The 60,808-nt window shown below is 35.2% G+C and overlaps 5 protein-coding genes, 1 long non-coding RNA gene and 1 pseudogene across 7 annotated transcripts; 5 read left to right on the top strand and 2 right to left on the bottom strand.

Annotated features, from left to right (window-relative positions):
• The first annotated feature begins 9,806 nt into the window (after positions 1 to 9,806).
• On the top strand, positions 9,807 to 12,081 carry LOC110651828 (cytochrome P450 81Q32-like). Of its 2 annotated transcripts, XM_058154461.1 has the most exons (4): positions 9,819 to 9,899; positions 10,038 to 10,125; positions 10,229 to 11,136; positions 11,297 to 12,081. In XM_058154461.1, exons 3-4 carry the CDS (start codon positions 10,246 to 10,248, stop codon positions 11,909 to 11,911), a joined length of 1,506 nt encoding a protein of 501 aa, XP_058010444.1. In that variant the 5' UTR covers positions 9,819 to 9,899; positions 10,038 to 10,125; positions 10,229 to 10,245; the 3' UTR covers positions 11,912 to 12,081. The 2 variants fall into 2 exon arrangements, with proteins under 2 accessions (XP_058010445.1, XP_058010444.1); XM_058154462.1 differs by lacking the exon at positions 10,038 to 10,125 and having other exon boundaries at positions 9,807 to 9,899.
• Positions 12,082 to 12,521: 440 nt separating this feature from the next.
• LOC110651829 (cytochrome P450 81Q32) lies at positions 12,522 to 14,333 on the top strand. The gene is made up of 2 exons (XM_021807267.2): positions 12,522 to 13,476; positions 13,590 to 14,333. The coding sequence occupies exons 1-2, from the start codon at positions 12,610 to 12,612 to the stop codon at positions 14,223 to 14,225; spliced, it is 1,503 nt and encodes a 500-aa protein (XP_021662959.2). The 5' UTR covers positions 12,522 to 12,609; the 3' UTR covers positions 14,226 to 14,333.
• A 1,494-nt stretch (positions 14,334 to 15,827) lies between these two features.
• LOC110651832 (uncharacterized) lies at positions 15,828 to 16,672 on the bottom strand. The gene has a single exon (XM_021807269.2). The coding sequence runs from the start codon at positions 16,648 to 16,650 to the stop codon at positions 15,907 to 15,909; it is 744 nt and encodes a 247-aa protein (XP_021662961.2). The 5' UTR covers positions 16,651 to 16,672; the 3' UTR covers positions 15,828 to 15,906.
• Positions 16,673 to 17,614: 942 nt separating this feature from the next.
• Positions 17,615 to 24,543, top strand: LOC110651830 (cytochrome P450 81Q32-like; annotated as a pseudogene).
• Positions 24,544 to 25,830: 1,287 nt separating this feature from the next.
• On the top strand, positions 25,831 to 28,813 carry LOC110651831 (cytochrome P450 81Q32). Its single transcript, XM_021807268.2, has 2 exons — positions 25,831 to 26,911; positions 27,711 to 28,813. Exons 1-2 carry the CDS (start codon positions 26,027 to 26,029, stop codon positions 28,317 to 28,319), a joined length of 1,494 nt encoding a protein of 497 aa, XP_021662960.2. The 5' UTR covers positions 25,831 to 26,026; the 3' UTR covers positions 28,320 to 28,813.
• A 1,156-nt stretch (positions 28,814 to 29,969) lies between these two features.
• LOC131183813 (uncharacterized) lies at positions 29,970 to 31,308 on the top strand. The gene is made up of 2 exons (XR_009151826.1): positions 29,970 to 30,464; positions 31,043 to 31,308. It is a non-coding gene; the product is annotated as an uncharacterized LOC131183813 (long non-coding RNA).
• Positions 31,309 to 47,224: 15,916 nt separating this feature from the next.
• LOC110653069 (bZIP transcription factor 53-like) lies at positions 47,225 to 47,867 on the bottom strand. The gene has a single exon (XM_021808682.2). It carries the CDS (start codon positions 47,630 to 47,632, stop codon positions 47,282 to 47,284), a length of 351 nt encoding a protein of 116 aa, XP_021664374.2. The 5' UTR covers positions 47,633 to 47,867; the 3' UTR covers positions 47,225 to 47,281.
• Between the last annotated feature and the right edge of the window lie 12,941 nt (positions 47,868 to 60,808).

Raw genomic sequence — 60,808 nt, forward strand, 5'->3', positions numbered from 1 at the left:
TTTATCTTTTTTATTTAATTGGATAAATAAATAAATATTAATATTTTTAAATTTTTATTATAAATTCTTTTTAAGACTAAATATGAGAATTTATTAAAGATATTTAAAAATTAAAATTTTAAGAAATGATGATTATGCCAATTTTATTATAATTATTATGATTATTATTGGTTCTATTATAATTAATTTTTAAAATCGAAATGTTCATTACATGATGATGGTAGGGTACTCACTCTGCCAAAGCTTGAGCCGCTAGATAGAAGCCATGTGCAAAGCTCGCTCAATCGGCAAGAACATCCTTGAAGGTATATTGACTTTTCTTATTTAAATTGAATCCAATTAAATTAAATTAAATTAAATTATTAAAATTAAATTAATTAAATTATTATATTTTAAAAATTAAATTAAACTCAAATAAATAAAAAATTAAATCTAATCAAATTACTTTATTTTAATTTAATTTAATTTAATTTAAATCAATTGATTTTTAAATTTTAATAATTTTTTAATTTAAATTTAAAATTTAAAATATTTAATCTGATTTTAATTTTAATTTAAATTTAATAATTATTAATTAATAAAATTAAATAATTTATATATATTAAATTATATATAATTCTTAAATTTTTTTATAAAAATAAATTAATTTAAAAAATTAATAAAATAATTTAATTTTATTCAATTTAATTAATTTTTTCTTCAAAATAAATTAAATCTAAATAATTAAAATTTTTAAAATATAAAATTAAATTAAATTAAATTATCTTAAAAATTAAATTTAATTACTGAATTAAGATTTAATTTATTTAATTTAAATTAAATAATACTTACCTTTAAAGTTTTCGGTCTAAAGCATGACCATTGTCCCATCAGTCACAGTCGCAATGGTCATTTTCTGGCATTGTTAGTACATGTGAATCATATTATTTCTCCAGTTAAAACTACTCCGGTGTAGAATTCACGATTAAAGATATGGCCATGTTAACTACTTTCTTAGAATTGAAGTGGCACGTTGTTATTAGTCAACGAAAATTTATGCTTTTGTGATGCTTACTAGATATCCTCTGTCTTCTCTCGGCGATTGTTGACTTATTATTTTGTGCTGTTTGGCACTGTATTTATGGAGGATTAAAATTATTTTTTTTAATAAAAATATTCTTTTAAATATTATTAATAAAAATAATTTTAAAAAAATAATTTTAATATTTTTATTATTAAAATTTATTAAATTTAATTTTAAATTATTTTTTAATTAATATATTTTTAAAAATAATTATATATATATATATATATATATATATATATATATATATATATATATATATATATATAACATAGTGGTGTTTCAAAAAAAAAATTGTTATATAGCACTTTTTTTTAAAATTTATCACGTGCACTATCATTAATAATTTTTTTTAATAATAATAATTATTTAATTTTTTTACTTCTCTTTTAATTATTAATATTATTTATAATTTTATATTATTATTTATGATTTAAATTGTATATTTTTTTAAATTTAATTTTTAAAAATTTAAAATCTTTTATGGTTAAATGTAATATTTAAAAATTATTTATATTATTATTTTTATAAATTTATTTGTGTAAAAATATTATTTACCACATATCACATTTCATAATAATAATTATTTAAAATAAATAAAAAAAAAATAATAATAATAATAAAATGTTAGTGATGGCCATTAACTTAAAAAAAATTGATCATTAATTATGTTCTTATAATCAACTATCATATAATTTAATTAACTTTAAATTATTTCATATCTTTAATAAATATTTTTGTTATATTGTTATATTTTCTATCATTTTTATTATAAAAATTTTATTAAAAAATTTAAAAGACAAAAAGTATAATTTACATCAAAAGTTATAAAATTAAAGCATAGATATTTGAATTATTTATAATTAATATGTATTAATTTTTATGTTAATAATTTAATATTATTTTTATTTCACTTTTCTATTATTAATTAATACTTATTATTATTATTATTATTATTATTATTATTATTATTATTATTATGGTTAATTTATAACCATTGAGCTGAAACTGCTAAAAAAATAAAAATATTTTATTGTCTTAAAAATTAAATTTAAATGCTTTTATTACCGTTTTTCAATAAAATACTATTTAATTATAAAATTAAATTTTTATTTAAATGATTTTTATTTGTATGTCCATATATAATATGTCATATGAAATATTTAATATATATCGACCACTTTTCTCTCACTAAGTATTTTCATTTCACTTAAGTGCTTTCAACTTTTTTTTTATTTGCTATTTTTATTTTTTTTTCAAAAATTATTTGTTATCATTCTTAAAATTTATTTATTTAAATATATTTAATTAATATTTATTTAATTACAATTTTTTATAAATTTCTTATTTAATATTTCTTAAACTTTTTTAATATTTTATTTCATTATAATTATACATTGAATACAATTATAACTAATATTTTGATTATTCATATTTTATTATCATTAATTTTTAACAAAATTTTTTTAAAATTTTAATTAAATATTTAAATTTTTATGCATAAATTATCTTTCAACTATATTTTTATATAAAAGTAAAATTTCAACAATATAATACAAATATAATCATATTGAAAATTTAATTACAAGTAAAAATGAATAAAAAATAAAGTTATAAAATTAAAATTATGAGATATGTCTTTTGAAAAATAATGATATTTTAAAATTATAATTTTTATGAAATATATTTATCTTATATAATAAATTTATGTAAAATGATAATATTTTTGTGAAATAATTATTTTATAAAAAATATATTATATTAATAAAAAAATATTTACACTTTATAAAAATTTTTTAAAAATATGATATTTTTAAAAAATAATATAGTAAAATGTTATTTTTAATTGATAATAAAATTATATATTTTCATTATTATTCAAATTAAATAATTCAAATCATTATTAATAATTAATATATTTTTTTATTATATTTTTTATTTCTTTTTTAACTATTATTATTTATAATGCTACTTAAAATTTATGATTTAAATTATTATTTTTTTAAATTTGATTTTTAAAAATTAAGACATTGTGTAATTAAATATAATATTTAAAAATTATATATATTATTTTATAAATACTAATTATTATTTATTTTTTTTATTTCATTTTAATTATCATTATTATTTACGATAGTACTTAACATTCATGGTTTAAATTATTATTTTTTTTAAACTTGATTTTTTAAAAAGTAAGGACTTTTATTATTAAATGTAATATTAAAAATTTATTTATATTATTTTTTTATATAAATTTATTTGTGTAAAATATTATTTGTCATATATTATCTTTAATAATAATAATAATAATAATAATAATAATAATAATAAAACTATTAATAGCCATTAGTTTAAAGAAAATTACCTATTAATTTATGATTTTATAATAAATTATAAATATTCTCTTTTATACTAATTATTATTTAATTTTTTTACTTTTTTTAATTATCACTATTATTTACAATATTACCTTAATATTTATTATTTAAAATATTATTTTCTTTAAATTTTAATTTTTAAAAATTAAGACATTTTATAATTAAATATAATTTTTAAAAATTATTTATATTATTTTATAAATACTAATTATTATTTAAATTTTTATTTTTTTAATTATCATCATTATTTATAATACTACCTTAACATTACTAATTTTAATTATTATTATATTTTAAATTTAATTTTTAAAAAATTAAGACCTTTTTATGATTAAATATAATTTTTAAAAAAAATTTATATTAATTTTAAATAAATTTATCTATGTAAAAATATTATTTGCCATATGTTACTTTCAATAATAATAATAATATTCATAATAATAAAAGGTCATTTATGACAATTAGTTTAAAGAAAATTAACTATTAATTTGTTATCTTATAATCAACTATTATATAATTTAGTCAATCTTAAACTATTTCATATTTTTAACAAATATTTTTATTACATTGTTATACTTTTTATTATTTTTATTATGAAACCTCTATTAAAAAATTTGATAGATAAAAAATATAGTTTATGTAAAAAGTTATAAAAATAAAATATAAATATTTAACTTATTTGTAATTAACATGGATTATTTTTATATTAACAATTTAATATTTTTTTATTTCACTTTTTTAATATTAATTAATACCTATTATTATTATCATTATGGCTAACTTATAATGGTTTAATTAAAATGGTCAAGTAAATAAAAAATATTTTACTATTATAAAAATTAAATTTAAATTTTTATGACCGTTTCTCAATTAAATAATATTTAAATATAAATTATTTTTTTTATTTAAATAGTTTTCATTTGTTTGTCTATATATAATATGTTATACGAGACATTTAATGTAAATCAAGCGCTCTCTTCTCACCAAATATTTTCATTTCACCTAAATGCTCTTAAATCTTTTTTTGATTTACACTATTTTTTTATTAATTATTTCAAAAGATATTAATTATCATTCTCAAGATTTTTTTATTTAAATACATTTAATTAATATTTATTTAATCACTAATTTTTCATAAATATCCTATTTAATATTTTTTAAACTTTTGAATATTTTATTTTATTATAATTATATATTGAATGCAATGATAACTAATATTTTGATTATTCATATTTTATTATTATTATTAATTTTTAACATAATTATTTTTAAATTTTAATTAAATATATATATTTTTATGCATAAATTATCTCTTAATTATATTTTTATATAGAAGTAGAATTTTAAAGATAAATTATAAATATGATTGCACCGAAAATTTAATTATAAATAAAGATGATTAAAAATAATTAAAGTTATAGTGTTAAAAATATAGAATCTGTATTTTGAAAAAATATATATTTTTAATATTGACTATATTAATAGAAAATGATGATATTTTAAAATTTTAATTATTATGAAAATATATTTATTTTATATTATAAATTTATATAAAATGATAATATTTTTGTCAAAAAATTATTTTATAAAAAATATATCAAATTAATAAAAAATAATCTACACTTAGCTATAGTATTTTTAAAAAATAATATAATAAAATATTATTTTTAATTAATAATAATGCTATATATTTTCATTATTATTAAAATTAAATAATTCAATTTATTATTAATAATTTAATTTTTTATTATATTAATAACAAAAAAATTATATTTATATATTTTTAAAATAATATTATTTTATTATTAATTTAATATATTTTCAATAATTTATAAAAAAATAAATATTGATTTACATAAATTATGGGATAAAATATAAAAACTTTATAAAATTTAAATTATTTTTTAAATAAAGTATTTTGATTATATTTTAAACGAAATAACTATAGTGTAACACCCATAATTTTTAAATTAATTATTTTATGGGTAACTAGTAATATTTTATTTAAATTTTGGGACAATTATTTGAAATTTTTCGAATTTTTAAAATCGGATTCGATTTTTCAAAAATATAAAACTTTTGATGATTTTTAAAAATTTATTTAAAGACCACGTGGCAAAACTAAAAATATATTAGACCCTAAGAATTTTTCTGAGTTTTCTAGAATTTTTTTGGGATTTTTGGGCCTCGTTATTTATCTCAAGGCAAAGTAAAAATTCAATTTCGGGTATCCTGAATCGAACCGAATCGGATCGAACGGGCGGAATCGAAACCGGCCTTTTCTTTTTCTTCGCTTTCCTCTCCCACGCGCTCGACACCCTCACTTCTATCTCTGTTTCCTCTCTCCTCCCTCCTCTCCTTATTAGCCAGCCACTGCCCCAGCCTTCCCCAGTCATCGGCGCACCTCCAGGACACCTCCTCGTTGCCGGCCGATGCTCCAGGTGGCCGGAAAAACTGCCCAAAAACTCCCTCTTTGCGTGCGCACCGTTTTGTCTTCCCGGCCAAAATCCGATTGATTCGGCCACCAATTTGATCGGGTCTTGTACCAAAACACATCTACACCTCGAGACCTTTCCATAGATACCAAGAACACAAAAATCCATAGAGTGGTTTGTCCAATTTTTGTTCGGGAAGTTTTAGCCCATTTTGATTTTTGGGCTAGATTTTTTGAAAGCCGTAAACTAAACCAAAAATCCTAGAGTACCATAGTGCTTCACTCATCGAGAGCTTTGAGGAAATAGTCATGTCAAATTTTTTCGACACCGTTTTTCGGTAGGTTTAGCGAAACTTCACAGTATTTTTTCGAGCATTAAATGAGTTTAGAAAATTTCGTAAAAATTATATACTAACCCCCGTGTTGTGGGCTTCGCGTAGGTATATTCAATTCGCAGAAATTCGACGGTTGCTTTGGTCTATAATTTCGGGCTGGACAAACAGACTACCGGAAAAGTTTCAGAACCGGGTTGAGAGTATAGGCTACCCTATCATTTTTAGACGTCCCGGACGCTTCTCCAGGGTCGGAATTGGCATAGGTAAACTCGAAACCTACTTTTTCTTAACTATCTAGTGCATGATTTCGATTACAAATCTATAAAATATTCGTGATAAATTAGAAAAATATAATTCCTTTTGCATTAGCTTAATAATATTGCTAAGGACCGTGGGGCAAAGTTTTAGAATTTTTAGAGCTCATTTGGGTAGTTTTTGCAAAAGGGGTAATTGTAGGGACTAAATTGTAATTTTTCAAATTGTGGTTGTTGACTGTTTGGGTGGGCCTAGGAGGGGTCATATGATGTGATTGAGTTGTGGATGTGTGACTTGTAGATATAAAAGTATATTTTGAACCCTTTTGCAGGTTGGGTGGGTCCTAGGTATAGAAGAGACTTTGCTGAATTTTCGGTACAATTTAGGGTATTTTTTGTCTTTTCCAAACTTGTATTGAGTCAAATATATTAGATAATTACAATAAAATTTGTCAGGTGAGTCGGGACAGCCTTCCTCCTCCGCCCAGCAGCCACAGTGATCTTATTTTAAATCTGTGAGTAAAATATTAATTTTAATTATAATTTCAATATTATTATATGTTCAAGCATGCCCATGCATCACTTATAAATATGTATCTATGTAGTTAAACACTATGCACATTTTATAATGTATTCTTAATTGATGAAGTGCCATGGATGTTGTTTATGGTAATTTGGAGCCGTGTGTGTGCGTTGGTAGGCGTGTGGTGTGGTATTAGATATGGATATGATTGGTATACGCAACTTGAGAGATACTCGCTGGGATCCGATCATTTATGGATAAGTCAAGGTAGGCACGGCTTGAGAGACACTCGCTGGCCCCCGCATTTGGTTTATTAAGTGAAAGTCCGGCTTGAGAGACATTCGTTGGCAGATGTTGAATTAAGAGAGCTGTATAAGGGATCAGCTCCTATATATGTACTGTTTGAATAGTATTAGGTGTGTGAGTGCTCCAACTTGCTTTTTTACTGTTATGATGTGATTTGTATGAAAATTATAATGATGTTGCATTCCACTCTTCAGGATATATTAACTTTAGATAGCTATAGAAATTGTGATTAAAATTGATATTTTACTCTCTGAGTTGAACGCTCACTCCTGTTCACCTTATTTTTCTAGGATACAGAAGATTTCTTGTTGAGTACTAACCTACTCCTCTCCCTCGCAGGTCATTCATTAATATTTATGATGTTTGTATAATTTTACTAACTCCTAGAATTCCGCATGTGTTAGAAGTACTTAATTGATTTGGGTATGTATTATAATTGCTGTGTTTGATATGTAAAATTATTAAATGCATGCATGATTGGATTGAATGAGGGAGCTGAGCTCCCATTGGATCTTATGATATTATGAGTATGTAAAGGGTGAGCTAAACTTTTCAAATAATTATATATTGTGCTTATAGGTTAGACGAGTCAAAAACTCCCCATTGTATGGTCCATGTTATGATCGGACTCTGTCCGGTTGAATTCTTGAAATTAGGCTTAAAATGAGCCTTAGGATTGGGTTAAGGAATAGTGAGACTTACTACAGGTTTTGGGGGCTTTAGGCTGATCCAGGTCCTAGTGTCGGTCCGACCCATAAGTTGAACATATAGAAACTACTATATATATATATATATATAAAGAATTAAATAAATAAAATTTTATTTAAATTAAATTAAATAAAAAATATTTTAATTTAAAATTATTTTAATAATAATATTTTATATTTAAAATATAATTAAAAATTAAATTATAAATTATAAATTACTCATACATAATATGAATATTATGCTAGTTTTAGTAATAATGTTAAACGGGCCTTTGTCTTCCCTTGCAGAGCTCTTTTTTAATTTCACGGACAACAGTCACGTGTTTCCAAGTCTATTGAAATCTTTGTCAAACTGGAGAGCAGGCGGCGGATACATAATGTTAAAGACCAAAATTTAAATAATTAATTTTTTAACGAATGTAATATTATATATTTTTGTAAGAAAAAAAAATACATTGTATTAATAATGAATATTGTAATTTTTAAAATTTTTTAAATATATTTATTTATATTAATTTTACAAGAAAATTATTAATATTATGTGTGTAATATTATATCAAAAGGGATGCAATGTAACATAAAAAAGTATAATTTCTCATGTTACCTATATAATATTAATAATAAATAATTATATGTAATAAATTTTAATGAGTGCAATGTTATACTTATTAGAAAAATTATTTAAATAATTATATAATTAATAAAAATTTATTAATTGTACTTTTATAAAAATAATAATTCCTATTTATTTATTTTTTTATAAATTATATATTTTATTAATTTTAAATAGTCAAAAAAAGTTAACAAAAAAGGTATATATTACACTCAGGTTAACACTCAGGTTAACACTCAGGAAAAAACCTAATACAAATATATCAATATATAAAATAAGACATAAAAAACTCTGAGTTTTTTTTTTTTTATCATTTCCGATTGTTTTTTTATTTTCTTTATATATATATATATTAATATTTTTATTTTTAGGGTATTAATATTCACACTTTGCAATATTTACTTATTATTATTATTGTATTTAATGTTAAATTTTTTTAATGTGAATTTTATAAATTTATTATTATTATTATTATTATTATTATTATTATTATTATTAAATTTAATTTCTTAAAAAAATTGAAGAGGGCCAAGTGTCACATATAAACCCTTAATTCTAGTTATATATATATATATATAATGTATTCAATTAAAAAAGATAAAAAACATTTGGCCCCCACCCGTTGCTGTATTAGCAATGGCGAACCTAAAATATATATATATTTTTTCTGTATTCAATATATAAAAAATATAATAAAATATATTTTTTTAATTATATTCAATGAGATTTAATATTTTGAAAATTATTAAAAACTGAAAAGGATTCATTGATTTTTATTATAAAAATATATTTTTTATTAAAAGAATATTCAAAATATAAATTTAAAAAGAGTTAATTTATAAAAAAATATGTATTTATAGAAAAATTTTTAAAAAATAATGGGTCAGTTGATCCGACGTTTGCCACTATGCATCCACTATTGGTATTGTAAGGGATATTCAATTCCATAATTATTCACATGTATAAAAAATAAGTTATAAAATAATTATGTAAAATATGCTAGGGGCAATAATGGCAATAATGGGTTCACCGTATAATAGCTATCTGGAAGAATACGGTTTGTTAGCTGGCATATCAGGACAGGTGTACTGATTTCATTTGTCATTAGAGTGTGTAGGACCACTCTGTAACTAAGCTCACCGACATAACCCGAAAACCCTTTTTTAGTTCTTTCTCGTTTGTTGTCGGTTTACCAATCAACATTTCCGTCCCATTTCGGCTTATCATTTCCCTACTCTCGGCCTGCGGCCATAAGCACAGACTCTTGGAAACTTTTCGAAGTTCAGGTTAGTTTTCTTTTCTTTGTTACAGTTCTATTTTTGCCGATTTCATAGTCTTCAATCTCTCCTGCCATAGCTGCTGCTTTTATGGATCGTTTGGCTATTCTTCAAGTTTCTGAGAATTTGCATTGAACTATATATAAGGTCCTCGAACCTCAAGTAAAGCTTAGCTTGGCTTTTCTTCAACTATGAGATAATCGAGTCTGCTGCTCCGCTTTCAGTGAATTTTTGAGTTATTGCTTCTTTATGCATTTTATTATTATTATTATTATTATTATTATTAATTAATTAATTGATTCCTATCGTTTGATATTTGGTTAATTTTGTTGTAACAGTCAAAAAATTTTCAATCATGGAAGACTCGATGCTTTACTTCTTCCTTTCCCTTTTTATCCTCTTCCTTGTTTTTAAAATTTTCCGATCAAGAATATGCCACAGAAACCTCCCTCCAAGCCCACCTGCACTTCCAGTTATCGGCCATCTCCATCTCCTAAAACCACCTATGCACCGCACTCTCCAAACTCTCGCTAAAAAATACGGCCCCATCTTCTCCCTCCGCTTCGGACGCCGCCTCGTTGTTGTCATCTCATCTTCATCTGCCGTTGAGGAATGCTTCACCAAGAATGACGTTATTTTAGCCAACCGTCCACAATCTCTAGTAGGCAAGTACATATGTTATAACAACACTACCATTTCTCAATCCTCCTATGGCGAACACTGGCGCAACCTCCGCCGTATTGCAGCCATTGAGGTCTTCTCCACTCATCGCCTGAATATGTTTCTGGGGATCCGAAAAGAGGAAATCAAGCGATTAATCACAAAGCTATCACGCGAGTCACTGCAAGATTTTACCAAGGTAGAGCTGAAATCAATGTTTAAAGAGCTAGCATTTAACGTTATGGTGAGGATGATTGCAGGGAAAACGTATTATGGAGAAGATGTAAGTGACGAGGAAGAGGCAAGACAATTCAGAGAGATAACGGGTGAGATAGTTTCTAATGCAGGGGCAGCAAATCGAGGGGATTATTTTCCAATCTTGAATTGGATTGATGGTGGTAGGTTTGAGAAGAAGTTGAAAAGACTTGGAAAAAGGTCTGATGAATTCTTGCAACGTTTGATTGATGAACACAGAGGCAAGAAGGAGAATTTAGAGAGCATGAACACTATGATTGATCATCTTCTTTCTTTGCAAGAATCAGAACCTGAATATTACACGGATGAGATTATTAAAGGGCTCATATTGGTTAGTGATCCTTCCTCTATTTCTTGTCACCAGATAGGTTGATTTTGGTTTATTTGATTTCTATTAGAACTTTCAGACCTTGGAGTCTAAGATGATTTTAGTTTTTTGGGCAATAGGACCATGGGATTGATAAAGTTATTTTTCAATGACCCTTGTACAGAACTTGCTATTTGCCGGAACGGACACATCAGCGGTGACATTAGAATGGGTGATGTCCAATCTACTCAACCATCCAAACACACTGAGGAAGGCCAGAGATGAAATAGATAATCAAGTTGGCCAGGAATGCTTACTAGATGAACTTCATCTTTCCACATTACCATACCTTCAAAAGATCATCGTCGAGACCCTACGATTATACCCAGCAGCACCACTTCTCCTCCCTCACGTATCATCTGACAATTGCAGTATCGGAGGATATGACTTGCCACGTGATACAATGGTGTTGGTAAATGCATGGGCCATACATAGGGATCCTTTGCTTTGGGATAATCCATTGAGTTTTAAGCCTGAGAGATTTGATAACGGAGAAGGCGACGGTGATGGCTTCAAGCTTATACCATTTGGACTGGGGCGAAGGGCTTGTCCAGGGACAGGTCTAGCCCATCGCCTGGTGGGTTTAGCTTTGGGGACATTGATTCAATGCTTTGAATGGAAGAGGGTCACTGACAAGGAAATCGACATGTTCGAAGGCAGAGGGCTTACTATGCCTAAGGTTGGGCCGCTAGAGGCCTTGTGCAAAGCACGCCCAATCATGAACAAGAACCTATCTTGACATCATAGCATGTCGATGGCTACCAATAAACTATGAAGACTTTCATTGTCATGCATTAATTGTGGATGTTTGGTATAATGTATTTACGGAAAATTCTAGCCTGCACTCGAAATATTAAAATATAATAATCTCTATAGATATATAATACAATTATTTTCTGAATTAAAGAATAGTAGGTTTCATGTCTTATGAAATCTCTCTTTTTTTTTTTTGATATTTATCGTTTTTTCAAATAATAAAAATGTGATGTATTTTTTTAAACAATTGAGTCCAATTAGGACTAACTCTAATTAAGGTGTAATGCCTTTTAAGTCAAAGTCAGTGTGTGAGACTGTAAAGTGACGATATTGCAATGCTTTTGTAGTCAAAGTCAGTGAATGAACCAGTACTGATAGATGAACAATTCAGATAGGGATTGGTGCATGTGAAACACGAAATGGCAAAAGGACAAAAGAAATGAAATGACACTGTTCCCTGCTCGATTATTATTCGTACTTGGATCATTGGATTTTTCTCTGTAAATCTCTTAACGCGTGTTCCACGCCTTGGGAATTAACCGGTTGCTTGTCATTTCCTGAGAGGATACATCACAAGTGCTTCATTTTCTAATGCAAGCATGTGCAAGCATGTGCAGTGAATGGCCTCCCTAAAAACTTAGTATAAGGCTGCATCAGAAGTTTGTACAAATCAACTGAAGCATGGAAGACGCCTTGCTGTATTCTGCATTATCGGTTTTGTTTATGCTTCTTGCTTTCAGGTTTTGGTTAGAAGCAAGAACACAGCATAAAAAACTCCCACCAAGCCCTCCTAGTCTTCCAATTTTAGGCAATCTCCATCTTCTCAATCAACCCCTCCACCGAACCCTTCACAATCTTTCACAAAGATATGGTCCAATCATCTCCCTTCGATTTGGCTTTCGCCTCGTGATCGTTGTGTCATCTCCTTCAGCTGTTGAAGAATGCTTCACCAAAAATGATATTGTTTTCGCCAATCGCCCTTTTTTAACCGTTGCAAAGTATGTAGACTACAACCATACTACCCTTGCATCGGCCCCATATGGTGACCACTGGCGCAACCTTCGCCGGTTAAGCACTGTCGAAATCTTATCATCCAATCGCGTCAACAAATTTTTAGGCATTCGAAGGGATGAAATCAAGAATCTTCTGAACAAACTCTATCAAGTTTCTAGCAAAGATTTTGGTAAGGTAGAGTTAAGGCCAATGTTTTCAGAGCTAACTTTTAACACAATCATGCACATGATTACAGGGAAGCCGTATTGTGAAACTAACGAGGCGAGGCATTTCAGGGAGATTATAAGAGAGGTTTTCAAATTTGCAGAGACTTCATATCCTGGAGATTTCTTGCCTTTTTTACAGTGGATTGATTATCAAGGTTCTTTGAAGAAATTGAAGGTACTTAGTAAAAGAACTGATGTGTTGTTGCAAGGTCTTATTGATGGGCAAAGAAATGATAAGGCTGGTAATACAATGATCAGCCATCTGCTTTCTTTGCAAGAATCACAGCCAGAATATTATACAGATGAAATTATCAAGGGCCTTATAATGGTTAGTGAAATCTCTTTCATCTTTTTCTTCCAACTAATTAGTAATTGCCTTTTGATTTTTTCTTAAAATAAAAATGAGATATTAAATAATTTGACAATTTTTTATGCATATAGAACATGATATTTGCTGGCACGGACACAACAGCAGTCACATTAGAATGGGCAATGTCAAATTTGCTCAATCATCCTCAAGTGCTAGAGAAGGCCAAAAGTGAGTTGGACTTTCAAATTGGTCAAGAAACCCTGATAGATGAACCTGATATTTCCAAGTTACCCTTTCTTCAGAATATAATATTAGAGACTCTTCGGTTGTGCCCAGCAGCTCCATTGCTTCTGCCACATCTTTCAAACAATGAGTGTAGCATTGGAGGATATGTTGTGCCAAAAAATACAATGCTACTTGTCAATGCATGGGCTATACACAGAGACCCTCAAATGTGGGATGATGCTTTGAAATTTAAGCCCGAGAGGTTTGAGATTGGTCAAGCTGAGGGCTATAGCTGCAAGTTCTTGCCCTTCGGACTTGGCAGGAGGGCCTGTCCAGGGATGGGCCTTGCCAACAGGGTTTTAGGGTTTGCTTTGGGCTCTATGATTCAGTGTTTTGAGTGGAAGAAGGTGGGTGACAAGGAAATTGACATGACTGAAGGGACTGGACTCTCCATGCCCAAGGCTGAGCCACTGGAGGCCATGTGCAAAGCACGTGATATCATCCACAAAAAACTCCCCCCTCTCCATTATAATGCCGAATAAGCTCTTATGTACTCTTAACCTTGTGTGATTATACTCAAATATTGTCATCACAAATAAGAAGAAGCTTTAAAGAGTAATGGAAATAACAATTTTTATTTTGGTTTGAAATTCAGTTAGCCCAATTTATATAATTATTTAAAATAACATACATAATTATAATATAAAATTTAAATATCAAAATTATTTATTAATAAAAAAAAATTTTAAAGACTCTTTTGTTTATAAAATAAAATTTTAGATACTAAATTGATTTAAATTAAAAAGTAATCAACATTTGATTTAAAAAATATAAATTACTTTATTAATAAAATTAAACTTTTAAGACTAAATTATTATTAAAAATATATGAGAAACTAATTTATAAGTTTTATTAAATTTCAAAAATTTAATTATAAATTACCCCTGAAATCAATATATGTGAGAAAAATAAAATAAATATTTTATAAGACCAATGATTTCCTTCCCATAATTTTTGTTATGATTTACTGAAAAACTAGCTTATCTATTAAACGAGTTTCAAAGTCAAATTCGAACTTGACAATTTCAATTATTAATTTAATAAATTAAACTTGTATGTATAAATATTCAACTAGTTTAGTTATGAGTTAAATAAATTGGAAATTTATGAGTTAATTTATTATTAATTTAATATATTTTTAATTTATAATATATGTACAAAATTACTCTTTAAAATATTATTTAAAAATATATAGAAGAAAATAAATCTATTATGTAATGTAATATTTAATTTTATGTTAATTGTATTAAGCATCATGATATAAAAAATAATCATTTTAATTTTTTTAAAAATATTATCTAATTTCATTTTTATTTAAATTTACTAGAGAAAAATTATAGTTGGATTAAAATTGATTAAGCTCCTGAGCTTCATATGCTCATTTAATAAATGAATTTCAAATTTAAGTTAGAATTTAATCTTTCAGTTTAAAAATTAAAATTTTTTTAATAATTTAATTTAATTATTTTTTATTAATTTTTATATTTAAAAGAAAAGAATTTAAGTTTTTTAATTTAAAATTATTTTATTTTAAAAAATAAAAATAATTATATAAATATTTAATTATTTTTTCCCTTTTTAGGACAATAATTAATTTTTTTTTAATAAATAATTTATTTGAATGGAAACCTATATATTGATTTATTAAATGAAGATTGAGCTAATCAAAACGCAGCCCAACTGGATGGGCTCAACTCATTCACAGTTGTGTGCTCTTTAAAGTAGCCCAATTCAGAACAACAGTATACAAAGCCCGTGAAATAAAAGAGCTCCGACACGTTATTGGATATTCATGAACATTCAAGTTTCCAAGGCACATCTCTACTCTCTTCTCTTGCCTACAAAATCCTGCTTGAATTGTGCATTTCCTGTTGCATTTATCCTGTAAAATTGATTAATCAGACAATAATCTTTATTTATCTGAGAGTAATGATAACAAAAACGAAATGCCATAAAGTAAATAAATAAAATTAAAATTAGAAATCACATCCTTATAAATAAATAAGATAATATAGTTCATTCATTAAATTAATATACATATTGCAAATTAACTTTTAAGAATTTGGTTTTTTTACAATAGATTCTAATTGAAATTTAAATTTTAAGATTTTACCGTTTTAGAGATGACTTAAAGCTCATTATTACCATAAAAGATGTATTTGCCTATGATTGTCTGCATTTCATCCCTTGTAGCGTCTCTATTATGTTTTGTAACTTGTTTATTACCATATCCTTCTCAGCAATTGTCTGTAATAGTCTTGTATTCTCCTCTCTAAGAAGCTCAAACTGGCATACTATCCCATCAATCTGTGCTTCAATGGCCTCATCACTCAACTCAAACGCACTCTCCACCACTCTAATCACTCGCCATAAACTCACCACAACAAGCAAACCTCCTCCTTTCCTCTCCAACAATGTTTCCAAAATTAATGCACCTAAAACAACTGCACCATCAACCACATAACCTGGTCGCCGAAACAGGGAGCTGCCTAGCCCCACAGCAAGCGCCATTGCCTTGGCAGAAAGCAGGCTCAGTATAGCGATCCCTCCCCAGTGATACCAAACTCGTTCTATCTTATAGTTATTCTTTTCTGGTGTGCATGACAATAAAGAAGAGGAAAGTTCAAGAATAGTTAAGATGAGATCAACCAGCAATAGTGAGATTGCGATAACACGAACTTTTGTTGATTCTAGGAATTTAATTAGGTTGTTTCTCCATTGTGCTCGTTTATTCTGGCCTTGTTCATCTGTTGGATTGAAAAGGAAATTCCATTTTTGCCTTCTGTGCCAGCTTTTGATTAGATTTTGAGCTGAGGATTGGAGGGTTTCGATGGAGATGGAATTGATGATGGCAGGATTAGATTGTTGCTCTTGTGAGGAATCATCTAGGAATCTTGGTGGGTTCATTGGTGATCAAAGATATACAAGGTTCTTAATATGTTAGTTTTCATCTAATATAAGAAAGCAACGATGATATATATCGAGTTTAATTTTAGAAAAGCATGAAATGCAAGCTAAGTTTCAGGTTTTGCATGCTTTGGGGTGACGTTAAAGACCAGAGTACGGTTATTGATGACGATTTGGTCATTGAAGTTGAAGAACCTTCAAGTATTATAAAGCCTACTTTTCCATGAATTTTGCTTTATTACTAACCCACTTCAATCCACTTAATTATTATCTGACATTTCTTAAGCCTGAGAAGTGTGAGAAAGTTCAAGATGAGGCCTTTAGGCATAAGTTGTGCCGTTCGGCTATGGCAGGAGGGCCGGTCCATGGTTAATTTTAGGTTTTGATTTGGGCTCCATGATCCAGTGCTTTGAATGGAGGAGGCTGAGTGACAAGGATATTAATCGACATGGCTTAAGGGAATGGGCTCACTATACCCAAGCGCAAAGCACGTGACATCATCTACAAAGAACTCTCCTCCCTCCCTCCACTACTCTTGAATTTCCGAACAGTAATTGGGCTTATTTTCACTCAAGCTCACTAACTATATAGTTTATCACTAAACTTTAATTTTTTTTAAAACAAATCAAAATTATATTTATATTAAATATTCTCTTTTATTTTATTTTATATTTTAAATTTAAATAATTATATATTTTAAATACTAATAATTAAATTTATAATTAAAAAAATAAATTAAAATAAAAATTTTAAATAAAAGTGAATCTTTTGTGCATACAACTGTTGTACCGAAAATATTCTCCTGCAGGATCGTAGGAAAACCTCCATACATATGCCGCCATTGCGATAATAAATTAAGGAAAAATCAATTTTTACCTGATCATTGCCTACATATGCAACATCTTCCCCATTATATACATTAACAGCAATTGAAATTTAGGATACACTACTCCAGTAGAATTCAAGCATGGAAGCTATCTTATTCATCATTTCTTCTGTATCGCTGCTCTTTCTCCTCCTCTGGCTATACACAACTAGAAGAGCAAGAAATCTGAAACTTCCGCCAAGCCCACCTGCTCTTCCAGTTCTTGGTCATCTCCATCTTCTCAAGCAGCCCATTCACCGAACTCTTCACAATCTTGCTCAGAAATATGGTTCCATCTTCTCTCTCCAGTTAGGAACCTAGACTGTAATGGTTGTGCCGTCAATATCAGCTGTCGAAGTTCTCGCGAATAGCCCTCCCCTCATCATGGGAAAGTACCTAGGCTACAACCACACCACCCTTGCCACTGCCCCTTGTGGAGATCATTGGCGCAACCTTCGCCGGATATGTGCTCTTGAAATCTTGTCAACCAATCGTCTCTACAAATTTGTAGGCATCCGAAGAGACGAGATCAAGATTTTCCTTGAGAAAATCTATCGTATTTCCAGCCAAGATTTTGCCAAGGTAGAGCTGAGACCAATGCTTTCAGAGTTGACTTTTAATATAATCACGCGAATGGCCCCAGGAAAGAGATATGGTAGCGGTGAGGAGGCAACAAAAACAGATGAGGCAAGCCAGTTCAGGAAGATGATGAAAGAGATTTTTATGTATGCAGAGGCTTCATATCCAGGAGATTTCTTGCCAATTTTACAGTGGTTTGATTATCAAGGTTATACGAAGAAAGTGAAGGAACTTGCTACAAGAAATTATGTGTTCTTGCAAGGTCTCATCGATGAGCATAGAAATGAAAAGGGTAGAAGCTCATTGATCAGCCACTTGCTTTCTTTGCAGGAATCGCAACCGGAATATTATACAGATGAAATTATCAAAGGCCTTGTAGTGGTCAGTCAAATCTTTCAACTTGCTCTTCTTTAATATTTCTGGTTATATTATATTATAGAAGCCGGCCACCATTATCAAGATATATATAAAGTGTATATATATAGTGGGATGATTGCAACATATTTAAGAATTGAGAGGTCCATAGTTAATTTAGATTATATGACCTGTTTATTTGTCAACACCATGTGCAAACATAATCACATCCCTATACCTTTCATCCAACTCATGCATGCTTACGGAAAGTCATTTCAGAATCAATTAGTTTAAAGACTGTATATGGCAATATTATTTTGCTAGTTTAAAGACTAATTTGAGTTCCACTCTTTCATTAATCTCTACTCAAAATAAATAAATAAAGTTATTAGAGCTTAGGGATATAGAATTTATTCTCCTAAGTGGCTGGATATATTTTTATGGACTATACCTGGTGGAAAATAATTTTATTCTCAATAAAATTAACGATTTTGTTCTAATTTGTTTAGAAGTGTTTGATGGAATTGAGATTTTTCTTAATGAAAGTTCCAGAATAATTAGAAAATTAATTATATTTTGTATAATCCAGCTGAATTAAAGAAAATTCTAGATAAGTTAGTGGTGTCTTATCAGTAACTCTTTTGTTAACAAGTGTAAGACTGTGATCTGTTAGCTAAAATTTTCTAAAATCTCTAAAAGTCGTTTTTGTAAATATAAATAGATGTATGATAGTGGAAAGGTAAGAAGTGTGTTTTATGTATGAAATAAACAAGAGAAAGGTTCACTTCCAACAGATTTGATTATATCTTCTATCTTCTATGTTGATGTTACTCTCATTTTTGGTTTATTAATTCTGTTTATATTTGATCTTCTCATCTCCAACAGTGGTAGCAGAGCTCCTTCTTCCTAAGGGTCCTGTGATTCCTGTCTTTGAGTGAGGTGTTTTCTCTATTTTCTTGAGAGAGTTTTCTTTGGGTGATCTCTCAAAAATGAGTGCAAATGTTTCCTCCATATCAGCTCATGTGTTCACAGGGGAGAATTATGATTTTTGGGTTATCAAAATGATAGCATTCTTAAAGGCTCATGATTTGTGGGAAGTGGTTTCTACTGGGAGAGAACCTGCTCCTTTGCCTCCAGATCCTACATTGGCACAAATCAAGTACCATAGTGATGAGTGTGCCAAGGAATTCAAAGCTTTGACATTCATCCATCAATCTGTTTCAGATGCTATTTTTCCAAGAATCTTGGGTGCTCAAACAACTAAGGAGACATGGGACAAGCTAAGGGATGAGTTTCAAGGAAGTGAAAGAGTTAGATCAGTCAAGCTTCTAACTCTTAAAAGGGTATTTGAGATGTTGAGAATAAAAGAAGGAGAAACTGTAAAGCATTACTCCTCAAAATTAATGGAGCTGGTGAATCAAATGAGACTTTATGGTGTTGAATTTCCTGATAGCTAAGTTGTTGAGAAGATGTTGATCAGCCTTTCGGAGAAATTTGAGTCAAAAATTTTTGCAATTAAGGAATCATGTGATCTCAAGACCCTCACAATTACTGAGCTTATTAGTAAGCTTCAAGCTTAGAAGCAGAGATCTTCCATGAGAAATCAAGATACAAGTGAATCTGCATTTCAAGTGAAGCAAAAGTTCAAACCAGCTCCAAGCAAAGATGGGAAGAAATTTTCTCCGGACAAGTAGGGGAAGAGCAAACAAGCTAAAAATTCAAGGGAAGGTGTGAGAAAAGGCAAGTTTCCTCCATGTAACATTTGCAAAAGGACAAATCACTTGGAGAAAGATTGTTAGCATAAGGGTAAACCAGTGTTACAATGCTGGTATTGTAAAAAGCATGGCCATACTGAAAAATTCTACAAAATAAAGTAGAGCAAAGAGCAGCAGGAGCAACAACAATTGGCACAACATGTTAACTCTATTGAAAATCAGCAACAAGCTGAAAAGCATTTGTTTATGGCCTCTCATCACTCTTCCTCATTTTCAGATGGCTCCCATACATGGTTTGTTGACAGTGGGTGCACTGTACGCATGGCTAAAGATGCTGATATGTTTTCTTTTCTGGATTCATTTGTCAAAACAAGAGTAAAGTTAGCAAATGGCCAACTTGTGCAAGCTAAAGGTAAGGGGACAGTGGCAATGCACTCCTGGTCAGGTACAAAGCTTTTCTGATGTGTTGCTTGTTCCTGGCTTGAATCAAAATTTGTTGAGTGTTGCCTAGTTGCTGAGGAAAAATTTTTCTGTCATATTTAAAGATGAATCATGTGTTATATATTATTCTAATGGTGCTAAAATTGCTAAAGTTGGTATGATTAATAATAGTTTTATTAATAATAGCTTTCTATTTGATATTGCAAATATATCACATCATGCTTATAATGTTTCTGATCTGATGTGGGGTTATGGCATAAGAGATTTAGCCATTTTTAATTTAAATGCTTTGAAGTCCCTTCCTTCAAATGAATTGGTCAAGGACATGCCTGAAATTCATCTGAACAATGATGTGTGTCAATCAAGCCAACTTGGAAAAATGCATAGACAATCCTTTCCTATAAATCAAGCTGTTAGAGCTAAGCAAAAGCTAGAACTTGTGCATACATGTGTGTGGCCCTATGTCTGTTCCTTCATTAAATGGGAACAGGTATTTTATTATATTCACTAATGACTTCTCAAGAATGACGTGGGTTTATTTTTTAAGTGTCAAATCTCAGGTGTTTTCTGTGTTTAAAAAATTTAAAGCTTTAGCAGAAAATCAATGTGGCATGAAGATTAAGACCCCTACGGTCAGATAATGGTATGGAGTACAACTCTTCTGAGTTTGAGAAGTTCTATGAATCAGTTAATATTGAGCACCAGTTAACTGTGAGCTACACACCTCAACAAAATGGTGTTTTAGAGAGGAAAAATATAACTATTGTTGAAATGGCAAGGTGCATGCTGGTAGAGAAGAACTTGCTAAAGAATCTATGGGCAGAAGCTATGTTTATAGCTGTTCATCTTTTAAACAGACTTCCCACTAAGTCTGTTAAAAGAATGACACCACATAAAGCTTGGTTTGGTTGAAAGCCACCTGTCAAACACCTCAAAGTGTTTCGGCTCTCCTTGCTATGTTCATGTACCTGATGTAAAGAGATCAAAGCTGGATGACAAAGCTATGGTGGGAATTTTCCTTGGATATGCTACACATTCCAATGGGTATAGAATTCTTGATTTGAAATCTAAGAAGATCATGATTGCAAGAGATGTGGTAGTGAATGAGCAAGCTTTCTGGAATTGGGAGAAGCAAAAGGTTGAGCTACATTCAAATGATTCTCTTGAAGGGAGATAATAACAAGATGCAATTTCAGAATTGCATGTTTCTTATAAGGATAGAAGTGATTCTAAAGTTAATTCTCCTATCTTGAAAATCAGGTCACTTGCTGAAATTTATGAAAGATGTAATATGGTGAATATGGAGCCATCTAATTATCAAGAGGCAAGCAAGTTTCCTGAATGGCGGCAAGCTATGGAAAATGAAATAGTGGTGATTGAAAAGAACAAGACATGGGAGCTCATTGCCAAGCCAAAGGAGAAGCATGTTATTGGAGTCAAGTGGGTGTTTAGAACAAAATTGAATGCAAATGGCAGTGTATTCAAACACAAAGCCAGACTTGTTGTGAAGGGCTACGCTCAACTGCCAGGAATTGATTTTGGGGATACTTTTGCCCTAGTTGTAAGGCATGACACCATCAAGCTTCTACTTATATTTTCAGCTCAAAAGGGCTGGAAGGTTAGCTTTTTTGAGTGGGATGCTTCAAGAGGAGATTTATGTCCATCAACCTGAGGGGTTTATTATTGCTGGACATGAAGACAAAGTCTATAGGCTGAAGAAAGCTTTATATGGCTTGAAACAGGCTCCAATTCTAGAATTGATGATTACTTGATTCAGCATGGTTTCAGGAGGAGCTTGAATGAAGCTACTCTATATGTAAGAGGTTATCCAAATGGCAATCTCTTAATTATTTCTCTCTATGTTGATGATATGCTCGTTACGGGAAGCTCTACTGAATTGATAAAAGATTTTAAGCTCCAAATGCAAATGGAGTTTGAGATGTCTGATTTGGGCTTACTGACTTATTTTTTAAGCATGGATATTGAGCAATTTAATTCTGAAATTTTTGTTTCACAAAGAAAATATGCAGTTGATGTTCTTAAAAGATTTAATTTGGATCAGTGCAAGGCTGTGGCAACTCCTCTTGATCCAAATGTGAAACTCAGCAAAGAAAATGGTGATTCCATACTAGATGCTACAAGTTATAGAAGCTTCATTGGAAGCTTGCTATATTTAACAACAACAAGGCCTGATCTTATGTTTACAACAAGTCTCTTGTCCAAGTTTATGAACTCTCCAAGTAATTCTCATTTTATGGTTGCGAAAAGAGTTCTAAAATATTTAAAAGGCACCTCTGATTATGGTGTGTTGTATTTGAAGAATGAGAATGTAAAGCTTGAAGGATATGTTGATAGTGATTAGGCTGGTGGTGCTGAAGACATGAAGAGCACCTCTGGTTGTCTATTTTTTCTTGGATTAGTCCATTTTCTTGGATTTCAAAGAAGCAAGAATTTGTTGCTCAGTCTACTACAGGTAGAGTATATAGCACTTGCTGCAGCCTTTAATCAAGCCATTTGGCTTCATAGATTGCTTGTTGATTTTGTAAAAGATCAATCTGAAGCTACTCTTCTTTGGTGTGATAACAAATCAACTATTGCTATTGTTAATAACCCAGTGCAACATGGCAGAACCAAGCACATTTTAGTCAAGTTTCATGCAATTAGAGAGGCTGAAAGGAATCATGAAGTGAAGCTTGTGCATTATAAATCTGAGTAGCAAGTTGCTGATATTCTCACAAAGGGACTTTCAAGAGATAGATTTGAATATCTTAGAAACAAGCTGGTAGTTTCTAAGAAAACTCTCAAGGAGGAGTGCTGGAATTGAGAGCTTTCTTAATGAAGGTTCCAGAATAATTAGAAAATTAATTATATTTTGTATAATCCAGCTGAATTAGAGAAAATTCTAGATAAATTAGTGGTGTCTTATTAGCCACTCTTTTGTTAACAAGTGTAAGGCTGTGATCTGTTAGTTAAAATTTTCTAGAATCTCTAGAAGTTGTTTTTGTAAATATAAATAGATGTATGATGCTGAAAATGTAAGAAGTGTATTTTATGTTTGAAATAAACAAGAGAAATGTTCACTTCCAGCGGATTTGATTATCTCTTCTATCTTCTATGTTGATGTTATTCTCATTTATAGTTTATTAATTCTGTTTATGTTTGATCTTCTCATCTCCAACAGTGTTCATATTAGATTGCAATAATTGTAGCTTTGGTTTTCTTCTCAAAGCAAATTTTACCAATTAATGTACAGGATATTTTATTTGGTGGCACTGAATCATCAGCTTTTACGTTAGAATGGGCAATGTCCAACTTGCTCAACAATTCACAAGTGCTTGAGAAAGCTAAGAAAGAGTTAGACTTTGAAATTGGTCAAGAAAGCTTGAAAGATGAATCAGATGTTTCAAAGTTACCCTATCTTCAAAGCATCATATCAGAAACTCTTCGTTTGCATCCAGCAGGTCCAATGCTTCTCCCACATATGTCACACGGTGGCTGCACTATACAAGGATACGATGTGCCAAGCAATACAACGTTATTTGTTAATGCATGGGCTATACACAGGGATCCTCAGCTGTGGGATGATGCAGGGAAATTTAAGCCTGAGAGGTTTGAAGGAGCTCAAGGTGAGCCCTACAACTCCAAGTTCCTGCCATTCGGCCTTGGCAGGAGGGCTTGTCCAGGAATGGGTCTTGCTCATAGGGTTTTAGGCTTCACTTTGGGATGTATGATCCAACGCTTTGAATGGATGAAGGTAAATGATCAAGCAATTGACATGACTTAAGGGATTGGGGTCACCATGCCCAATGCCAAGCCACTAGAGGCCATGTGCAAAGCACGTGATATCATGAAAGTTTCATCTTCTCTGTGAAGCAGACATTTTACATATGAACTTTTTTTTTTTGTTTTAACCTTTATTTGAGTTATTATCTTCGTTAAGTCTCTGTCTCGAATCAGCTATGGTAGTGTCATATCCATGAGCAGATTAATTTCGATTGTAATAAAAAAAAATTGAATCAATTTATTTATTTTTTTGATTGATCGCTTCAATTAACATGCACTAAATTTCTTAGGATTTGTGATGAACTTTAGCAATTAAAGGGAATGCAATACAGAAATGTAAAATGTCATTCAACAACAAACAAATAGCAATACATATAGGCAAAATCTAAATATGTAGAATGAAATAGAAATAGGATTTGGCAGTAATGATAGCAATGAATCTAAATTTCACTTTGCTTTGCAACTATTTGTTGCCCCATTAGTACTATAGCCTTCTATGGGTTATATAAAACCAGGTTGTTTAAAAACATTTGATTTACAGTGGTTAATTCATTTTAATTATTTATATAACTTTACAGTTATGAAAATAATTAATTTAATGACTGTGAAATTTATTACTTAATTAATATGATGTGCATAATTATTTAAATTACTTTACAAGTTAGTTATATTCTAAAGTTCCATAAATTATTTATTTTTAATTAATTATTTAATTTTATTTTTATTATAGTGTTTTAATACAATATTATAACTTAATTAATAAAAATTATCAATTTACTAAAATTATCCTGTTGGTGTTATTTCTATAATTTTACATTTTGATTTTCACGCCGTGAAATTATTCAGAAAATTTCTTATTTACACTAATGTATAAAATACCCTATTTTAAAAAATTATATATATGTATTTCTATATGAGACCTACTATTATTTTAATTAAAATAAAAATTGATGATTGACTGAATGTGTATACTATGATTTTAACTAAACAGGTGTTTAGTTTAGCTTAAGAAAATTTTATGCTTATAAACTAATTATAGTTTATAAGCATTTAAAACTCTTATAAGTGATCGATAAATATTTAATATGTTTAATAAAAAATAATTTATAAATATATTTATTATTAAAATTATTAAAAAAAATATTAAATGAGATCTATTATGAAATTTAAAAATTAAATAAAAATAATATAATAAAATATTTAATTAAATTAATTTATAAATATAGACTTATAAATATTAAAATAAAAAATTAGATATTAACTTATTTTTTTAATTTATAAATTTAAAAATTATTATAAATAAATAAGTAAATATATTTTTAAAATTTATAAGAAAAACAACCTCTGAAATCACAATGGATAATTGGCTGATTGTATGGCTGATGTAAGGTAAGAATTAGCCAATTATCCAAATCCACATGGGCTAACACAGTTAGTCATCAGTTCATCGTCCAGTTGAGCCTTCTACTGGTGGACTAGTAGATAAATCTCCATATCTCGTCGCCATAATTAATTAAGGAAAAGTCAATTCCATACCTGCTATTGAGTCGTTGCCTAGATCGATGTGCAATGACTTCCCCAATATAATACATTAGCAGCAATTGAAATTTGGGGCACACTACTCCAATAGAATTCATGCATGGAACCTGCCTTGTTGATCAGTTCCTCTGTATCGATTCTCTTCCTCCTCCTCCTTTGGTTACACACAACTAGAAGAGCAAGAAATCTGAAACTTCCGCCAAGCCCGCCTGCTCTTCCAGTTCTTGGTCATCTCCATCTTCTCAAGCAACCGTTTCACCGCACTCTTCACAATCTTTCTCAGAAATATGGTTCCATCTTCTCTCTCCAGCTGGGAACCTACTCTGTAATCGTTGTGTCGTCTATGTCAGCTGTCGAAGAATGCTTCACCAAAAATGATATAGTTCTCGCGAATCGCCCTCCCCTCATCATGGGAAAGTACCTGAGCTACAACCACACCACCCTTGGCACAGCCCCCTATGGTGACCATTGGCGCAACCTTCGCCGGATATGTGCTCTTGAAATCTTGTCAACCAATCGTCTCAATAAATTTGTAGGCATCCGAAGAGACGAGATCAAGATTTTCCTTGAGAAAATCTATCGTGTTTCTAGCCAAGATTTTGCCAAGGTAGAGCTGAGACCAATGCTTTCAGAACTAACTTTTAATATAATTACGCGAATGGTCACAGGGAAGAGATATTGTAGCGGTGAGGATGCAACACAAATCGATGAGGCAAACCAGTTTAGGGAGATGATAAGGGAGATTTTTATATATGCAGAGGCTTCATATCCAGGAGATTTCTTGCCAATTTTACAGTGGTTTGATTATCAAGGTTATACGAAGAAAGTGAAGGAACTTGCTAAAAGAAACGATGTGCTGTTGCAAGGTCTCATCGATGGGCATAGAAATGAAAAGGGTAGAAACTCAATGATCAGCCACTTGCTTTCTTTGCAGGAATCGCAGCCGGAATATTATACAGATGAAATTATCAAAGGCCTTGTAGTGGTCAGTCAAATCTTGCAACTTGCTTTTCCTTTCTCTGGCTATATATTATATTATAGATGCCCACATCACACCATATATATATATATATAGTGGGATGGTTGCAATATATTTAAGAATTAAGAGGTCCATACTAATCCATTTATTTAGTTTCAGCAGCATATGCAGAAACATAAGCCTATCCCCATACCCTTCATCCAACTCATGCTTATCTCTTTTTGAACAGAAAAGTAGGTTTTTTTTTTTTTTTAAATTTATGTTGAAAGAAAAAAATTGAAATCAGGGTAGAAGGGAAAGTAATTTTGAAATCAGGGTAAAAGGGAGAGATTAGCAGTCTCAAGGCACAAACATCTTCATATTGTCAGCTTGTATACCCATTATTGATGTTGGTTTGGATTGCTCCCCTGCTTGCTTTCATTTGTCGGCTTACAAGTCGACGTTTTGAATGTTGATTTTCTCCCAGACTATGCCGACGTGCATAATTTTATCCTGAATTCCTGATTTAGAAAAAAGTTTTCTGCAAACCCAGCTTTGAGAAATTTTTTATTTTTTTATATCGAATTGGAAAAAAAAGCCCCAGAAAAATCATGTTTCACTATCAGTATCAGTATCAGAAAATCTACGTGTTTCAGTATCATTTTTTTTTTTAATTTTTTTAATGGACTATACGTGGTCGAAAATAATTTCATTCTCAATAAAATTCACCATTTTGTTCTAATTTGTTAAGAAGTGTTCATATTATATTGCAGCAGTTGTAGCTTTGTTTTTCTTCTCAAAGCAAATTTTACCAATTAATGTACAGGATATCGTATTTGCTGGCACTGAATCATCAGCTCTTACATTAGAATGGGCAATGTCCAACCTGCTTAACAATCCACAAGTGCTTGAGAAAGCTAAGAAAGAGTTAGACTTTGAAATTGGTCAAGAAAGCTTAATGGATGAATCAGATGTTTCAAAGTTACCCTATCTTCAGAGCATCATATTAGAGACTCTTCGATTGCATCCTGCAGGTCCACTGCTTCTCCCACATTTGTCACACAGCGACTGCACTATACAAGGATACGATGTGCCAAGCAATACAATAGTATTTGTTAATGCATGGGCTATACACAGGGACCCTCAGCTGTGGGATGATGCAGGGAAATTTAAGCCTGAGAGGTTTGAAGGAGCTCAAGGTGAGCCCTACAACTCCAAGTTCTTGCCATTCGGCCTTGGCAGGAGGGCTTGTCCAGGAATGGGTCTTGCGAATAGGGTTATAGGCTTCACTTTGGGATGTATGATCCAATGCTTTGAATGGATGAGGGTAAATGCTCAAGAAGTTGACATGACTGAAGGGATTGGGCTCACAATGCCTAAGGCTAAGCCGCTGGAGGCCATGTGCAAAGCACGTGATATCATGAAAATTTCATAAGCAGACTTGGGTATTACATATAAACTTTTTATCTTTACCTAAATTTGCATCTGATCTTTGTCCTCTGCTTTTAGATCCACAAGGTTTATTTTGTAACTCTCGAAGATACAAGAAAGTCTTTAGATTTGACTCCATGTGAACTCGGATAAGAGATGTGTTGATGTTATTCAGGATGCTTAACAGGAAAGTGGACTAGGGTTTGGTAGTGCAGTGAAGGATAGACTGCGTTCTTATACTGTGGAATTGCAGAGATGGATATGGATAGAGTTGAGTTGAGTTTCTCTAATTATGATATGCGCGCCTGTTATTATGATGTTATGGATACGTGTGATTTTAAGATTGAGTAGAACTCTCTATTATATTTGAGTACTGTATGTTAATTGTATATGTTGAGTTCTATGTTGCCCCGTGTGTTGAATTGAGAGTGAATTGAGCCCCCCAACGCAAGTGTTTGTTGTCCTTACATTGCTAATTCATATTCTTGTTGTGGATCATTTCATCTTGTTATTTCTATGTGAATAAATGTAAAGGGAACAACAAATAAGATTGTTTCTGTAACACCCCAAAATTTTAAACTTTATGAGCATTTTTGGTATTTTAATTTTATTTAAATTTTAGGAATTTTTTTTGAGATTTTTTGGATTTTAAAAATCGGGTTCGATTTTTCGAAAATATAAACTTTGATGATTTTTAAAAATTAATTTAAAGACCACGTGGCAAAACTAAAAATATATTTGGAGTCTACGTATTTTTCTGAGTTTTCTAGAATTTTTTAGGAATTTTTGGACGTCGTTTTCGGTCCCGAGACAGAGTAAAAATTTAAAATTTTGTGTTCTGAATTGAACCGGCTGAATCGAACAGGACTGGATCGGACCGGTCGAATCGGACCGGTCTTCTTCTCTTTTTCTCCTCCCTCCCGCGTGCGTCGACCTTCTCCTCTTCTCTCTCTCTTTTCTCTCTCCTCCCTCCTCCCCTTGCCGAGCCGCCGCCTCCCCTGCGTCCCCACCTCGCCGGCGCCCCACCTCGGCCCTCCCCCACGGCCGGCCGCCGCCTGGAACGCCGGAAAATGGCCTTGGAACGGACGCGCAGCGCGCGCGCGACTGTTGGACTTCCCGGCCAAAATCCGGTCGATCCAGCCACCAATTGGACCAGGTCTTGTGTCTAAAATCATCTACTCGGCGAGAGCTTTCCATAGACACTAAGAACGCCGAAATCAATCGAGCGGTTTGTCCGATTTTTGCTCGGGAAGATTTTAGCCCATTTCGACTTTTGGGCTAGATTTCTCGAAAACCGTGAATCCCATGAGAAAACCGAGGGTACCAGCACGCTCCACTCGTCGAGAGCTTCGCGGCGACATAAATTTCAAATTTTTCCGACACGATTTTTCGATGGGTCCCACGGAACTTCGCAGTATTTTTCCGAGCATTTAATGAGCTTAGAAAATTCTGAAAAATTTATTTACTAACCCCCGTGTTATGGGCTTCGTGTAGGTATCCTCGATTCGCGGAAATTCGGCGATTGACCAGTTCGTGAAATTCGGCGAACCGGACGATTCACTGAAAAAGTCTCGAATTGGACGAGGTTTTGGCTAGCCCCATTGTCGGGCGTCGGCGCGTTCCCGAAGTCGGAATTGGCAAAGGTAAACCCGAACCTTGCTTTTTCGTAATTTTCTAGTGCTTAAATAGGATTAAAAATCCATAAAATATTCGTGGTAGCTTAGAAAATTATGATTCTTTTTGCAATAGCTTAATAATATTGCTAAGGACCGCGGGGCAAAGTTTTAGAATTTTTAGAGCTTATTTGGGCAGTTTTTACAAAAATGGTCAATTATAGGGACTAAATTGAAATTTTACATGTTGTGATGGATGATTGAATTGGTGGGCCCAGGAGGGGCTGTGTGATGTGATTGAGTTGTTGACATATGGATTGTGAATATAGAAGTGTGTTTTGAGCCCTTTTTGCAGGTTGGGTAGGTCCTAGGTATAGGGGAGACTCTGTCGGATTTTCGGCACGACTTAGGACGTATTGGTCTTTTTCTTTGTTTGTATTGAGTCAAATTTATTAAATGATTGTAATAAAATTGTCAGGTGAGCCGGGACAGCCTTCTTCCTCCTCCCAGCCGCCACAGTGATTGTCGTCAAGTCTGTGAGTAAAATATTAATTTTAATTGTAATTTCGATATTATTATATGTTCAGCATGCCCATGCATCACTTATATGCATATATATTTATGTAGTTAAACTCTATGCACGATTTATGTTGCATTCATAACTGTTAACGTGCCATGAGTGTTGTTGTGGTAATTTGGAGCAGTGTGCGTGCGTTGGCGTGCGTGTGATGTGGTGTGGACTATGGATAGGACGGGTAGTCACGGCTTGAGTTCTTCGCTAGGATCCGATCCTTCGGGGGGTAGTCACGGCTTGAGTTCTTCGCTGGGACCCCCGATTTGGTTATTAAGTGGAAGTCCGAGCTGAGTTCTTCGCTGGCACCAGGTTGGATTTAAGAGAGCTGTATAGGGGATCAGCTCCCATATATTATGATTGATGCTACAGGGTGCGTGAGTGCTCCAAATTACCTTTTTGATGCTATGATGTGAATTTATTGCTGATGTTGCATTTCATTCCACAGGTTGCATTAGTTTTAGATAGTTATAGAGATTATAGTTAAAATTGATATTTTACTCTCTAAGTCGAACGCTCACTCCTGTTCAATATTTTTTTCAGGCTACAGGAGGATTTTATTTTGGTTAACCTGCTTTTCTCCTTCGCAGGTTGTTTATCGATAATTGTGTAATTTTATTTACTCCTAGAATTTCCGCATGTGTTAGAAGTATTTATTTGATTATGGTCTGTAATATTATTATCATGTTGGACCTGTAAACGTATAATGATATGCATGTTTGATGGATTGGATGAGGGAGCTGAGCTCCCATTTATTTTTATGAGGATATGAGTATGTGGAGGGTGAGCTGAGCTCCCCAATTGAGTAATTATTATGTTTACAGGTCGGGTGAGTCGAAAACTCCCCGTTGGGAAGTCCATTTTATGGCCGGACTCTATCCGTTTGTTTTCTTGAATTTGGGCCCAAATGGGCCTTAGAGTTGGGTTAATGAACAGTTAGGCTTACTACGGGCCTCGGGGGCTTTAGGCTGGCCCAGGTCCTAGTGCCGGTCCGGCCCATAGGTTGGGTCATGACAAATGTGGTATCAGAGCTTAGGCTCCAGATTCTTAGGGAATGTTTGTCTGAAGTGTTGGGAAGAGTCTACTAGGAGTCACATGCGGAAAAATAGGGTCCACATTCGTCTTGCATTGTCGTCTTTGCTTCTAGTTTCTGCTTCATATATTGTGTGTAAATATTGTGGGCTAATGCTGCTGAATTTCAGGAAAATGCGTAGAAGCAGGAGAGCTGCCACTGCACCAGAACCAGATGTGCCTGACGAGGTATCGGCACAGGATGAGGCGCTGCCAGGAGGCGGGTAGGAGGCCTAGAGTCGCTCAAGTAGAGGAGCAGCCACCCCGATCTGAGATCGGTCCTTTATGGCACGAGTCCCATGGACCCCATGGCGACTACTCTAGCCGGGTGCGAGAGAACCATCGACATGATGACGCGAGATATGGTCCACCCTCCACAAAGCAGATCCACACCGCACCAAGAGGGGAACCTTACAAACAAATCATAAATTTCAAGAAGTTGGTGCCTGGTACTTATGATGTGTCAGACGATGCATATCGGTTTTTGGATTCCTGCAGACAAGCGAATGCAGTCTGATTGGACCGATAGAAGACTGATAGAGTGTATGCAGCATGTCATGGGGCCTATGCCTAGACAATGGATGAATGACTACGTGTTACCCCGGATGGAGGGCTTGACATGGGCTCAGTTTGTAGAACTTTTTATCAATCGGTTTGTGCCAAAAAGCTTCAGAGATCAGAAGCAGTGGGCCTTTGAGGCCTTAAGACAGAATGGCAGGTCTATAGATGAATATGCTCTGCAATTTACGGAATTGAGCAGATATGCCCCTACAGCAATATCTACAGAGACTATGAAGGTGAAAAGATTCCTAAAGGGGCTTGACAGGAGGTATGCAAACCTAGCCATGATGTCTGATCAGTCTTTTGACGTGGTAGTTGATCGAGCCAGACAGATAGAGATTAGCTATGCTGTGGATGACAGCAGAAGAGCAAAGAAAAATAGAGCGGAGGGTTCTGCCGTTGTTCCCCAAATGGGTACTCCGGATAGTGGTGGCCAGAGTAATTACAGAGGAAAGAGTAGGAACAAGAGAAGTGGTTTTAGATACAAACCACGAGGATTGCACTGTGTGCGGATCCAGCGGTGGTCACGATTCGGGTACAGCTTGGTGCAGTTCAGATCCTCTTTGGCACCGTGTGCACAAAGTGTGGAAGAGGACATTCAGGACCTTGTTTGATGGGGTCGAGTATGCTTGTGTGTGGCCAACCAGTCACTTTGCTAGGGAATGCCCCATGTTCAAAGAAGCTACGATGGGGTCACAGTTGCAAATGTTCCTCGCCATTTGTATCCGGTACTTCAAACATGGCGGCGATCGATTCGGTACAATGAGGCCGAGGACAAGGGGGACGTGGATTTGGAGGCGGTCAGAGGTAGAAGTCGATCAAGGTTACGCCACTCAGGGTAGGGGTCAAGCTCGGGTTTTCACCCTGACCCACCAGGATGCTCAGGCTTCCAATGCAGTTGTGGCAGGTATTCTTCTGGTCTGTTCTTATGAGGCTCGTGTTTTGATAGATCCGGGTGCTACGCACCCATTTGTCTCCCCTGTGTTTGCCATGAGATTGGGTAGAAGCCCTACAACTTTAGAGTGCCCTTTGTCAGTAGCTACCCCACTTAGTGACAACATAGATGTAGATATAGTTTTTCCGGGTAGCCCAGTGGTAGTGGATGGAAAGATCCTCCCAGCAGACTTGGTTCCTCTACCAGTAATGGATTTTGATGTAATCCTGGGGATGGATTGGTTGTCAACTCACTATGCCACTTTAGACTGCAGGAACAAAAAGGTGTATTTCCACATACCTGGTGTGGAAGAGTTTAGCTTTGATGGTGACAGGAGCGTGGCTCCATATAATTTGGTGTCAGTAATTAGTGCTAGAAAAATGTTGAGGCGTGGATGCCAAGGGTATTTGGCATTGGTGAGAGATACATCTGTAGAAGGTGTCAGCATGGAAAATGTTCCTGTTGTCAGAGAATTTATGGATGTCTTCCCAGAGGAGCTTCCAGGGTTGCCACCAGGAAGGGAAATAGAGTTTTGCATTGATGTTGTCTGGCCGTACAAACCCATATCGATGCCACCTTACAGATGGCACCAGCAGAATTGAAAGAGTCAAGGAGCAACTACAGGAGCTTTTGGACAAGGGTTTTATACGTCCAGCACTTCACCTTGGGCGCTCTGTTCTATTTGTGAGAAAAAGGATGGGTCATTAAGGTTGTGTATCGACTCTGAGCAATTTGAACAAGGTGACTGTGAAGAACAAGTATCCACTTCCTCGGATCGATGATCTGTTTGATCAGCTCCAAGGGGCTAGATTCTTTTCCAAAATAGACCTGCGATCAGGCTACCATCAATTGAGAATCAGGAATGAGGACGTGTCCAAAAAGGCTTTCAGGACAAGATATGGTCATTATGAGTTCTTGGTGATGTCTTTTGGACTCACTAATGCACCAGCAGCCTTCATGGACTTGATGAACAGGGTGTTCAAGCCATTTTTGGACCGTTTTGTCATCGTATTCATAGATGACATTCTAGTATACTCTCGGACCGAGGAAGAACACGTGTGGCACTTGAGGATGGTGTTGCAGACGTTGAGGGAGCACCTAGCTATATGCCAAATTTTCAAAATGTGAATTTTGGCTAGAAAGCATCTCATTCTTGGGACACGTGGTTTCTAGTGATGGCGTTCAAGTGGATCCCAAGAAAATTGAAGTCAGAATCGATTGGCTTAGGCCTACAACAGTCACTGAGGTGCGAAGTTTTCTGGGTTTAGCTGGCTACTATAGGCGTTTTGTGCAAGATTTCTCCAGGATAGCGGCTCCCCTAACTAAGTTAACCAGGAAGAATGTTCCATTCATTTGGACAGATGATTGTGAGAAGAGTTTCCAGAAGCTTAAGGAGTGTCTAACTACGGCCCCTGTGTTGACACTACCTGTGAGTGGTGAAGGATACACCGTGTATTATGACGCCTCCAGAGTTGGCCTAGGGTGTGTCTTGATGCAGAATAGAAAGGTAGTGGCTTATGCTTCAAGGCAGCTGAAGAGGCATGAGCAGAACTACCCCACCCATGATTTGGAAATGGCGGCTATAATCTTTGCACTAAAGATCTGGAGACACTATCTCTATATACACCGACCACAAGAGCTTGAAGTACATCTTCCAACAGAGGGATTTAAACTTGAGACAGAGGAGATGGATGGAGCTTCTGAAAGACTATGATTGCACCATCCAGTACCACCCTGGAAAGGCCAATGTTGTGGCAGATGCCTTGAGCGAGAAAATCTTACGCGCTTTGGCGCACATTTCAGTAGAGAAGAGACCATTGATTCAGGAGGTACATGAGTTGATGGATCAAGGTTTAATCCTAGATCTTTCAGATGGGGGGGTATTGTTGGCTCACTTTTCAGTTAGGCCAGACTTAAGGGACAGAGTTAGAGTTTCCCAGCACAGAGACCAACAACTGATGAAGATTATAGAAAGAGTACAGCAAGGTGAAGGTGGTGAGTTTGGATTTGCCAATGATGGCGCCCTAGTGTAAGGTTCTAGGATATGTGTGCCCGATGTGGACAACCTCAGGAATGAAATCATGCGAGAGGCACACTACACACTATACAGTGTCCATCCAGGTTCCACCAAAATGTACCATGATGTGAAAGATAGCTACTGGTGGAATGGCATGAAGAGAGACATAGCAGACTTTGTGTCCAAGTGCTTGACTTGTCAGAAGGTGAAGTTTGAACACCAGAGACCGTCAGGGAAGCTGCAAGAGCTCCCTATCCCAGAATGGAAGTGGGAAATGATCACTATGGATTTTGTGACTGGGTTGCCTCGTACCACGCGAGGATATGACTCGATATGGGTAATTGTAGACCGTCTAACCAAATCAGCTCACTTCTTGCCTGTAAAGACTACATACTCTGTGGCACAGTATGCCCGGCTCTACATTCGAGAAATAGTCAGATTGCATGGAGTTCCGGCTTCCATAATATCTGACAGAGGGCCCCAGTTCACTTCTCGGTTTTGGAGAAAGTTACAGGAGGCACTTGGCACACAATTGAACTTCAGTACGGCTTTCCACCCTCAGACAGACGGACAGTCCGAAAGGACAATCCAAACACTGGAAGACATGCTTCGCATGAGTGTCTTGGATTTTGGAGGTCAATGGGATGAGCAGCTAGCTTTGGTGGAATTTGCCTACAACAACAGTTACCACTCCAGCATAGGGATGGCACCCTATGAGGCATTATATGGAAGAAAGTGTAGGTCTCCTCTGTGTTGGACAGAAATGGGGGAAGCGAAGGTGCATGATGTAGACCTAGTGCAGTACACTTCAGAGGTAGTTCCTTTAATCAGGGAACGATCAAGACGGCTTTCAAGATGGCGTAAGAGTTATGCACTGACCCAGATGGAGGGATGTGGAGTTTGCGAGGCGACTATGTATTCCTGAAGGTTTCTCCGATGAAGGGAGTTATGAGATTTGGAAAGAAGGGCAAGTTGGCACCTCGGTATATTGGACCTTTTGAGGTTACTGATAGAGTTGGGGAGCAGTTGCCTACCGGTTGGAGCTACCACCCAACCTCTCTCACGTTCATCCCGTGTTCCACATCTCCATGCTCAGGAAATACATTCCAGATCCTTCTCATGTACTACAACCGGATGTGATAGAGCTAAAAGAGAACTTGACATTTGAGGAGCAGCCTGTAGCCATAGTGGACTACCAAGTGAGACAGCTGAGATCCAAACAGATCCCTATGGTTAAGGTTTTGTGGAGGAGTCAGTCAGTGGAAGAGTGCACCTGGGAGTCAGAACGAGACATGCGTAGCAAGTACCCTTATCTATTCAATGTATAATCATGTGCTTTATTCTGCCTTGTGTAAAATTCTAGGATGAATTTTCTGTAAGGGGGGAAGAATGTAACACCCCAAAATTTTAAATTTTATGAGCATTTTTGGTATTTTAATTTTATTTAAATTTTAGGAATTTTTTTTGAGATTTTTCGGATTTTAAAAATCGGGTTCGATTTTCCAAAAATATAAATTTTGATGATTTTCAAAAATTAATTTAAAGACCACGTGGCAAAACTAAAAATATATTTGGAGTCTACGTATTTTTCTGAGTTTTCTGAAATTTTTTCGGAATTTTTGGACCTCGTTTTCGGTCCCGAGGCAGAGTAAAAATTCAAAATTTTGTGTTCTGAATCGAACCGGCCGAATCGAACTGGACCGGATCGGACTGGTCGAATCGGACCGGTCTTCTTCTCTTTTTCTCCTCCCTCCCGCGCGCGTCGACCTTCTCCTCTTCTCTCTCTCTTTTCTCTCTCCTCCCTCCTCCCCTTGCCGCGCCGCCGCCTCCCCTGCGTCCCCACCTCGGCCCTCCCCCACGGCCGGCCGCCGCCTGGAACGCCGGAAAACGGCCTTGGAACGGACGCGCAGCGCGCGCGCGACTGTTGGACTTCCCGGCCAAAATCCGGCCGATCCGGCCACCAATTGGACCGGGTCTTGTGTCTAAAATCATCTACTCGGCGAGAGCTTTCCATAGACACCAAGAACGCCGAAATCCATCGAGCGGTTTGTCCGATTTTTGCTCGGGAAGATTTTAGCCCATTTCGACTTTTGGGCTAGATTTCTCGAAAACCGTGAATCCCACGAGAAAACCGAGGGTACCAGCACGCTCCACTCGTCGAGAGCTTCGCGGCGACATAAATTTCAAATTTTTTCGACACCGTTTTTCGGTGGGTCCCACGGAACTTCGCAGTGTTTTTCCGAGCATTTAATGAGCTTAGAAAATTCTGAAAAATTTATGTACTAACCCCCGTGTTATGGGCTTCGTGTAGGTATCCTCGATTCGCGGAAATTCGACAGTTGACCGGGTCTGCGAAATTCCGGCCAGACAGACCCGTTACCGGAAAAGTCTCCGAATTGGACCGAGGTTTTGGCTAGCCCCCCATTGTCAGACGTCCCGAGCGCGTTCCCGAAGTCGGAATTGGCAAAGGTAAACCCGAACCTTGCTTTTTCGTAATTTTCTAGTGCTTAAATAGGATTAAAAATCCATAAAATATTCGTGGTAGCTTAGAAAATTATGATTCTTTTTGCAATAGCTTAATAATATTGCTAAGGACCGCGGGGCAAAGTTTTAGAATTTTTAGAGCTTATTTGGGCAGTTTTTGCAAAAATGGTCAATTATAGGGACTAAATTGAAATTTTACATGTTGTGATGGATGATTGAATTGGTGGGCCCAGGAGGGGCTGTGTGATGTGATTGAGTTGTGGACATATGGATTGTGAATATAGAAGTGTGTTTTGAGCCCTTTTTGCAGGTTGGGTAGGTCCTAGGTATAGGGGAGACTCTGCCGGATTTTCGGCACGACTTAGGACGTATTGGTCTTTTTCTTTGTTTGTATTGAGTCAAATTTATTAAATGATTGTAATAAAATTATCAGGTGAGCCGGGACAGCCTTCTTCCTCTGCCCAGCCGCCATAGTGATTGTCGCCAAGTCTGTGAGTAAAATATTAATTTTAATTGTAATTTCGATATTATTATATGTTTAGCATGCCCATGCATCACTTATATGCATATATATTTATGTAGTTAAACTCGAGGCACGATTTATGTTGCATTCATAACTGTTAACGTGCCATGAGTGTTGTTGTGGTAATTTAGAGCAGTGTGCATGCGTTGGCGTGCGTGTGATGTGGTGTGGACTATGGATAGGACGGGTAGTCACGGCTTGAGTTCTTCGCTGGGACCCCCGATTTGGTTATTAAGTGGAAGTCCGAGCTGAGTTCTTCGCTGGCACCAGGTTGGATTTAAGAGAGTCAGATAGGGATCAGCTCCCATATATTATGATTGATGCTACAGGGTGCGTGAGTGCTCCAAATTACCTTTTTGATGCTATGATGTGAATTTATTGCTGATGTTGCATTTCATTCCACAGGTTGCATTAGTTTTAGATAGTTATAGAGATTATGGTTAAAATTGATATTTTACTCTCTGAGTCGAACGCTCACTCCTGTTCAATATTTTTTTCAGGCTACAGGAGGATTTTATTTTGGTTAACCTGCTTTTCTCCTTCGCAGGTTGTTTATCGATAATTGTGTAATTTTATTTACTCCTAGAATTTCCGCATGTGTTAGAAGTATTTATTTGATTATGGTCTGTAATATTATTATCATGTTGGACCTGTAAACGTATAATGATATGCATGTTTGATGGATTGGATGAGGGAGCTGAGCTCCCATTTATTTTTATGAGGATATGAGTATGTGGAGGGTGAGCTGAGCTCCCCAATTGAGTAATTATTATGTTTACAGGTCGGGTGAGTCGAAAACTCCCCGTTGGGAAGTCCATTTTATGGCCGGACTCTGTCCGTTTGTTTTCTTGAATTTGGGCCCAAATGGGCCTTAGAGTTGGGTTAATGAACAGTTAGGCTTACTACGGGCCTCGGGGGCTTTAGGCTGGCCCAGGTCCTAGTGCCGGTCCGGCCCATAGGTTGGGTCGTGACAGTTTCACCATTCATTTGGAAACTAAAGATCTTTAGCTTCTTAAGTTGTGACTAAGTGCGATTGAAGGGGAGATCGTTTTAGTAGGGCAATTGCTGGATTTGTTCTTGTGGAGCCTTCCCGCGAAGAAATGAAGATTCATCAACTAGTTACTTTATCCTTTTAGAATCATCTAAATTTTGGGGGTTAATTACTAATTGATCTATCTGTCTATCTATCTATTTATCTATATGTGACAAATAGATTTTTTTATAGTGTTATCATATAGACAAAATTTTTTATGATATTATTATCTTTTATATTAAATATTTTATTTTCTTTTTAAATATCTTTATTATTGTTATAGTTATCTCAATTTTCATGTTTATTTAACTAATATTTACCTAATTGTTAAATTTTATAGATTTCCTTTTTAATGTTTTTTAAATTTTTGTACATTTCATTTTATTATAAAACATTGAAATTATATATGTTAAAATAAATTGAAAAAAAGAAAATCCATATATATATACATACAAAGCAGGTAGACTTTTTTATAATGCTACATGTGGATTTTTTTTTTTTTATACTATCACGGGGCATTTACCATATAGAGATTGTTATATTTTTTAATTATAGTAGTTATTATCTTTAATGTTAAATATTTAATTTTTATTTAATTTCTTTTTAAGTATCTTTATTATTGTTGCTATCTCAATTTTCATATTTATTTAATTAATATTTATTTAACTATCAAATCTATCTATATAATAAAGCAAACATATTTTTCTATGATGTTGGCACGTAGATATATATATATATATATATCCACGTGCCAACATCATAGAAAAATATGTTTGCTTTATTATATAGATAGATTTGATAGTTAAATAAATATTAATTAAATAAATATGAAAATTGAGATAGTCGTCACATGACACTTGTCATATAAAGATTGTTATAGTTGATTATTAATTTTCTTTAAAAATATATAATTCTTAAATTATATATATATATATACACAATCATTGATTGAAATAATTTGAAATTATAATTATATTAAATATGTTCCCAATCATTTTATCTAATATTTAAAATTTAAATAATTATATATTTTAAGATAAAATTATTAAGTTAAGTATTGTCTTATACCAATAATTAAATTTATAATTAAAAAAATTAATTAAAATGAATATTTTCATTTTTTTTATTTTTTTTAATAATGGTAGATAGAAGTATAAATTTTGGTTAATAATTTTTTGAGTGTTTTATACGTATTTTTATATATTAAAAAGTCGAAATTGAGAAATTTTGAAATATGTAATAAATATAACTTTTATTCATGTTAATTATATTTTATATGTACTGTCTATAAAATAAATCATAAATTTCTTATATATATATATATATTTTTTTTTTGAAGTTATATTTGTATTAAATATATTATATATTTTTAAAAATTTATTAATTTAAATGTTATTTAATATTAATATTAAATTTGTGAAGAAAATAAACTAAAATGAAATTTTAAATATTTTTAAATTTGTAAATAAATATTTTATAATTTTTAGTATTTTTTAAAAAATTAATTTTTTTATTAATATGAGTGTCAAGTTTTTTATTTATTAGTTTTCATATATATATATATACTAATTGAATACCCACACTATATATGGTAGTAACATGTTATTTTTATTTTTTAATTTAATATTGTAATTATAAAATTTATTTCTTAATTAATCTAACATTTTGAATAATGATAAATTATTATTATTATTATTAAATTAATTTTTATTTAAATATTTCTTTTTATTAATTTAATTTAAATAAATTTTCAACTGTTTAAATAGTACTTTTTAATTATTTTTTATGTAATTAATTAAAAATAACTTATTTAATTCTCTTCTACATATATAAATTAATGATAATTTCTATTGTTACTTTTTTTTTTAAATATAGTAATACTATTTTATTTAAAAAAAATAATTTAAACTTTACTTATTCAACTGGTCAAATCATTTGGATCACATTTGTCTAGCTTGATATAATGCTTTAGAGTTACTACTTAAATATTTTTCTTTAAAAAATTTCCTATTTTCTTTGAAAAAATTATTGAAAAAAAAGTGATTTTTAGGAAATTTTTTAAAAATATTTTTTATAAGTCTTTTGGAAATATTTGTTCTATAAAATATTTTTCAGAAAATTTTTCTTGAAATTTTTTTTTGAATAATTTTCTTTAAAAAATTAAAATAGTTGGAAAAAAATTTAAACAAAATTTCTTTGAACAAATAATGTTTCTTTCTTAAAAAAAGTTACCTTTTATTAATGATTGAAATTATTTTGTGAGAAAGAGTGTCACAATATAATATAATTTACCAATGAATATAATATAATGTTGTTGAATTAATTTTTTAATTTCTCTTATTTGTTTTACACGTGCTTTAACTTTGGTTGTCCTAGTCTTTAGCTTATGCAACAGCTGTCATTTGATTTTGTTAAGTAGTTAAGTAGTGGAAGGACTTAGTGGTGTCCATCTTTTACGCTTTTATTGTTACAAAAGCTCTATTTAAAAGGAGCTCAGTTAATGTAATGTGTGTGTGTTTTTTTTTTAATTGAATAAAGACAGTTTTTCTCCACTTTGTTCAAAGTTTTTATCGATGGTATCAGCCCACAGTCAAAAGGGCATAAAAGAGTGCTTAAAAAGTGAAACACGTGAGTTTGGAGAGAAAACAAAACTAAAGCGGCACTTTATTTTTCCATGGCTTGATTCTAATTTTGTGCAGCAATGATTCCTCGTTTTGATGGTCACTATGATCATTGGAGCATGTTGATGGAAAATTTTCGAGATCGAAGGAGTACTGCAAATCGTTTGATTGGAATTCCAGAATCAACAGATGGAGCAACTCTAACGGATGTGCAGAAAGCAGAAATTGAAGGGGAAAATTGAAGGATTTCAAAGCAAAGAATTACTTGTTCCAAGCCATTGATCGTTCCATTTTGGAAACTATCATATGCAAAGATACTTCCAAACAAATTTGGGACTCAATGAAAAAGAAATATGCAGGTTCAGCAAGAGTAAAGCGAGCACAGCTTCAAGCCTTGAAACGGGATTTTGAAATCCTACAAATGAAGGATGGTGAGTCCATTACTAGTTATATTGCAAGAACCATGGAGATAAGTAATAAAATGAGGTTTCATGGTGAAAAAATGGAAGATGTGGCCATTGTAGAGAAGATTCTGCGTACTCTGACACCGAAGTTTGATTATGTTGTCTGCTCAATTGAAGAATCAAAGGACATCGATGTGCTTTCTCTTGATGAATTACAAAGCTCCTTGCTAGTCCATGAGCAGAAAATGAACCGAAGTTCTATCACAGAGGAGCAAGCTTTGAAGGCCTCTACCTTTATTCATTCCTCAAATTCAAGAGGGAGGGGTAGAGGTAGAGGAAGAGGAAGGGGAGATCGAGGCAATGGAAACACCAGCAGGCATTTTAATTCTAAAGGTGATGATGATCAAAACAGAAGTAGAGGTCGAGATCAACAATTTGACAAATCAAAAATTGAGTGCTTCAGATGTCATAAGTTTGGTCATTACCGTTCTGAATGTATTTCGAAACTATCCAATGACAAAGAAAAGGGAGAGAAATCAAATTTTGCTGAAAATAATGAAGAAGAAACTTTGTTGATGGCTGTTCAAGCAAATGAAAAATCTGAGTCAGATATTTGGTATGTGGATACAGGCTGCAGCAACCACATGTGTGGAAGTAAGTCATTCTTTTCTCATTTAAATGAAGATTTTCATTCTACAGTACGTTTTGGTGATTGTTCTACTGTGAATGTGTTGGGAAAGGGTGATGTTAAGATTAGAACCAAGAATGGTTTTGTTGAAACAATTGCTAATGTACTTTATGTTCCTAACTTAAAAAGCAATTTATTAAGTGCGGGACAATTGCAAGAAAAGGGTTATGTAATCACTTTGAAAAATGGTGCCTGTGAGATATATGACCCTAAGAGAGGAGCTATTGCTATAGTTCCAATGAATTCAAACAGGTTGTTCCCTTTGAAGATTGAAAGTATTCATTCTTGCTTGATGGTTGAAGTGAAAGATCCTTCTTGGCTATGGCATTTTCGCTATGGTCACCTGAGTTTTGGCGGACTAAAGACTCTCCAACAGAAAAACATGGTGACTGGACTTCCTCAAATTGTTGCTCCTTCTAAAGTCTGTGAAGAATGTGTTGTTGGCAAACAACATCGTTCTAAATTCCCTCAAGGAAAATCATGGAGAGCAAAGAATGTTTTGGAGCTGATTCACTCTGACATTTGTGGACCAATAAAACCATCTTCAAATGGAGGTAAAAGATATCTAATTACTTTCATTGATGATTACAGTAGGAAAACATGGGTTTATTTTCTACAGGAAAAGTCAGAAGCTTTTGGTGCATTTAAGAGTTTCAAGGCTCGTGTAGAAAATGAGGCTGGAAAGACAATCAAAACTCTTCGCACTGATCGCGGTGGAGAATATTGCTCGAAAGAATTTGAGGTTTTTTGTCAAGCCCATGGCATACGAAGAGAGCTAACAACTGCTTATACACCACAACAAAATGGTGTATCGGAGAGGAAAAACAGAACCATTCTTAATATGGTTAGAAGCTTGTTAGCAAGGGGAAGAGTTCCAAAAGTCTTTTGGCCAAGTCAGAAATGGAGTGTTCACATCTTAAATAGAAGTCCTACATTTGCTGTCCAAAATCTGACACCGGAGGAGGCTTGGAGTGGGCGAAAACCTGCTGTAGATTACTTTCGAATTTTTGATTGTATTGCTTTTGCACGTGTTCTAGATGAGAAAAGAAAGAAACTTGACGATAGGAGTGAAAAATGTGTGTTTCTTGGTGTTAGTGACACATATAAAGCATACAAGTTGTTCAACCCGTTGACAGAAAAGATAGTGACCAGCAAAGACGTTGTTTTTGACGAAGAAAATACTTGGGATTGGAGTGGGCAGCAGCCAACTCCAATTATTTTTGACAAAGAAGTTGAAGAAGAGGTGCAGCCAACTGAAAGTTCATTAAACATTGCTCCAACTGGTGAAGAAACTCCAACAAGTTCTGAAATTCTACCAACAATAACAAGTGCACAAGCTGAATCAGCTGAATCTACTCGCACTCGAAAAAGGCCTGGATGGATGAAGGACTATGAGGTAACTGGAGTTAATTTTAATGAGGATTTGGTCAGTCACTTTGCTTTGTATGCAGATTGTGATCCTGTAACTTTTGAACATGCTGTCAAAGAGTCAAAATGGAGGAAGGCAATGGATAATGAGATTGCAGCCATTGAAAAAAATAATACTTGGGAGTTAGTTGAACTTCCAAAAGGCCAAAAATCCATCGGAGTGAAGTGGGTTTACAAAATAAAGCTAAACGAGAGAGGAGAAGTTGATAAACTTAAAGCGCGCTTAGTAGCTAAAGGCTACAAGCAGGAGTTTGGGATTGATTATACTAAAGTTTTTGCTCCAGTTGCAAGGCATGACACAATCAGAATGGTAATTGCATTGGCAGCTCAAAATTCATGGCCAATCTTTCAATTGGATGTCAAATCCGCTTTCTTACATGGAGATCTCAAGGAACAGGTATTTATCGATCAACCCCCTAGTTATATTAAGGTTGGACATGAGCATAAAGTGTATAAACTAAAAAAGGCATTGTATGGCTTGAAACAAGCCCCACGGGCTTGGTATGGTCGAATTGAAGCCTATTTCTTGAAAGAATGTTTTCACAAATGCCCTTATGAACATACATTTTTTATGAAATTGGAGAATGATGGGAGGGTGCTCATGGTCTGTCTCTATGTAGACGATTTAATTTACACTGCTAATGACAAGGGCATGATTGATAAGTTTAAAGAGTCTATGATGAATGAGTTTGATATGAGTAATCTTGGAATGATGCGTTATTTTCTTGGTATAGAAGTGACTCAATCTGCAGGTGGCATTTTTATTTCTCAAGAAAAGTACGTAGAAGAAGTCCTAGACAGATTTCAAATGAAAAATTGCAACTCATGAGTACTCCAATGGATACAGGAATGAAACTTGTCAAAGATCCTGCAGAAAGAGTGTTGATGACAAGACACTTTACAAAGCAGTTGTTGGTAGCTTGATGTATGTAACCACTACAAGGCGGACATTATGTATCTTTGTGAGTAAAATAAGTAGATACATGGAAAATCCAAAAGAAATGCATCTTATTGCTGCAAAAAGAATTCTGAGATACTTGCAAGGTACTTCTAAATTTGGGTTGTTCTATGGGAATTGTGAATCAAGTCTAGTTGGATTTACTGACAGCGATTATGCCGGAGATCTAGATGATAGAAAAAGTACATCTGGTTATGTCTTTATGATGGGGACAACAGCAATTTCATGGTCTTCAAAGAAGCAATCAATTGTAACGTTGTCAACAACAGAAGCATAGTTTGTAGCTGCTGCAGCGTGTGCTTGTCAAGCAATCTGGTTGCGAAAAATTCTGGCAGAACTTCAGTACAAGCAAGAAGGACCTACTCCTATATATTGTGATAATGGATCAGCAATTAAGCTATCTAAGAATCCCGTTCTACATGGGAGAAGCAAACACATAGATGTGAGGTTTCACTTTCTAAGGGATCTTACAAAAGAAGGAGTCCTTGATCTCATCTATTGCAGAAGTGAAGACCAAGTAGCTGACATTTTGACAAAACCTTTGAAGTTGCCTGCATTTCAGAAGCTAAGAAAAATGCTCGGTGTCTGCACTTTAAACTGATAGTTTGCAAACTTCCAGTTTAAGGGAGGGATTGTTGAATTAATTTTTTAAGTTCTCTTATTTATTTTACACGTGCTTTAACTTTGGTTGTCCTAGTCTTTAGCTTATGCAACAGCTGTCATTTGATTTTGTTAAGTAGTTAAGTAGTGGAAGGACTTAGTGGTGTCCATCTTTTACGCTTTTATTGTTACAAAAGCTCTATTTAAAAGGAGCTCAGTTAATGTAATGTGGGTGTGTTTTTTTTGAATTGAATAAAGACAGTTTTTCTCCACTTTATTCAAAGTTTTTTATCAAATGTAAAGGACATAATTTTATGTAATTTATAATTTAATATTAAATATAATTAATATTTAGTCAATTTTAAAATAAAAACGATTAAGAATTATTTACTTTATGTAATAAATATTATTTAATTAGTCAGTATGTTTTAATCTTACGACATGACATGATTTTGTGCTCTCCCTCGCCAAGAAAAGGTCTTTATATATAAGTTATGGACACAATACAAGCATTATTTATGAGTATTATCATATTCCACTAATATTGTAATAATATTCATAATCACTAAATGCAGCCCCATAAATAAATACGTGTAATAATTAAAATTGATTAAAAAAAAGACTTTTTATAATGCAATGATGCAATTATGACAAAAAATAGTTATTAGTCTTTTACATAATTATAATTATGATTTTTTTAAGGGCACCATGTGGTACTTTCAAGGAATAAAACTCTCTTTAAAAGACATCACATGGCAACTCCTAGGGAGACTTGGTATGCTTTCTCTCTCTCTCTTTATATATATGGAGCTAAGAACTCTGTCAAAATTATAATAATTTTGTATATTTATATTCTGTCAAGAGACAAGTAACACATACATATCAATCAAGAACGAGACTAGATCACTGTCAAAATTATTATAATTTTGACAGAGTTCTTAGCTCCATATAACTCACGCACGCAAACTCTCATCACATGATGTAGAATCTCGAAGGACCAGCTCCCTGAGCACACTCAATTCATTCATGAATCTCAACCAGGGCCAACTCATGGACACTACTCCTTCCTTGTTTTCACTTGGATTTTATTTTATTTTATTTTTTTTGTCAAGAGACAAAGTAATAGATACACGAATCAGGAACAAGACTAGACCGCTATCAAAACCATAGAAAATTTTGACAGAGTCCTTGGTCCCATATAACCCACACATGCACACTCTCATCACATGATGTGGAATCCTGAAGGACTATATATATTCTCACCACACGATGTGGGATCCTGAAGGACTATAAATATTCTCATCACATGATGTGGGATCATGAAAGACTATATATATATATATATATATATATATATATATATATATATATATATATATATATATATATATATATATATATATATATATATAAACAGCTAGAATTTGCACATTGCAGAAGCTGTGACTGGCTGAACTGGATCATAAACCTTTAGACAAGTTCATAAATGGTTCTGAAACTTGAAGACTATCATTGGACTCGGTTTCTTTAAAGCTGATAAGAATCTGGTTCAAGTACTTCAAATACTGTATCAACTCCATCTTCTTAGCCCTCAGAACTTCATTCTCAGATTCAAGAACTAAAAAAATTTTACATTTAGCGACGTACTTGTGATTATCTTCATGTAGCCTTTTCTCTAACTCAACTTTCTCATTGATCAAGTCATCCACCTTCTTTTGCCTTCTCATTCTTGATCGTCTTGCAGATTCTCGATTTGACATCACACTCTTCCTTTTCTTCTCATCAATGGATGCATTTGACAACATTTTCATCAGCAAACAGTTCTTGTATTAAATATTAATTGCAGTATATAACCCTTCAGAATTTATAATGAATAATGATGGTTAACGATTAGATATGGAAGAGAAATTCAAGAAAACATGAGTGCTAAAAAAATTTGTGCTCAAGATTGCTAATAAAAAAACAAACCAAGGATAGAATAAATGATATATATGGAGAAATAATTTAACGAAATGAGAAAAAGGAAAGTGCAAGAGATTATCCAATATATATATATATATTGCAGGAAAATAATTTCAGCTTTCCAAAAGAAAAGGATTGAGATCTTCAAGTTGGAAGGGAAAATAAATGTGTGGTTAGGTTGGATATATGTTTTATTCATTTCATGTTGTATTCAATAAATACATGTATTAGGTGAATATTAATAAATGTAAATTAATTAATTCAAGATTATCTTTAATTGTAAATATTTTATGTATTAAAAAAAAGATAATATCTACACATGAAACTATTTTTAAATTGATTGGAATCTAATTAGGTTGGTTTTATTTTACTTCAAACTGTTTTTTTTTAAAAAAAATATATAATTGAGGTTTGAATTAACCTTTCATAGTATTACAAAATAATTTTAAAATATTAAAAATGACGTTTATACATATCTCTAAGCCAAAACTCTTTTTTAATGAGCGTTTCTTTAACGGATAAGGCATTTTTTTTATGATTGTCATTTTTTATTTTTTATTTATAGTCAAATATTTTTATTAAATTGTAATAATATTAATTTTTTATTTGTTAAAATATTTTTTTGAATCCTTTGACATTAGAATCACTGTTATTTATTTTTTTTCCCTTTTTGGATATTTACATTATTAATATTTTTATTTATAAAAATTTAATTTTTAATTTAATTATTTAATTTGTAGGACTTTGAGGAACTTGTGAATCATTCTAGAACTCTTTTGAATTTTTTTTTTCTTCTTATGACTGGTGTATGCAGAGAAATGATAAGATTTATTATGCATTTATTGCAGATTTTAAGTTGTTATTCCAAATATTTAATGTATTTGAAATTTATTTTTTTTAATATTATGTAAATGTATACATGAATTGTACCTATGGGCCGGACCGGCACTAGGACCTGGGTCAGCCTAAAGCCCCCGAGGCTCGTAGTAAGCCAAACTATTCATTAACCCAACTCTAAGGCCCATATGGGCCCAAATTCAAGAAACCAACTGGACAGAGTTCGACCATAAAGTAGACCTTTCAACGGGGAGTTTTTGACTCACCCGACCTGTAAACAAAATATATCATTAATTGGGGAGCTCAGCTCACCCTCCACATACTCATATTAGCATCAAAAAATAAATGGGAGCTCGGTCCAATTCGAGGACGCGCTCGGGACGTCTGACAATGGGGGGGGTAGCCAAAACCTCGGTCAAATTCGGAGACTTTTCCAGTAATCGGTCTGTCTGGCCGGAAATTCACAGACCCGGACAACTGTCGAATTTCCGCGAATTGAAGATACCTACACGAAGCCCATAACACGGGGGTTAGTACATAAATTTTTCAGAATTTTCTAAGCTAATTTACTGCTCGAAAAAACACTGCGAAGTTCCGTGGGATCCACCGAAAAACGGTGTCAAAAAAATTCGAAATTTATGTCGCCGCGAAGCTCTCAACGAGTGGAGCGCTCTGGTACTCTCGGTTTTCTCGTGGGGTTTACGGTTTGTGAGAAATCTAGCCCAAAAATCAAAATGGGCTAAAACTTTCCGAGCAAAAATTGGACAAACCGCTCGATGGATTTCGGTGTTCTTGGTGTCTATGGAAAGCTCTCGACGAGTAGATGAGTTTAGACACAAGACCCGGTCCGATTGGTGGCCAGATCGGCCGGATTTTGGCCGGGAAGTTGAAAAGTCGCGCACGCAAGGGAGGGGCGTTCGCGCGGGTTTTCCGGCCGTTTGGGGTGGCCGGGCGGGAGGCCGGTGGCGGCGCGGCAAGGGGAGAAGGGAGGAAAGAGAAAAAGAGAGAGAAGGGGAGGGAGGTCATACGTGCGCGGGGAGGAGAAAGAAAAAGAAGAAGACCGGTCCGATTCGACCGGTCCGATCCGATCCGGTTCGATTCGGCCAGTTCGATTCAGAATACAAAATTTTAAATTTTTACTCTACCTCGGGACCAAAAACGAGGTCCAAAAATTTCAGAAAAAAATTTCAGAAAACTCAGAAAAATTCGTAGATTCCAAATATATTTTTAGTTTTGCCACGTGGTCTTTAAATTAATTTTTAAAAATCATCAAAGTTTATATTTTCGAAAAATCGAACCCTATTTTTAAAATCCGAAAAATCTCAAAAAATTTCCTAAAATTTAAATAAAATTAAAATACCAATAATGCTCATAAAATAATAAAATTTAAAATTTTGGGGTGTTACATTCTTCCCCCCTTACAGAAAATTCGTCCTCGAATTTTTACACAAGGCAGAATAAAGTACATGATTACACATTGAACAGATAAGGGTACTTGCTACGCATGTCCCGTTCTGACTCCCAGGTGCACTCTTCCACTGACTGACTCCTCCACAAAACCTTAACCATAGGGATCTGTTTTGATCTTAGCTGTCTCACTTGGTAGTCCACTATGGCTACAGGTTGCTCCTCAAATGTCAGATTCTCTTTTAGTTCTATTACATCTGGCTGTAGTACATGAGAAGGATCTGGAATGTATTTCCTGAGCATGGAGATGTGAAACACAGGATGAACGTGAGAAAGGTTGGGTGGTAGTTTCAACCGGTAGGCAACTGCTCCAACTCTATCAGTAACCTCAAAAGGTCCAATATACTGAGGTGTCAACTTGCCCTTCTTTCCAAATCTCATGACTCCCTTCATTGGAGAAACCTTCAGGAATACATAGTCACCCACTGCAAACTCCACATCCCTCCGTCTGTGGTCTGCATAACTCTTCTGTCTACTGAAAGCTGTTTTCAATCGTTCCTTGATTAAAGGAACTATCTCTGAAGTGTACTACACTAGGTCTACATCATGCACCTTCGCTTCCCCCATTTCTGTCCAACACAGAGGAGACCTACACTTTCTTCCATATAGTGCCTTATAGGGTGCCATCCCTATGCTGGAGTGATAACTGTTGTTGTAGGCAAACTCCACCAAAGCCAGCTGATCATCCCATTGACCTCCAAAATCCAAAACACTCATGCGAAGCATTTCCTCCAGTGTTTGGATTGTCCTTCTGTCCCGTCATGCGAGGGTGAAAAGCCGTACTGAAGTTCAACTGTGTGCCAAGTGCCTCCTGCAATTTTCTCCAAAACCGAGAAGTGAACTGGGGCCCTCTGTCAGATATTATGGAAGCCGAAACTTCATGCAATCTGACTATTTCTCGAATATAGAGTTGGGCGTACTGTGCAACAGAATATGTAGTCTTCACAGGTAAGAAGTGAGCTGATTTGGTTAAGCGGTCTACAATTACCCATATCGAATCATATCCTCGCGTGGTATGAGGCAACCCAGTCACAAAATCCATGGTAATCATTTCCCACTTCCATTCTGGGATAGGGAGCTCTTGCAGCTTCACCCGATCTCCGTGTTCAAACTTCACCTTCTGACAAGTCAAGCACTTGGACACAAAATCTACTATGTCTCTCTTCATGCCATTCCACCAATAGTTATCTTTCACATCATGATACATCTTGGTGGAACCTGGGTGGACACTGTATAGTGTGTAGTGTGCCTCTCGCATGATTTCATTCCTGAGGTTGTCCACATCGGGTACACATATCCTAGAACCTTGCACTAGGGCGCCCTCATTGGCAAATCCAAACTCACCACCTTCACCTTGCTGTACTCTTTCTACGATTTTCATCAATTGTTGGTCTCTGTGCTGGGAAACTCTAACTCTGTCCCTCAAGTCTGGCCTCACTGAAAAATGAGCCAACAATACCCCCTCATCTGACAGATCTAGGATTAAACCTTGATCCATCAACTCATGTACTTCCTGAATCAACGGTCTCTTCTCTACTGAAATGTGCGCCAAGCTACCAGAAGATTTTCTGCTCAAGGCATCTGCTACTACATTAGCCTTCCCAGGGTGGTACTGGATGGTGCAATCATAGTCTTTCAGAAGCTCCATCCATCTCCTCTGTCTCAAGTTTAAGTCCCTCTGTTGGAAGATGTACTTCAAACTCTTGTGGTCGGTGTATATCTCGCACACTTCACCATACAGGTAGTGTCTCCAGATTTTTAGTGCAAAGACTACAGCCGCCATTTCCAAATCATGAGTGGGGTAGTTCTGCTCATGCCTCTTCAGCTGCCTTGAAGCATAAGCCACTACTTTTCCATTCTGCATCAAAACACACCCTAGGCCAACTCTGGAAGCGTCACAGTACACGGTGTATCCTTCACCACTCATAGGTAGCGTCAACACAGGGGCAGTGGTTAGACACTCCTTGAGCTTTTGGAAACTCTCCTCACAGTCATCTGTCCAAATGAATGGAACATTCTTCCTGGTCAACTTAGTTAGGGGAGCCGCCATCCTGGAGAAATCTTGCACAAAACGCCTATAGTAGCCAGCTAGACCCAGAAAACTTCGCACCTCAGTGACTGTTGTAGGCCTAAGCCAATCTATTACAGCTTCAATTTTCTTGGGATCCACTTGAATACCTTCACTAGAAACCACGTGTCCCAAGAATGAGATGCTTTCTAGCCAAAATTCACATTTTGAAAATTTGGCGTATAGCTGGTGCTCCCTCAAAGTCTGCAACACCATTCTCAAGTGCCACACGTGTCCTTCCTCAGTCCGAGAGTATACCAAAATGTCATCTATGAATACGATGACAAAACGGTCCAAAAATGGCTTGAACACCCGGTTCATCAAATCCATGAAGGCTGCTGGTGCATTAGTGAGTCCAAAAGACATCACCAAGAACTCATAATGACCATATCTTGTCCTGAATGCCATTTTGGACACGTCCTCATTCCTGATTCTCAACTGATGGTAGCCTGATCGCAGGTCTATCTTGGAAAAGAATCTAGCTCCTTGGAGCTAATCAAACAGATCATCGATCCGAGGAAGTGGATACTTGTTCTTCACAGTCACTTTGTTCAGCTGTCTGTAGTCAATACACAACCTCAATGACCCATCTTTCTTTCTTACAAATAGCACAGAAGCACCCCAGGGTGAAGTGCTCGGCCGTATGAAACCCTTGTCCAAAAGATCCTGTAGTTGCTCCTTCAGCTCTTTCAATTCTGTTGGTGCCATCCTGTAAGGCGGCATTAAAATGGGGTTTGTACTCGGCACAACATCAATGCAGAACTCTATTTCCCTTCCTGGTGGCAATGCTGGAAGCTCCTCAAGGAAGACATCCATGAATTCTCTGACAACAGGAACATTTTCCATACTGACCCCTTCTACAGATGTATCTCTCACCAATGCCAAATACCCTTGACATCCATGCCTCAACATTTTTTTAGCACTAATTGCTGACACCAAATTATATGGAGCCACGCTCCTGTCACCGTCAAAGCTAAACTCTTCCACACCAGGTATGTGGAAATACACCTTTTTGTTCCTGCAGTCTAAAGTGGCATAGTGAGTTGACAACCAATCCATCCCTAGGATTACATCGAAATCCATTACTGGTAGAGGAACCAAGTCTGCTGGGAGGATCTTTCCATCCACTACTACTGAGCTACCCGGAAAAATCATATCTACATCTATGTTGTCACTAAGTGGGGTAGCTACCGACAAAGGGCACTCTAAAGTTGTAGGGTTTCTGCCCAACCTCATGGCAAACACATGGGAGACAAATGAGTGCGTAGCACCCGGATCTATTAAAACACGAGCTTCATAGGAATGTACTGTAAGAATACCGCCACAACCGCATTCAAGCTCGAGCATCCCGATGGGTCGTGGTGAAAACCCGAGCTTGACCCCTACCCCGAGTGGCGTAACTCGACATCGACTTCTACCTCGACCGCCTCCAAATCCACGCCCCTTGTCATCGCGCCTGGCCATCGAATCGATCGCCGCCATGCCGGAAGCACCGATACAACTGACGAGGAACATTTGCAACAGAAACCTGTGACCCCATCTGTGGCTCACTGAACACGGGGCATTCCCTAGCAAAGTGACCTGGTTGGCCACACCTGAAGCATACTCCTGAACCCATCATACAAGGTCCTGAATGTCCTCTTCCACACTGTGCACAAGGATCCAAGGAGGATTCTGAACCAGACCCAGAACTGCTGTACCCCGAACTGTGACCACTGCTGGATCCATACCCTGGTCTGAACCCTCGGGATTTGTGTCTGAAACCACTTCTCTTATTCCTGCTTCTTCCTCTGTAATTAGTTTGGCCACCACTATCTGTAGTAGCCATGTGGGGAACACCTGAAGAACCCTCTGCTGTGTTTTTCTTTGGCCTTCCGCTGTCATCCACAGCATAGCTAATCTCTATTTGTCTGGCTCGATCAACTACCACATCAAAAGACTGATCCGACATCATGGCCAGGTTTGCATACTTCCTGTCAAGCCCCTTTAGGAATCTCTTTACCTTCATAGTTTCTGTAGCTACTGCAGTAGGGGCATATCTGCTCAATTCCAGAAATTCTGTAGCATATTCATCTACAGACCTGCCATTCTGTCTTAAGGCCTCAAAGGCCCACTACTTCTGATCCCTGAAGCTTTCTGGCACAAAGCGATTGATGAACAGTTCCACAAACTGAGTCCACGACAAACCCTCCATCCGAGGTAATATGTAATCATTCATCCATTGTCTAGGCATAGGCCCCATGACATGCTGCATACACTCTATAAGTCTTTTATCACCAATCGCAACTCTATTCTGCTCGCCTCATAGGAATCTAAAATCGATATGCATCGTCGACACATCATAAGTACTGTGCACCAACTTCTTAAAATTGATTATCTGTTTGTAAGGTTCCCCTCTTGGTGCGGTGGACTGCTGCTGCTGTGGAGGGTGGACCATATACTGCGCCATCATATCGATGGTTCTCTGCAACCCAGCTAGAGTAGCTGCCATTGGGTCCATGGGATCCTGTGCCATAAAAGACTGATCCTGTACTGGTGGCAGTTGCTCTTCTACTTGAGCAGCTCTAGGCCTCCTACCGCGCTTCCTCGGGGCAGGCGACTCATCCTGTGCCGACACTTCGTCAGGCACATCTGGTTCTGGTGTAGTGGCAGCTCTCCTGCTTCTACGCATTTTCCTGAAATTCAGCAGCATTGGCCCACAAAATTCAAAACTGCACATTACACAGCTCTATAGACTCATATTTATACACAATATATGGAGCAAAAACTAGAAGCAAAGATGACAATGCAAGACAAATGTGGACCCTATTTTCTGCATGTGACTCCTAGTAGACTCTTCCCAACACTTTAGACAAACATTCCCTAAGAATCTGGAGCCTAAGCTCTAATACCACATTTGTCACGACACAACCTATGGGCCGGACCGGCACTAGGACCTGGGCCAGCCTAAAGCCCCCGAGGCCCGTAGTAAGCCAAATTATTCATTAACCCAACTCTAAGGCCCATTTGGGCCCAATTTCAAGAAACCAACCGGACAGAGTCCGACCATAAAGTGGACCTTTTAACGGGGAGTTTTTTACTCACCGGACCTGTAAACAAAATATATCATCAATTGGGGAGCTCGGCTCACCCTCCACATACTCATATCAGCATCAAAAAATAAATGGGAGCTCAGCTCCCTCATCCAATCCATCAAACATGCATATAATAATTTTATAGGTCCACATGACAATTTATATTACAGACCCGAATCATTTAAATATCTCTAATACATGCGGAAATTCTAGGAGTAAATAAAATTACACAAATATTGATAAAACAACCTGCGAAGGAGAAAAGCAGGTTAACCACAATAAAATCCTCCTGTAACCTGAAAAAAATGTTGAACAGGAGTGAGCGTTCGACTCAGAGAGTAAAATATCAATTTTAACCGTAATCTCTATAACTATCTAGAACTAATGCAACCTGTGCAGTGAAATGCAACAGCAACAATATTTTCACATCATAACAGCAAAAAGGTAATTTGGAGCACTCACACACCCTGTAATATCAATCATAATATATGGGAGCTGATCCCCTATACAGCTCTCTTAAATCCAACCTGGTGCCAGCGAAGAACTCAGCTCGGACTTCCACTTAATAACCAAATCGGGGTCCCAGCGAAGAACTCAAGCCGTGTCTACCCCGAAGGACCGGGTCCCAGCGAAGATCTCAAGCCGTGTCTACCCGTCCTATCCATAGTCCACACCACATCACACGCACGCCAACGCACGCACACTGCTCCAAATTACCACAACAACATCCATGGCACGCTAACAGTTATGAATGCAACATAAATCGTGCCTAGAGTTTAACTACATAAATATATGCATATAAGTGATGCATGGGCATGCTTGAATATATAATAATATTGAAATTACAATTAAAATTAATATTTTACTCACAGACTTGACAACGGTCACTGTGGTGGTCAAGTGAGGAAGAAGGTCATCGGCTCACCTGACAATTACATTACAATTATTTAGTACAAATGACTCAATACAAATCAAGAAAAGACTAAATACGTCCTAAGTCGGAAAAAGGGCTACCCTATACCTAGGACCTACCCAACCTGCAAAAGGGCTCAAAACACACTTCTATATTCGCAACCCATATATCCACAACTCAATCACGTCACACAGCCCCTCCTGGGCCCATCAAATCAATCATTCATCACAATATGTAAAATTTCAATTTAGTCCTTATAATTGATCATTTTTGCAAAAACTGCCCAAACAAGCTCTAAAAATTCTAAAACTTTGCCCCGCGGTCCTTAGCAATATTACTAAACTATTGCAAAAAGAATCATAATTTTCTAAGCTACCACCAATATTTTATGGATTTTTAATCCTATTTAAGCACTAGAAAATTAGGAAAAAGCAAGGTTCGGGTTTACCTTTGCCGATTCCGACTTCGGGGACGCGCTCGGGACGTCTGACAATGGGGGGGGGGGGGGGGTTAGCCAAAACCTCGGTTCAATTTGGAGACTTTTCCGATAACCGGTCTGTCTGGCCGGAAATTCACAGACCTTGAAAATTGTCGAATTTCCGCGAATTGAAGATACCTACACGAAGCCCATAACACGGGGGTTAGCATATAAATTTTTCAGAATTTTCTAAGCTAATTTACTGCTCGGAAAAATACTGCGAAGTTTCGTGGGACCCACCGAAAAACGGTGTCGGAAAAATTCAAAATTTATGTTGCCGCGAAGCTCTCAACGAGTGGAGCGCTCTGGTACTCTCGGTTTTCTCGTGGGGTTTACGGTTTGTGAGAAATCTAGCCCAAAAGTCAAAATGGGCTAAAACTTCCTAGGCAAAAATTGGACAAACCGCTCAATGGATTTCGGTGTTCTTGGTGTCTATGGAAAGCTCTCGACGAGTAGATGAGTTTAGACACAAGACCCGGTCCGATTGGTGGCCAGATCGGCCGAATTTTGGTCGGGAAGTCGAAAAGACCCCAGACGGAGGGATGTGGAGTTTGCAGTGGGCGACTATGTATTCCTGAAGGTTTCTCCAATGAAGGGAGTCATGAGATTTGGAAAGAAGGGCAAGTTGGCACCTCGGTATATCGGACCTTTTGAGGTTACTGATAGAGTTGGAGCAGTTGCCTACCGGTTGGAGCTACCACCCAACCTTTCTCACGTTCATCCTGTGTTTCACATCTCCATGCTCAGGAAATACATTCCAGATCCTTCTCATGTACTACAACCGGATGTAATAGAGCTAAAAGAGAACTTGACATTTGAGGAGTAACCTGTAGCCATAGTGGACTACCAAGTGAGACAGCTAAGATCCAAACAGATCCCTATGGTTAAGGTTTTATGGAGGAGCCAGTCAGTGGAAGAGTGTACCTGGGAGTCAGAACGGGACATGCGTAGCAAGTACCCTTATTTGTTCAATGTATAATCATGTGCTTTATTCTGCCTTGTGTAAAAATTCGAGGACGAATTTTCTGTAAGGGGGGAAGAATATAACACCCCAAAATTTTAAATTTTATGAGCATTTTTGGTATTTTAATTTTATTTAAATTTTAGGAATTTTTTTGAGATTTTTCGGATTTTAAAAATCGGGTTCGATTTTCCGAAAATATAAACTTTGATGATTTTTAAAAATTAATTTAAAGACCACGTGGCAAAACTAAAAATATATTTGGAGTCTACGTATTTTTCTGAGTTTTCTGGAATTTTTTCGGAATTTTTGGATCTCGTTTTCGATCCCGAGGCAGAGTAAAAATTCAAAATTTTATATCCTGAATCGGACCGGCCAAATCGAACCGGACCGGATCGGACCGGTCGAATCGGACCAGCCTTTTCTTTTTCTTTTTCTTCCTTCTTCCTCCCGCGCGCGTCGACCTCCTCCCCTTCTCTCTCTCTTTTCTCTCTCCTCCCTCCTCCCCTTGCCGCGCCGCCACCTCCCCTGCCTCCCCAGCTCGCCGGCGCCGCCTCCCAGCCGTCCCAGCCGACCGGCCGCCGCCCCAAACGGCCGGAAAACGCGCGCGAACGTCCTCCCCTGCGCGCGCGACTTTTCGACTTTCCCGGCCAAAATCCGGCCGATCCGGCCACCAATCGGACCGGGTCTTGTGTCTAAACTCATCTACTCGACGAGAGCTTTCCATAGACACCAAGAACACCGAAATCCATTGAGCGGTTTGTCCGATTTTTGCTCGGGAAGTTTTTAGCCCATTTCGACTTTTGGGCTAGATTTCTCACAAACCGTGAACCCCACGAGAAAACCGAGAGTACTAGCTCGCTCCACTCGTCGGAGCTTCGCGGCGACATAAATTTCGAATTTTTTCGACACCGTTTTTTGGTGGGTCCCACGGAACTTCGCAGTGTATTTCCGAGCATTAAATGAGCTTAGAAAATTCTAAAAAATTTATGTGCTAACCCCCGTGTTATGGGCTTCATGTAGGTATCCTCAATTCGCAGAAATTCGACAGTTGTCCGGGTCTGTGAATTTCCGGCCAGACAGACCCGTTACCGGAAAGGTCTCCGAATTGGATCGAGGTTTTGGCTATCCCCCCATTGTCAGACGTCCCGAGTGCGTTCCCGAAGTCGGAATCGGCAAAGGTAAACCCGAACCTTGCTTTTTCATAATTTTCTAGTGCTTAAATAGAATTAAAAATCCATAAAATATTCGTGGTAGCTTAGAAAATTATGATTCTTTTTGCAATAGCTTAGTAATATTGCTAAGGACCGCGGGGCAAAGTTTTAGAATTTTTAGAACTTATTTGGGCAGTTTTTGCAAAAATGGTCAATTATAAGGACTAAATTGAAATTTTACATATTGTGATGGATGATTGATTTGATGGGCCTAGGAGGGGCTGTGTGATATGACTGAGCTGTGGATATATGGATTGTAAATATAGAAGTGTGTTTTGAGCCATTTTGCAGGTTGGGTAGGTCCTAGGTATAGGGGAGACTCTGCCGGATTTTCGGCATGACTTAGGATGTATTGGCCTTTTCTTTGTTTGTATTGAGTCAAATTTATTAAATGATTGTAATAAAATTGTCAGGTGAGCCGGGACAGCCTTCTTCCTCCGCCCAGCCGCCTCAGTGACCACCATCAAGTCTGTGAGTAAAATATTAATTTTAATTGTAATTTCACTATTATTATATGTTCAAGCATGCCCATGCATCACTTATATGCATATATTTATGTAGTTAAACTCTAGACACGATTTATGTTGCATTGATAACTGTTAAAGTGCCATGATGTTGTTGTGGTAATTTGGAGCAGTGTGCGTGCGTTGGCGTGCGTGTGATGTGGTGTGGACTATGGATAGGACAGGTAGTCACGGCTTGAGTTCTTCACTGGGACCCGATCATTCGGGGGGTAGTCACGGCTTGAGTTTTTCGCTGGGACCCCCGATTTGGTTTATTAAGCGAAAGTCCGGCTTGAGTTCTTCGCTGGCACCAGGTTGGATTTAAGAGAGCTGTATAGGGGATCAGCTCCCATATATTATGATTGCTACTACAGGGTGTGTGAGTGCTCCAAATTACCTTTTTGATGTTATGATGTGAAAATGTTATTGATGTTGCATTTCACTCCATAGGTTGCATTAGTTCTAGATAGTTATAGAGATTATGGTTAAAATTGATATTTTACTCTCTGAGTCGAACGCTCACTCCTGTTCAAAAATTTTTCCAGGCCACAGGAGGATATTTTTGAGGTTAACCTGCTTTCTCCCTCGTAGGTCGATTACTAATGTTTGTATAAACTTGTTAAATCTTAGAATTTCCGCATGTGTTAGAAATGTTTATTTGATTTGGGTCTGTAAACTAAATTATTATTTTGGACCTGTAAACTTAATATTCTATGCATGTTTGATGGATTGGATGTGGGAGCTGAGCTCCCATTTATTTTTATGCTGATGAGTATATGGAGGGTGAGCTGAGCTCCCTAATTGAGTATTTATTATGTTTACAGGTCGGGTGAGTCGAAAACTCCCCGTTGAAAAGTCCATTTTATGGCCGGATTCTGTCCGTTTGGTTTCTTGAATTTGTGCCCAAATGGGCCTTAGAGTTGGATTAATGAACAGTTAGGCTTACTACGGGCCTCGGAGGCTTTAGGCTGGCCCAGGTCCTAGTGCCGGTCCGGCCCATAGGTTGGGTCGTGATAAAAAATCTAAAAATTCTCTCAAATTCAATCAGAAAATTCAACCAAAAATAGAAGCACAAAAATACAACAAATCAAACAATGAACCCTAAAAATTAAACACAAAAATACCAAAAAATATCAGCACAAAAAACTCAAATCTAAAGAACATCAACAAACCCAAATCAATAATCCATATCTTAAAAAAATAAAAAATATCAAGAGCATTAAATAGCAAAACACCTCTCATATCTCACCATTGTCATTATTTAGAGAACGAAGTCTTTTTTGATGCATCTCTGATCCTTGAGAACAAGGCTAGACACGTAATTTTCAATCCCATACATCTCGGCGTCGACTAACCACCGAAGCTGGCAACTTGGACCAACTCTGGTTCTAGCGTAACAAAGCTAATGGGTTGCGAACTGGATCGACTTTGGTCATGTCAAAATCCATTTGTCGCCTAGCGTTGTTCAAATTTGAAGAAGAAGAAGAAAAATTCGAAAGAAGAAGAAGAA

The sequence above is a fragment of the Hevea brasiliensis genome, chromosome 10, assembly GCF_030052815.1.
Source record: "Hevea brasiliensis isolate MT/VB/25A 57/8 chromosome 10, ASM3005281v1, whole genome shotgun sequence".
NCBI lineage: Eukaryota > Viridiplantae > Streptophyta > Magnoliopsida > Malpighiales > Euphorbiaceae > Hevea > Hevea brasiliensis.

Coding starts and splice junctions, on each gene's coding strand:
- LOC110651828 (XM_058154462.1), top strand. CDS start 10,246: ATGGAAGACTCGATGCTTTACTTCTTCCTTTCCCTTTTTATCCTCTTC. Junction 11,137..11,296: donor TTATTAAAGGGCTCATATTG/GTTAGTGATCCT, acceptor ACCCTTGTACAG/AACTTGCTATTTGCCGGAAC.
- LOC110651829 (XM_021807267.2), top strand. CDS start 12,610: ATGGAAGACGCCTTGCTGTATTCTGCATTATCGGTTTTGTTTATGCTT. Junction 13,477..13,589: donor TTATCAAGGGCCTTATAATG/GTTAGTGAAATC, acceptor TTATGCATATAG/AACATGATATTTGCTGGCAC.
- LOC110651832 (XM_021807269.2), bottom strand. CDS start 16,650: ATGAACCCACCAAGATTCCTAGATGATTCCTCACAAGAGCAACAATCT.
- LOC110651831 (XM_021807268.2), top strand. CDS start 26,027: ATGGAACCTGCCTTGTTGATCAGTTCCTCTGTATCGATTCTCTTCCTC. Junction 26,912..27,710: donor TTATCAAAGGCCTTGTAGTG/GTCAGTCAAATC, acceptor ATTAATGTACAG/GATATCGTATTTGCTGGCAC.
- LOC110653069 (XM_021808682.2), bottom strand. CDS start 47,632: ATGAAAATGTTGTCAAATGCATCCATTGATGAGAAGAAAAGGAAGAGT.